At 37.8% G+C, this 72,089-nt stretch overlaps 3 protein-coding genes, 1 long non-coding RNA gene and 2 other non-coding genes across 6 annotated transcripts in view; 3 read left to right on the top strand and 3 right to left on the bottom strand.

Moving 5' to 3' along the window:
- The first annotated feature begins 26,233 nt into the window (after positions 1 to 26,233).
- Positions 26,234 to 26,761, top strand: LOC112000523 (uncharacterized). Its single transcript, XM_024045109.1, has one exon. It carries the CDS (start codon positions 26,234 to 26,236, stop codon positions 26,759 to 26,761), a length of 528 nt encoding a protein of 175 aa, XP_023900877.1.
- Positions 26,762 to 26,836: 75 nt separating this feature from the next.
- LOC112012717 (uncharacterized) lies at positions 26,837 to 29,134 on the top strand. Its single transcript, XM_024045110.1, has 3 exons — positions 26,837 to 27,598; positions 27,704 to 27,923; positions 28,638 to 29,134. The coding sequence occupies exons 1-3, from the start codon at positions 26,837 to 26,839 to the stop codon at positions 29,132 to 29,134; spliced, it is 1,479 nt and encodes a 492-aa protein (XP_023900878.1).
- Positions 29,135 to 32,332: 3,198 nt separating this feature from the next.
- On the bottom strand, positions 32,333 to 35,152 carry LOC112022654 (uncharacterized). The gene is made up of 6 exons (XR_010626293.1): positions 34,908 to 35,152; positions 34,502 to 34,728; positions 34,256 to 34,400; positions 33,432 to 33,559; positions 33,206 to 33,326; positions 32,333 to 32,911 (listed from the first exon to the last, which is right to left on the bottom strand). It is a non-coding gene; the product is annotated as an uncharacterized LOC112022654 (long non-coding RNA).
- A 7,061-nt stretch (positions 35,153 to 42,213) lies between these two features.
- Positions 42,214 to 42,376, bottom strand: LOC112012718 (U1 spliceosomal RNA). Its single transcript, XR_002883017.1, has one exon. It is a non-coding gene; the product is annotated as a U1 spliceosomal RNA (small nuclear RNA).
- A 2,035-nt stretch (positions 42,377 to 44,411) lies between these two features.
- On the bottom strand, positions 44,412 to 44,574 carry LOC112022660 (U1 spliceosomal RNA). The gene has a single exon (XR_002883908.1). It is a non-coding gene; the product is annotated as a U1 spliceosomal RNA (small nuclear RNA).
- Positions 44,575 to 67,485: 22,911 nt separating this feature from the next.
- Positions 67,486 to 72,089, top strand: part of LOC112022650 (TMV resistance protein N) — a 6,456-nt gene continuing 1,852 nt past the window's right edge. Inside the window, exons 1-4 of the mRNA XM_024055268.1 lie at positions 67,486 to 67,979; positions 70,240 to 71,365; positions 71,568 to 71,828; positions 71,926 to 72,089. The exon at positions 71,926 to 72,089 is cut by the window's right edge and continues 517 nt beyond it. Of these exons, the coding sequence (XP_023911036.1) occupies positions 67,486 to 67,979; positions 70,240 to 71,365; positions 71,568 to 71,828; positions 71,926 to 72,089 (2,045 nt within the window). The remainder of the gene's footprint in view (positions 67,980 to 70,239; positions 71,366 to 71,567; positions 71,829 to 71,925) is intronic.

Here is a 72,089-nt window from a genome sequence, read left to right as displayed (position 1 = left end):
TCATCCAGGATAATGCTCGTCTAGGCTAATATCTTACTGATAATATCTTCTTAAGTGCTCAACATTCCAAGGGTGCTCTAACCTATGCAATTGATAGCCCTGTAGGGTCCTTCCCAATTAGGTCCCAATTTCCCATAAGTTGGGTTTCTGGTTGCCAAAGAGACCATTTTCAGGACGAGATCCCCTATGTTGAAATGCCTAGGTTTCACCATTGCATCATATTTTTTGGCCATGAGGTTTTTGTACCTTGCTATCCTTTGCTCCGCAACCATCCTTACCTTGTCTATTAGATCCAGGCCAAGGCGTAGTTACTCTTCGTTATCCTCGTCTTAATACTTTATCACCTTGTGACTGGCCATATGAACTTTTGCAGGTATCACTACTTCACTTACATAGGCTAGTTTGAAAGGAGTTTCCCCTGTAGGGGTTCTTACAGTCGTCCTACAAGCCCATAAAATTCCTGGTAACTCTTCTGGCCACACTTCTTTTGTCCCCTTAAGCTGAGTCTTAATGATTTTCAACAAGGATCGGTTTGCCACTTTTGCTTGACCATTTCCTTGTGGGTGGGCGGGTGAGGAATAATGATTCTGAATTCCAAAGTGTTTGCAGAAGCCCCTGAAAAGTGAGTTATCAAATTGTCGTCCATTGTCTGATATCAATACCCTAGGCACCCCAAACCTGCATACAATGTTTTTTCAGACGAAATTCTTGACATTCTGCTAGGTGATCTTTGCTAGGGGTTCTGCTTTCACCCACTTAGTGAAGTAGTCAATCTCGACTACTAAAAATTTCATCTACCTAGTTCCAAGTGGAAAGGGGCCCAAGATATCTAATCCCTATTATGCAAAGGGTCATGGGGCCATCATTTGGGTGAGATACTTTGATGGCTGCTTAGGGATATTGCTGAAGCTTTGACATTGGTCACACACCTTAACTTAAGCCTTTGCATCTGCTTGAATAATTGGCCAATAATAACTTGCACGGACAACTTTATGGACCCGTGCCCTTACTTTTGAGTGGTTTCCACATACTTCTTTATGAACTTCCCTCAGCACATAGTTTGCCTTGTATGGAGCTAAGCACCTTAGATAAGATTGAGAAAAGCCTCTTTTGTATAGCAACTCCTCCATAAGGACATACTTGGTTGATCTGATTCTTAGCTTTCTAGCCTCATCCTTTCCGTCTGGAAGCCTTCCATCCTTTAGGTACGCTACTATTGGGGTCATCCAATTTTCTTCACCTTCTATTTGTTGTACTTCCGAAAGATCTATGCTTGGCATATATTGGATTTCATCAAACTCATACATTGATTTACTCGTTGAGGCTTCCTTCGCTAAGGCATCTGCTTCCATGTTTTCTTCTCTTAGGATTTGAATGAAACTAGCTTCCTTAATAAATCTTTTCACAAGGCACTTTACCTTATTAAGATATTTCTTCATCTTCTCTTCCTTAGCTTTGTACGTTCCATTTACTTGACCCATAACTAGCTGAGAGTCTTCTTGGACGAGTATTGATTCTGCTCCCATGGATTTTACCAATTCTAGCCCCTTAAGAAGGGCTTCATACTCCACTTCATTGTTGATTGCTGGATATCATAAATGAACCTTGTACTTTAACTCATCTTCTTTGGGGACTACAAAACAACTCCTATCCCTCATGTATGTAGTGTAGACGATCCATCCACATGGATGACCCTTTTTGAGCTTTGTCCACCTTGTCGAGTTTTCCTTGACTCGGAGTGAACTTTGCAATAAAATCTGCCAATACTTGTGCTTTTATCACACTTCTTGGTTGGTACTTGACATCAAACTTACTAAGTTCTATGACCCATTGGATTAGTCATCCTGCGTCCTCCAGCTTGTTCATTGCCTTCTTTAATGGATGATCTGTTAAGACATTGATGACATGAGCCTAAAAATAATGCCTTAATTTCCTAGAAGCTTTAACCAAAGCAAAGGATAGTTTTTCCATCATGGGATATTGTCCTTCCACTCCTCTTAGCACTTGGCTTGTGTAGTATATAGGCTTCTGTATCTTCCCTTCTTCTCTAATCAGCGCTGAGCTCACCGCATGTAGGGACACCGCTAAATACAAATATAATTCTTCACCAGGCATGGACGGGCTTAGTAGAGGAGCTGTGGTAAGGTAGGTCTTGAGGTCTTGAAAGGCCTTTTAAAATTCTTCCATTCAAATGCCTTCTTAAGAACCTTAAAAAATGGTAAACATTTGTCAGTTGCTTTAGAGACAAGCCTGTTTAGGGTAGCAACTCATCTGGTGAGGGACTGGACTTCCTTAATGTTCCTTGGTGGCTTTATATTCAATATTGCTTGGATTTTATAGGGGTTCACCTCAATTCCCTTTTGAGAAACCATGAACCAGAGAAACTTACCAGACGAGACTCTGGAAGCACATTTGCTCGGATTTAACTTCATGTTGTACTGTCTAAGTGTGTCAAAGGTTTTTTGGAGGTCGTCTAGATGGTTTTTCTTGTCCAAGCTCTTTACCAGCATATCATCTATATAAACTTCTACTTTCTGTCTAATCGACTGGTGAAACATATGATTAACTAGCCGTTGATAAGTTGCCCCCGCGTTCTTCAAACCAAATGACATCACCTTATAGCAAAACAGGCCTTGACTACTAACAAAGGATGTCTTCTCTTGATTTGCCTTGTCCATTCTTATTTGATTGTAACCTAAGAAGACATCCATAAAACTTAGCATCTTATGACCCGCGGTTGAGTCCACCAACTGATCAATATGCAGTAACGGATAGCTATCCTTGGGGTAAGCCTTATTCAAATTGGTGAAGTCCACACACATCCTCTATTTGCCATTAGCCTTCTTGACCATCACTACATTAGCCAACTAATCCGGGTAATAAACTTCCCGAATAAATTTGCTTTAGTTAACTTCTGAACTTCTTCCTTAATGGCATTATCTCATTTAGGAGCAAATACTCTCTTCTTCTGACATACAGGTTTGGAGGAAGGATGTATGTTTAGAGGATGGGTGATGACACTAGGGTCTATACTTGGCATGCTTTCATAACTCCATGCAAACGCACCAATGCTCTTCTTTAAGAACTGGACAAGGTCTTGCTTCGTCTTCTTTTCCATACTTGCTTTAACCCTTGTATACTTCTCAGGGTTGTTCTCGTCCAAAGGGATGTCTTCCAGCATTTTGGTGGGCTCTGCAACAACTCTCCTCTCCTTAATGTTCATAGTTTGAACGTGCTCGTCCATAACCAACATGGCCAAATACACTCTTTCGCTGCTAACTGATCTCCTTGCACTTGCCCTATCCTGTACTCTGTAGGGAGTTTGACTAATAGGCGGTAAATAGATGTCACTACCTTCTTGTTGTTCAAAGTTGGTCTTCTGATGATTGCATTATAAGAAACCGAATAGTTTACTGTGAGGAAGTTCACTTCCTTGGTTATTTGCTACAGGTATGATCCTACCACCACAGGTAATGTAATGGTTCCTATGGGTTGCACTTTCATTCCTCCAAATCCCACCAAGGGTGAACATACTGGACAAAGTTGATCTCGTCCAAGCCTCATTTGTTGGAAGGCGGGGTAATACAGGATGTCTGCTGAACTTTCATTGTCTACTAACACCCTTCTAGTCGTATAATCAGCAATGAGCAAAGTGGTAATGATTGCATCATCATGCGGGTGGTGAACTCTTTCAGCATCCTTATCTGTGAACATGATGGTAGGCTCGTCCGTCCTTATCCTTGGTGATCGTCCAGAAAGTTGGATGTTTTGCACCACCTTGAGATACGTCTTTCTTGACTTGGAAGACTGTCATGTTAAAGTATCTCTCATAATAACCCTTATTTCTCCAAGTCAAGGTCATAACGGCTCTTCTAGCTTTCCCTTCAACTTCTCGCTTTTGTGATCTCGTCCAAGGAAATTTCTTAATTTTCCTTGCCTGATAGAATTTTCTATTTGCTGCTTCAAATCAAAACACTCATTCGTATCATGCCTATGGTCTCTATGGAAGTGGCAATACTTTGTTCCTATTGCGCTTGTTAGGATCTCCTTTCATTTTTTTCGGCCACTTCAAGGAAGGATCATCCTTGATTTGCATAAGCACTTGTTCAAGCGGCATGTTCAAGGGCGTATATTGCTAACTCTGTGTTAAAGAGCCTGGCTTCTTGTTGTCTCAATCTTTCTTCTCTCCTGTCCGTCCCTTCTTTGGATGAGGACCTTACTCAGAATGGCATGGGTGAACTACTTCCATTCTCTCAACTCTCTTTCTCTTCTTAGCTATAATTGCATCTTTTGCATTTATGAAATTTTGAGCTGAATGGACAAGTTCAGCCACGGTTTAAGGCTCTTGCTCATAAAGCTTATGGATGAATAAATCAGAATTAACTCCATTATGGAAGGCCACTAATAGCAACTTGTCATCCATCTCGTCCATTGTTAGGGCTTCCTTGTTGAAACGAGTAATGAAGGACCACAAGCTTTCATTTTCTCCTTGCTCTATGGTTAGTAAGTTAGACGAGGAACGTTTGTGCCTTTATCCTCCGATAAAATTATTGACAAACAACTTACTCAATTCTTCAAAAGAACTCACTGTATTTGGATGTATCTTGCTAAACCACACTCACACTGGCACTTTGAGGGTGGTAGGGAAGGCTCTACACATAATCTCATCTAGAACCACTTGGAGGTGCATCGTAGTCTTGAAAGTAGCAATATGATCAAAAGGGTCACGTGTTCCATCATACGAGTCCAAGAAAGGCATCTTGAACTTCGGAGCAAGGGGTGACCGTTAATGGAAGCCATGAAAGGAGAGTCTGTTTGATGAACTAAATCCTCTACGGGATTCGCCCTTCTCATGTTCTCCCTCATCTCGTCCATGACCTTCCTCATCTTGTCCATCTCCCTCTCCAAGTGTGGCACCCTTCGTGAAGTGGTACCCTTTGATTGGCTCTCGAGCTCAACATTTCCTCCTCTACCTTCTTGACTCTGGGCTTGTCCTTCAGTGTATCCTTCATGACGTTGCCTCCTTAAATTAATCTCCTTAGTCAACTCTTGGTTCTAACGAATTAACTCCGCCATGGCAGTTGCCATGGACTGCATGTGCTGAATGGAAAATGGTTGTATGACAGGCACTGACTAACGATCACGGTGGGGATTGCTAGAAGCATCCTTACTCTCCTGGTGGCCTAGGCTAGTGGCCCTTGACCTTGTTCGAACCATGCAGCCTTTTGTCGAAGAAAGATAAACTACAAAACATGAAATTAATCTTGTTTCCCACAAACAATGCCAACTGATGATGCGAAGAAAATCAGTAGGCTGAATGCTCCAGGCGTCAAAGATATAACCATTTTTTGGAAGTCCTAAAAAGGAAAGAACACGATTAAAGGTGACCGGGGTGCACCCACTATGAACCCTCCGATGGTTAAGTTAGTTTCTCTCTTAAATTCTAGAATTCCACCTTTTTTGGGAATCGTGAAAAACTTACCTTCATTTGATGTAAATGAGCGTTTATATAGTGTACACTTGAAGCAGTTACTTGTCTAATAACTTCCCCTATTTTTGAGGAGTTCCAAAGGTTCAGGGTTAACTTCCACAATCGCTATAGAAGTTGGACTATTTGATCTTATCTTCCATAACCATTATTGGAAGCTAAGTACTTAGTAAGAAGTTATAGCAATGAACCTCGATTTTCACTCATGCCTCAGAATAGGAACGCATGGTCCAATTCATTGACTCTTATAGAGAAAAGCATTTGGAATTTCCTAAGTGTCTAGGGTCGTCCAAACATTTTCTTAATGGACGAGCCTCAAATGCATGGACGACCAGTTCTATAAAGAAGGTCCATTCTTGCCTTCTTAACATGGACAACTCTCATGGACGAGATTGGAGTTAGCTTAATTCTTAGTTCACCATCAGAACCATTCTCCCTGACAATTGAGGAAAGGTTAGAAGGTACTTTACAAGATTACTCTTGGTCACTAGATGTATACAATGCCCTGGAAAGTAATGATCGAATTTTAACATAGCAAAAGCTAAGGATAAACATACGTTTTCTGCTATGGAATATCTCAGCTTTGGTCCCTTCATAAGCCTGCTAATGTAATATACTAGCTTCTCCATACCTCCCTGCTCCTGAGACAACAAAGTCCCTAGTGATTGCTCACTATTAGCTATGTACAATAAAAGAGGCATGCCAAGTGATAGAGCAACTATGGTATGAGGAGTTGCTAGAATAGCTTGTATCTTCTTAAATGTCTTCTTAGATTGACCACACCATACAAAAGCTATCCCTTTCTTAGTTTTCTCAACCAAAGGTTTCAAGATCTCAGCCAACCCTGGATAAACCTTCTCAAGTTGACCTTTCCTACAAAGCTCCTTAGTTCTTTCAAAGCTGTTGGTGGAGTTAGTGTGGCTATTGCCTTAGATTTTGTGGGATCTAAATCGATCCCTCTTTGATGGACAAGGAACCCCAAAAATTTCCCCAAAGATACCTTGAAGGCACACTTCATAAGATTCATCCTTAGGTTGTACTTCCTGCACCTTTTAAAAACTTGGTCTCAAGTGCAATAAGTGCTCAACTGGACTCTTCACTTTTACCACCAGGTTGTCAACATAATCCACCACTTGCTAACATGTCATGAAAAATCAAGGTCATGGTTCTCTAGTATGTAGCACCAGTATTCTTTAATTCGAAACGCATTATCTTGAACTAGTAGTTCCCGAAAGGTGTCCTAAAAGTGGTTTTCTAGGCACCTGTTGGTTCCATGATATGGTTGTAACCACTAAAGCCATCCATAAAAGGAAAAGCATATGTGATCAGCATCTATGTCCACTAGAATGTCAAAATTGGGCAGCAAAAACACATTCTTAGGGCAAGCCTCGTTAAGATCTCTGAAGTCTACACAAATCCTTATCTGCCCACCCTTCTTCTTTACAGGAACTATGTTTGCCAACCATTCTGGGCACTTGATCTCTTCTATAAACCCTGCCTTCAAAAGCTTGTTCACCTCAACCTTGATCTTTTCTTCAACATCTAATCGATACTTCCTAGTTGATTACTTCACGAGCTTGGCTTTAGGATCAACATTCAGCTTATATGTGACTAGCTTAGGATCCAAACCTAGCATCTCTTCAAAGTTCCAAGCAAAATGTAAGGTTGAATTTAATCAACCATCTTGTTGGCTTTATTTCGTGCCAAATTCGCTTGTATTTTAGCATTTATAAACCCTGTATTAGGTGGGAACTTGTAAGGGTAGTGAGTGAGAGAGTGTGAAGAAATGTTCAAGATTATGCAAAGAAATAGGGACTCACGACTGGATCTCACGGGTGGCTCGTGGCTTGCAAGTCACCAAAAGTTGCACATGTGCCAAGCATGCCAAAAGTTGAAGAGTCGCGCCAGCTGTTACACTATAAGACAAAAGTCACAGGCTGGCCAAGCTGTTAGCTTGCTGATTGAACTCGCGACTCAATCCAGTCGCGAGGTCAAGTCGCCAGAATGACCTGTTTGGGAAAAACTGACACTTCACATTCCATACTCACCTTAGTATAAATACCCCTCATTCCCACGAAATGTAGAGAGCTTCCAGAGAGAATTTTGAGAGAGAAACCCTAGAGAAAAACAAGATTAACTCATCCACAATCTTCACCTAAGAGACTCTTTAAATTCCTCTACTCTCTTCCTCTCCATTGATACATCCTTGAGAGGTTCTTAACCAAATCCTTTTCTCACCATACCCACGACTATGAGAAATTTCTTTTGGTGCTAAGGGAAGCAGTTTGGAAGGGACCAATGACTATTGGTTGATGCTATGGTTTATAGCAGAATCCAGTAAGCTAGAAAAGAAAAAGGTTGCGCAACCTCGTTAGAGCAAGAAGTTTGGAGGGCTTAGGTACTTAGGTAGATTAGGCTTGGAGGGTATATTGCTGTTCATGTATCCCAACTACATTTTTTAGTGGATTATTGACCACTTGGAGGGCGACGGAGAGGTTTTACGCCGAGGGCTTCAGTTTCCTCTTCGATAATACATCGTGTGTTGTCCCTGTGTTTGCATTTCTCTTCCCTTTATCTTTACCTTTTATTTTTTGCTATGGATGTGATTATAATTAGCTTAGATTGTTTATCAATTCTGTATTTGGCTTATGTTCATGTTCCGTACATTAATTTTTTGATAATAAGCTTGAATTGATAATTTGTAAATTGGGGTCTAAACGTTCAAGGGTGTTTTACACACATATTGAACATTCAATTGGTATTAGAGCAGGTGCACTTGTTGTGGTTTAAACACCCTAGTGCGATCCTTGACCTTACTTTGAGATGGATAGGTCTCAATCTCTAAATGTGCCACCATTTTTTGATGGAAATAATTATGCATTTTGGAAAGTCCGAATGAGGGCATTTTTATGTTCTATTGATGATGCTATGTGGGATGCAATTGAAATTGGTTGGACTAAGCCGGAGGCTGCCAAATCCACTTGGGATAAGGCATCTCTTATGGCGGCTAATGCTAATAGTAAAGCCTTAAATGCTATTTTCTGTGGTGTCTCTCTAGAAGAATTTCACTGGATTTCATACATCATTGTTGCTAAGGAAGCATAGGAGATTCTGGAGACTACTTATGAAGGAACAAAGAAGGTGAAAGACACAAAACTACAGATGTTGACCACTCGCTTTGAGGAGCTCAAGATGAGCGAGGATGAGTCCTTCGACTCTTTTTATAGTAAGTTGAATGAGGTGGTTGTCGGTAAATTCAATTTGGGAGAAAAGACGGGGAATTCTAAAATTGTAAGGAAGATCCTTCAATCACTGTTGGAAAGTTTTCATGCCAAACTAACAGCTATTGAAGAGAGCAAAGATCTTGACGACATTAAAGTTCAAGAGCTAGTTGGTTCTTTACAGACATATGAATTGTTTCTACCTACGCAGAAGAAGAGCAAATCTCTTGCTCTTAAAAAAATTGATGAGAGAGTGGTATCTCATGACTCTTCAAAAGAGGATGCAATAGATAAAGATGTGGCGTATCTTGTAAAGAACTTCCGAAAATTCTTGAAACTCAAGAACGGTGAGAAATTTGGTGACAAAGGAAAATTTCAAAGTTCTAGGAAGGAGAAGAAAGAATTCCGAAGGAAAGATGGTAGAGATTCCCAATCTTCTCAATGAATCATATGTTTCAAGTGTAATGGACATGAACACTTCAAAAAGGAATGTCCTAACTATTTGAAGTCAAAGGGCAAGGTCTATGCCACTACTCTAAGTGACTCAGATTCATCAAATTCTTATTCGGAGGAAAGTTGTGACGAAGAAGGAAACTACTCTGCATTCATGACCATTGCACATGTAGAGTCCTCAGATGATTTGGGTACACTTGTGAAGGAGCTTGGTGAGCACTTTGATTTGGAGTCTATTGGAATAGTTGAGGAGTCTGAAGATGAGGAAGCTGAAGAAGCAGTGGGACTACAAGAGACTTACAACTCACTCCTTGAGAAGACCAGTGAATATGCTAAGGTGGCTAATGCGGCCATTAAGAAGATGAAAAGGGCCGAGGAAGATTACAAAATTCTTCTAGTGCAATACAAGGAGGCTAAATGTGAAGTGGAGAAAATGAATGGAGAGCTGTTAGAAGCTTACTCAAAAATTCGATTCCTTGAGCATGAAATGCTTTAAGCTAATGCTAAGGTAGACCATGTCTCCTCCAAGAAACTCAATGAAATGCTTGCTCATCAAAAATCAGTCTCAGACAAGTCTGAAGTGGGATATACCGAAGGGAGTAGCTCATCAGCCAATGTCACCAAAGAAGTGAAGTTTGTGAAGGCCAAAGAGCCAATTGTAGAAGATTCTATTCCTGATAAGGTTAAGACTGAAAAGAAGAAGAATATAGCTGATCAACGGATGTTCAATACAGTCCGTAATCCATCAGAAGCTAGACATGAAGCTAGAGGAAGATCACTTCCAAATTACAACGAGGTCCTAGAACGAATAATATTTGTCACTATTATGGATTGCAAGGACATACCAGACCCAACTGTCATAAGCTGAGAGCGTTGAACAATGCAAGCGCTCCTCGATCATGAGGAAGAAGAAATGACAAGAGGTCTTGGGGTGGTAAGCAACCAAGAAGTCAAAACCGTGATCCTAGAATGATGGACATGATGAAGATGATTGGTGCCTTCACAAATTGCTTGGAAAGCTTCACAAAAAGGTTTAACAGTCCTAACTTTTGTACCCAATCTGTCAAGGATATCACCCCAAATGCACATGACGTGTGGGTGATAAAGGATACTCTGTTGGTTAAATCTGGTTTTGTATCTCATACAAAACACATAGCGGAAGCAATAAACAAAGATCTATTTCATTCATGATTGATAACTTGCATTATGTAAATTTTAGAATTAGCGTACTTTGGTGCAGTGAAATTCAAAACAAAAGATTATAAGTCCTTGGGAACACTTTCAATCTTCACTCCAATTCCACTTTACGCCCAAGAAGTGTGGTCTCTCAATCAATTTCCAAGGGAAAATAATTGAGTGGTTTCACTCGCACATACACACCACTTCACAATAGTGTCTCACTTTTTCTCTAATAAAAATTCTGTATGTCTCTCCCTTTATATATAACTGATTATCTAATTGGGCTGGCCTATTGGGCCTTTCTAATTGGGCTTTAATGTGTGGCTTGGAGTGGGACCAAAAGGACCAATAAGACACTAGCTCCAATGGGCCTTGGGCTTTTCTGTCAACTCTTGACAAGTCCAAAGTTACCATTAATTATATTTAATACCACTATATAAATATAATTGCACTCTAGGCCTTATTAATAAATTATATCCCAAAACTTTATTATACATGCAACCCCTTCATAAAATATTCGTAGTAATTCAAAGTCATAAATATAAACTGTCACTTTGAAGATTACTACGTCTTAATCCTTGAGTACCCGGTTTAATTCTTTTAAGTTATTCATTATACATTTATGAAATCCAATTTCATAAATATATACTTTAGTAATTTCTTACCAAAGTGGTTAGGCCTAACTCTCTGAATAACTAAACCCATTAAACTTATCTCAAGGGAATATTTTAAATCTCTGTTAAGAGACTATGAATTCCATCTTAAGAATATATGTTCCATCAACACGAAATGTGGTTGCCCAACATACTGAGGTTTTGACCGTTACTTTAGATCTCACTCCTGATATATCAAAGCAACCTACACTTCATGATTAGGTCCATTATTCTCTCAGGATTAAGAGTTCATGCAAATATAAGTNATCTTGTTTTTGGAAAGTATTTTGTTTTTACAAAAATGTCAAAAATTTCAAAAACAGTGTTGCCCTGTTTTGGCGACTCAGTCGCGGGTTGGTCTAGTCGCATGTCCTAGTCGCGAGCTCACTCCGAGAATTTTCACAGCTCCCTAGCGAGTCATGGTCTCAGTTGCAAAAAATACTTAGAAAATTTTTTAAAATTTAATTTTTATGATTTTCGCGGCTTAGTGTGGCGACTTATTCGCAAGTGGAAGGTCCAGTCGTGAAGGGTACACAAATATTTTCGCGGCTCACCTGGCGACTGTCTCGCGGGTAGACCTTCTAGTTGCAAAAAACACTTAGAATTTTTTTTTCAAGATTCTTAACTTCTATGTGTTTCATGGCTTACTTGGCAACTTGACCTAGTCGCGAAAAACGCGTGTTTTGCGTTTTAAGGACAGTTTTTCAAAAACTTTTCATTTTTCCCTCGAATTTCAATGATTGTTCATTGTCTTCTCCAAATCTCTCTTTCAAACACTCCGTGTCACTCTTGAAAAAGCTTCCATTTTTGCATCATTTCTACTCCAATCTTCAAGAAAAAAGTATGGTTTTTCTCTATCTCACTTCATTTTTCATGTTTTGAGTGTTTTTTTTTCTTGAATTTGTGAATGTGTTGTTGCCATTATGCTTTGTGTTATACCATGTTCGTACAAGGGTTTGCTTTTTCCTTATTGAGTGTTCTTGGTGTTATGTTGGTGTTTTTGAATGTTAGTTGCTCCTCTGTGTTGAGTTTTCTTTATATGCTATTCTGTTCATATCATTTCAGGATAAATGGTCACAATGACAGCTATTTGTGACAGGGTATTGTTCACTCTCTACTATGTTGTTTCTGAACAATCATTTTTTTTCTTATTACTGTCTTGGTCTTTGGTCTGTGTTTTAGTTATATCAATCTTTGATCCTTTATGCTTAATCATGTTGTTTACTAACTAGACTCTAATCATTTTGGGTTCCGTGTTTTGGGTTTTTGCTCTTGGTTCTCTGTTGTATGTCTTATTTTCTGCAGATGTCATGCCGTTCCTCTAAAAGCAAAGACATTATAATTGATGTTCCATCCCCTGTTGCTAAGCGAACTCGTTGCTCGACTCAGTCATCCTGAGATTCAGAAACTGAAAAATTCAAGACTCCAACTGATTCAAAGACCTACTTAGATGTTTTTATGAAAGCTCCGACAATTGTGGAACAAGTAGTGCAATTTGATTCCTTGGGAACAACATTTATCCCTAGGATTTTTGAAGCAAGAGATTGGGCTGATTTGTTTGGGAATTTTGTAAATCCAATTGAGGAATTGATTAAGGAATTCATTAAGGATACACTGGAGTAGAGTTGAAATATTGGGTAAGAGGAAAGGAATTCTCAATCAATCCAGACTACATTGCAAAAGTTCTTCGCATCACAAGACCAGCAGGTGTGAACACCACCTATATGAAGACAGAGTACTCAAGGCACAAGACATTCTTCAAGTTCTTGGAATCGATCATAAAGTTGTCAGCAAGGGAACCTCTATAGGCATAGGAAATTTTTCACCTGAACTGACGACTTTGAAGTTGATCATGTTCTCCAACCTATACCCGTTGTCTAACACTGCCTTCATCAATCTTGGAAGAGCACAATTTCTCTGTGATCTCATTTTTGGTGTATCGATTGATATCTGTGCCCACATATTTCAAACCATTGGGAAAGAAATAGCTTAATCAGCAACCCGAACTTGTCTTCCTTTTTGTAGTCTCATCATGAAGATTTTGGTTCGTAAAGGTGTTCGTTCATCGACAGATGGAAAGATTATAATGCGTGCTCGGCCAATATCTATGATGACCTTTCAAGCCTGCAAGAGTCATTCTTCTAGAACACCTAAGAGTGAGCCATCCACTTATGAAACTCCAATTGTTCATGCTCCAGTCACACCTGCTCAATCAACTGGCACTTTATCTATTCCCCCTGTATTTCAAACAGCCAAGCAAAGCCACTTGATTGCAAATGTGTTTCATCGGATATCCGATTTAGAATGGCTTGTTCACTCATTTCACAGTCAAACTCTGATGCGACTCACAACTATCGAGACTCAATTGGATGCTATACAGCAAAAGCTCGAAGATAGCCTTTAGCTATTCCTGACAAAAAGGAGGAAAGCAGCACATAGAAAGGGGGAGATAGGCAGCATATTGAAAGGGGGAGTTGTGTTGATATACACTCACACACTTGTTTATGGTGGTTTGCTTGTTTTTATTTATTTTTCTCTTTTGGAAAACTTGTGTTTATCTGGTACTATTATATCTTTATATAATGTTGTTTATTCAGTGTTTATTTACATATTTGTACCTGTTACCTTTGTAGGTTTTTAAGGTTCTTAGTTTAAGTTTGTACCCATGTTGCTTTTGTAAGCTTTTAGGGTTTGTTTATACGCATATTTGTAGGCTTTTCTGGTTTGTACCATGCTGATGCAACCTTTATGCTATGTTGCTTTGTACTTCAAGCTAAATGTTATGCATTTTCCTTAAGTACTCTCACTCTTGTGCCCTTGTAGGATTTTATTCCTAGATGCATATACTTCATGTATTGTGCATTGGTTGAGTGTTGGTCATTGAAGTGACTTGCTTTGTATTTATCAGCTTGAATGTCTTGATGTTCATTCCAAGTGAGAATGAACATTGTGGTCACTATCTTTCAGTGATTGCTTGTTTGGTCAAACCATGGTTTATTACTTTATTCCATCTTGCTTGATCGCATTGTGCTTGTTCCATATGCATTACAAGTTTTCTGCATACAATGATCTTATTGTGTTTCAGGAGATGTTTTGATTTTATGAGATTCTAGAGTTAGGTGTGAGTGAGTTTTCCAACTGTTCCCAATTCACGCATTAAGTCTAGAGTTTATTTTAGGGTTTTGTCACGGAATAGCCAAAGGGGGAGATTATAAGGTTGAATTTAATCAACCATCTTGTTGGCTTTATTCTGTGCCAAATTTGCTTGTATTTTAGCATTTAGTAACTCTGTATTTAGGTGAGAATCTTATAAGGGTAGTGAGTGAGAGAGTGTGAAGAAATGCTCAAGATTGTGCAAAGAAACAGGAACTCGCGATTGGATCTTGCGGGTGGCTTGCGGCTTGCAAATTGCTAGAAGTTGCACACATGCCAAGCATGCCAGAAACTGAAGAGTCGCGCCAGCTGTTGCACTACAAGACAAAAGTCCCATGTTGGCCAAGCTGTTAGCTCGCGGCTTGAACTTGTGACTCAACCCAGTCGCGAGGTTAAGTCGCCAGAACACCCTGTTTGGGAAAAATTGACTCTTCGCATTCCATTCTCACCCTAGTATAAATACCCCTTATTCCCACAAAATGTAGAGAGTTTCTAGAGAGAATTTTGTGAGAGAAACCCTAGAGAAAACAAGATTGCCTCATCCACAATCTTCACCTAAGAGACTATTCAAATTCCTTTACTCTTTTCCTCTCCATTGATACATCCTTGAGAGGTTCTTGACCAAATCTTTTTCTCACCATACCCACATCTGTGAGAAGGTTCTTTTGGTGCTAAGGGAAGCAGTTTGGAAGGGACCAATGATTATTGGTTGATGCTACGGTTTGTAGCAGAATCCGGTAAGCTAGAAAAGAAAAAGGTTCGGCGTAATTTCGTTGGAGCAAGAAGCTTGGAGGGTTTAGGTACCTGGGTAGATTAGGCTTGGAGGATCTATTGCTGTTCATGTATCCCAACTACATTTTCTAGTGGATTATTAACCGCTTGGAGGGCGACAGAGAGGTTTTTTGCCGAGGACTTCGGTTTCCTCTTCGATAACACATCATGTGTTGTCCTTGTGTTTGCACTGCGTTGTCCTTGTGTTTGCATCTCTCTTCCCTTTATCTTTACTATCTAATTACTCTTGTGATTGTGATTATTTATGATTTAGATTGTTTATCAATTCTGTTATAAGCTTGATTATCATTTTCCGCACATACATTGTCTGATATAAAGCTTGAATTGGTAATTTATTATTTGAGGGTCTAAACGTTTATAGTGTTTTTCACACTATTTAAACTTTCAAAGGCACTTCTCTGGAGCTATACATGTAAGCCCTAATCAGAGGCATTGTCTTTCATACACATTGGCATCCCTTTCAAAGGTAGTTTACAGAGCTATACATGTAAGTCCTAATCATAGGCATTGTTTTCATAGACATTAGCCGCCCTCTTAAAGGCGCTTCTCTGGAGCTATACATGTAAGTCCTAATCAGAGGTATTGTCTTTCATACACATCGGCATCCCTGTCAAAGGCAATGTACAGAGTTATACATGTAAGTCCTAATCAGCGGCATTGTTTTCATACACATCAGCCGCCCTCTTAAGGTGCTTCTCTGGAGCTATACATATAAGTCCTAATTAAAGGCATTGCCTTTCATAACAATGACAACCCTTTCAAAGGCAGTTTACAGAGCTACACATGTAAGTCCTAATCAGAGGCATTGTTTTCATACACATCAGCCACCCTTTTAAAGGCGCTTCTCTAGAGTCTTGCATATAAGTCCTAATCAGAGGCATTGTTTTTCACACATCAGTAGCCCTTTCAAAGGTAGTTTATAGAGCTATACATATAAGTCCTAATTAGAGGCATTGTTTTCATACACATCAGTCGCCCTTTTAAAGGCATGTCCCCAGAATTATACATATAAGTCCTAGCAAGTGACATTGTTCCATACATACATTATGCTACAAAGAGATAATAATATACATCAAAGCCCACTGTGGGGCAATACAATACATACTTATCAAGGCCTACCAAGAGGCGATACATATATAAATACATAACTGGCCCATCTTAGGGCAATGTCTGCAGAATACATGGAAAAAAAAATACACACCCACATAGGGGCTACATCATGCTACATCAAAAGGCTAACCCTACTGAGAATCATCATGGCCAATAAACTAGTCTATATTGTATCAGCACCATCACTATCATTGCCGCCTACAAAAGGGCTGGTAGAAGGACCCGCACTGCCTGAAGTGCCGAGAGCGTACCTTAGACCCTAGGAAGACCCTAGAGCCTGAGCAAAAAAACCCCAACCACCCAGTGGGCCTAGAGGAAATGGCATAAACACAGGCTCAAATTAAGGAATGATGGGCCCTTGGCTTGGAATTTGAGGGGCAGCCAGAACAGGAAGACAAGCCACCCGTAACTCTCTCGCCAAAAGTATGGAATAGCCCTGATGCAGGGCTAACTCGGTCTGAAACTGACTTCGCTTTCTATCCATCACGGCAGCTTGCATCTCCCTATCTCTTTGCCATATCTCCCTCTCCCAAGCCAACGCCCGAGCAACCTCCTCTTGCATATGTACCTCTCTAGCAGCAAGTAGGGCCTATAACTTTGTCACCTTGGCCTCTGAAACCTCGCGCGTGCTCTCCACTCTACCTTGGTAACCACCTGAGAGCAGACAATGCCTTCCAATACCCTACCTCCACTCACAAGGACACCTCTGATGATAGGCCCTGTGGAAGACTCCACAAACCAGTAGAATAATCTTTGCTAGTGTCCACATAGGCATCAAAGGTGCCCATTACGTAAGCTAGGTCACCCAGGACCATGGCCTCGAATGACAAGACGTGAAAAGGCAGATCCCTAGGCACTCTATAGATCGGCATGACCTAATGGCAGTTCCTCTCTGCCAGAAAGAACTCCCAGTTCGTCAAGGCCCAAAACCAACGTCGAATCCTTGACTAGCCCATAGCGATAGTGAGCTCTGGCCTCCCTAGTAGGGTGCCATCATAAGGGCAGATTATGTTCTTATCCCAAGTGACACAATCCAAAGCTGCAAAGATAGTGATTGGTTGTACCACAACAACCCTGGTGATCCTGTAATGAGCCCATGCATATGCTCGAGGGTATGCTGTCAAGGACAAGCCTATATAATGTGGCCGCAAGGCTAGGATGTACTCATACGACCACCATGTCAATATCTGCCAACATCCCTCCAAACTCTTGAAGTCCCGCTAGGAGGCTCACCTTAAGAAAGAGATGAAGAAGCCATAGGTAACGGACCCCTAGTCATATATCCTGATGCAAGAGACTACTCCCATGGCCCAAAACAGTTGGTAAGTCAACACAGACCGATTGTTGCCCAAGAAGCAACTATCGAGGAACCACAGGAAAAATAGACGAAGAAGAAAGTCAGTAGGTGCCGCACCCCAATGAATACTACTCTGCAACCACTCAATGTAGATCTCTGGCGATGCAGTGAGCCCGAAATATCCCCTTGTCTCCGCAATCAATGGAAGAGGGACGCCTAAGAGCTCACTAGCCATTTCGAAGGTCATCACATCCATTGGAATCAAGTGGCCACCAAATCTAATGCCTAAAATGGCTATCCAGTCAAGAGGGAGGATTGCATATTCCCTACAACTCAAGTGAAAGGTACCTATCTCGGCATAAAACTACCGCACCAAAGCATCCCAGATCCCATGCCTCATAGAGAACAAGGGAATCTGCAGGAAGTCCTCAAACCCCTGCTTTCTCAAAAACTCGGCGTACCGCAAGTGGGTCCTCTAAGCAAACAATAGCCAAAGAAAAGTTGGACCAGGCACCCCGACCATGGAGCTTGTCACCCCCCTAAATTTGAAATCAGAAGCTACTCATTAGCATATGCATATAATTGGAATCTGAATGACTAAGAAGGAAATGCAACATACCTCTCCCCTCCGCGCCAATGCAAAAGGATGATCCTTCAGCCTCTGCTGAAGGTGAGTGTCTTGGATGCCTCTGTCTATGGTCCAGGTGCGAGTATCGGCCCCAGCTTGATGTGGTGGGAACCTCGGTCTCAGACTATGCCTCCAAGCACTAAACTCCAGCAGGACCTCCGGCCCAGGAAAGTTATTATCTATGTCAATAAGGATGTCCTCGGCTCACATCTTTCCTCTGGAGGTGCTCTTCCCTCTAACTGGCCTGCACCGTGAAGTAGCACCTCTAGAAACAGTACGGGACTCAGACAAGACACTGGCTGTCTCAACTGAATGCTGTCTTCTAGACCACATTTCTATAGATATACCGCCGGCTGGTCTAGTATCCTCCTCCTCGCGATCAAACCGGCTCTATAGAACTTGAGCCACCTATTTGCCAGCCAAAGCAGTCTCATCATCAGAAGAATCGTCCCCCAGGGACATGGCATACATGGGGGCCTTCCCATAAGTGGTAAACCCATAGTTAAAATGGCAATGTAGATGGACTAACACATTTTCCTAAATGTGTTATGCAGGTTTATGTCAAGCATATGATCTCAAAAAAAGCAAACTATTGCACACATTTCATGGTGGGTGAACTAGCAGAAAGCGTTTCTAAACTCATATTCTACAGTGGGTAAACCAAGTAAGCATCTTTGGACTCACATTTCATGGTGGGTGAACCAGCAACAAGTGTTTCTGGACTTGTATTTTACAGTGGGTGAACTAGCGGCAAGCATCCTTGGGCTCACATTTCATGGCAGGTGAACTAGCAGCAAGCATCTCTAGACTCGTATTCTATAGTGGGTGAATCGACGACAAACGGCCTTAAGCTCACATTCTACAGTGGGTGAACCAGCGACAAGCGTCTCTGGACTCGTATATTACTACATCTTAGTCCTTGAATATTCGGTTTAATCCTACAACTTATTCAACATATATTTATGAAATTTAATTTCATAAATATATACTTTAGTAACTCCTTACTAAAGTGGTTAGGCCTAATACTCTGAATAACCAAACCCATTAAACTTATCTCAAGAGAATATTTTATATCTCTGTTAAGAGATTATGAATTCCAACTTGAGAATAAATATTCCACCAACACTAAATGTGGCTGCCCAACATACTGAGGTTTTGATCATGACTTTAGATCTCACTCATGATATATCAAAGCTACCTACACTTCACGATTAGGTCTATTATTCTCTCAAGATTAAGAGTTCATGTAAATAGAAGTCGTAAGATTTATTATTCATTTGACAGTCGTTAAGAGAATAATAAATCCCACGGCGATCCAGTTCAATATGTCTTAACTCTTAAAACATATCAACATACCAACTAGAAGTCTTCACTTCAATGATCAAGACAAATCATCTTAGTTGATATGTTATAGTCTTCGCAGATGAAATGTCCAATTTTATCACCGACTATGAACTAAAATTCTGAATTTACAAAAAACTTATGATTTATATCTTCTGTGACTAAATCACATAAATCACATACTATGCATTTCATGGACTATATGATAATGTCCAAATATTTATGTTACCATTATTTTAGATAATAATAAAAACAACTTTATTAATCACAACATTAAGTCATACATAATGTCATACATAGCATTAGGGCTGTCCATGGGTCGGGTTTGTGCCCAACCCAAACTCGACCCAAATGCATCGGGTGGGGAAAAGTTTAACTTGCAACTGACCCGGTTCGAGTTTTGGGTTTGTCAGTTTAGATTGTATCAGTTTCGGGTACATATCAGTTGGTTTTGAGTTTGCCCGAGTGGAGCAAATTATGGCCGGATTTTGGCCGAAATATTGCCGGATCATGTCCGATCTAACGAGATCTGGCCGATATTTCCCTATATCTATAAATATCGACCGAGATCTTGATGGATTTGGCCGAAATTTTCCTATCTGACGGACTTAAAGGTTTGAACTTTCCAGTTTTTTGGCCGAGTTTTTGATTTTTGATGAGGGAAGAACAGCTCATCGGGTGGGTCAGGTTCGTCGGTTTCTCAGACAGCCAACCCATAACTCGAACCGATGGTCTCGGGTGCTTACGCCGGCGACTCGTGTTCGACCGTGAACAAGCTTTGATCGAGTGGTTTTGGGTGAAGATGATTGGGTTTTAGGTGGTTTGGTAGGGCCAGGCAAGTCGTGGACAACCCTACATAGCATCATACAATATGATTTAATGGCACACATCCTAACACTCCCTCACCAAATGGCTCTCCCTTTAGAACTAGACGTTGTCCTTTGCCAGCTATGTAGTCTCCTTCGCCATTTTCACGATCACCCTCGCCATTGTCGCCTTCTAGCAGCTCACCCTTAGGATCACCATTACCTTTATACCCATTAAACAATGAGTAAGTCTTTGAATTTGTAGTGAATCATGTTTAATTATGATTGGATTGATAGAATTTGTGAATATTTGTGAATCGGTGTAATTATGCATTTGTGCCCATTAATCAATGAGTGTGTGTAATAATGAATTTGTGAATATTTGTTTTGATTAATAGAATTTCTAACTCCCAAACTTCTGAACCAATTGGGAGTTCAAAATCCGCAATGGTGGACTTAGTGGGAGAGGACTTAAAGGTAGAGGAACAAGAAGGGACAGAGGAAGAGGGAGAGCAAGAGGGTACAAATGAGGATGTGGATACAAGTAGGAAAAGAAAGACTACCTCAAATGTTTGAGAGCATTTTACAAGGAAGAAAGTTGATGGGAAATTTAAAGCCCAATGCCATCATTGTGGCAAGCTTTACTTGGGTGATTTTAGCCAAGGTATATCCCATTTGCGTAATCATTTAGCAAGATGTCCACAATTAAAGTTTAAAGATATAAGGGATATGCAACAACAAGTGTTAATTAGACAACAAAATAAGGTGGATGGATCGATGGGTTTAAATGCTTACCAATTTGATCAAGTCAAAGTGAGGAATAATTTTGCTCGTATGGTCATCCTACATGAATAGAGAATTTGTTAGTTCTCTTCAACCTTTGTTCAAGCTTATCTCAAGAAACACTTTGAAGAGTGACATTCTTAAAATTTATGATAATGAAAGGGAGAAAGCTTTGAAGATGACAAACAAGAATGGAAGTAGGATGACAATTACAACTTATATGTGGACTTTGAGTAACAAAAACAGAGAGTTGATGGTCATTACTACTCACTTTATCTATCAAACTTGGACTTTGCAAAGCTGGGTTTTAAGGTTTTTTTTTTTTTTTTTTAATCTATGAATGTTAAATCTATTAACCATATGAATTGAGTTTATAATATTGGATTAAATTGAATGTTAAAAATTTATGTTTAGAATGTTTATTGAGTTATGTTAAATTGAATGTTTAGAATTTACGTTAAATTGAATGTTTATTGAATCATGTTATAATTATTCCTATTATTTTTCTAGGTTTGTTTATGTTCCTTCTCCACACATGAAAGATGTCATTACTGAAGTCCTTATTGATTGTTTTTAGAGTGGAACATTGATAAGAAGTTGTTCGCAATAACTGTTGATAAATGTAGTACTAATTAGGGTGTGCACAGCCGGACTGTGGCCAACCCAGCCGACCGGGCCGACAATGCTGCACCGCTGCTGAAGTCGACCAATGGAGCCGAGTCTGGTGAACGAAGGGGAACCCCAGTTCTGATGCCGATGTGGTACAAAAGTCAAAAAGCAAATCTGAAACTATTCTTGCACCGAACCGGCCGATAAATCTGATATATATATAACACACATCTCACGAAACGGTGTTGTTTACCATAGTTTTTCTTTTTATTTCTTAAACAAAACGACATCGTTTTGTGCACAACCCTAACCCTAACTACCTAGGTATAAATTCATTATTTTCTCAAACCTTCCTCCTTAACTCTCTCAGTCTCTCTTTCACCTTTTGGCTTTGCTGGGTGCTGGCTCTCCTTGAGTCGTTGTTTGACATGTCTCTCTCTCACTGCCTTACTAGTCACCGGCTCACCGCTTTGCTGCCGCCAGCCACTCCGCTGGTAACTCCATGTCTCCACTCTTCATCTCTACCTTGCCATTTTAAAGATTCTCTCTCTCACTTTGAGTCCAACCGTCCAAGTCCATCTGTGAACTATGATCTCTCTAACCTTTTTGTTTCTAACATTTTTTAGCAATTTGATTTTTGGCATCTGTGAACTATACCTTTTACTCTTGCTTTCATTTATTTATTTATTTTATCTAGTTAATAAATTAAATCTGGGGTTTTCTCATTGTATTGGCTTTCTCATTGTAGGACCGATTTCCTAATTGAGTAATGAGTAATTGAGTATAATTTGTATAAGTATGAGTTGGAATATGTTTTTGTGTATGGTAGGTTGGTTGTGAAAAAATATTTGTGATGTTGTTTTTAGTTTAGTTTTGTGTTTGTGTTGTCTAAAAAAAAATGTTCCAAACCCAACCAAACCGATTAAATTGACCACAAAAACCGTACCACTATATGTTGGAAAACCGACCCTAAGCGGTATGCATCGGTTCTAATTATGAGAAAACCAATCTCTATCAGTTCGGTGATAAATTTAGAAAAAAATCGAGCTGACCGAACTGCGCACACCCCTAGTAATGATGCCATGATAAGACTTCTCTTGAACAAGCTTGATACTAGTTCTCTTGTGTTGGGTGGGTTTATGTTGCATATGAGGTGTGTTGAACATATTTTGAATTTGATTGTTCAAGATAGGTTGTCTCTTATTAGTGATGGTATTAAAGGGACTCGTGATAGTATGATTTATTGGACTAGATCACCAAAAAGGAGGCAAATATTTGATGAAAATGCATGTCAATTGCGTGCTCAATGCACCAAAGAGTTGGTCTTAGATTGTAAGATACGTTGGAATTCAACTTACTTAATGCTTTCTATGCATTGATTTATAAAGATGTTTTCTCTTGTTTGGCTAAATGTGAAGCATCTTATACTGGTTTGCCACAGGACTATGATTGGGAGGTAGCCAAAGATATTTGTGGAATGTTGGAGTGTTTTATAGTGTGATTGAGTTTTTCTCTGGTTGTAAGTACCCCACATGACTATGATTTATTGATGTATAAATTTATAATTAACAGGTGATTTATTGATTTATGATATTAGCTATTATTTATTGATTTATAGATTTATAATTAACAGGTGATTTATATTGATTTATGATATTAGCTATGATTTATTGATTTAGAGATTTATAATTAACAGGTGATTAATTGATTTATGATTAATAACCTATGATTTGGCATTTGGGCCACGTTATACGGGCTTGAATCTGCACGTCATAGGGCTTGAATCTAGGCAAAAATGAATTTGGGCATCAATTTTTTTTTTTTTTTTGGGCCCCAGATTGGGCCCAAATTTGGTTGGTCTAAATAGGGCCTGCGAGACGGGTCTGGAAATAAAAAAAAAACCCTACCCGTACCCGGCCTATTGCCATTTCTAATAACATACTAGTTTGAATAATTGGTGGATTATGATAATCTTCGAGTACAGTATAAATGCTTTGAATATCAAGTGAAAATTTTATATCAAGAAAGTAACAAAATAAGAACGAAAAGAAAGAGGAAAGATTTTGTTTAAAGTTTAGTTGGTTCTTGTTAATATGAAGCTTAAGCTTGATATTAGCATGTCGGTCATAGTTACAAATTTGAGTTTTTGGTTTGGGTCATGACAGTAATAGTTTTCAATTTTCAAGGACCAACTTAGGTGCTCTAAAAAAGTAGCGACCAAAATAGAAATTGACCCAAAATATAAAGACCAAAAATGTATTTTCCTCTATGTTTTTTTCCTCTTGATGATGATTATATGCCTCACATAAACAGTACAGCACGCCGTTCATCCGATGGTGCCAATTTTGGACCGCGATTACCTGCCAACAATATCAGAAGCAACAACTATGCCTCACGTTCATCTGGTTTTATTGAATCTGGGGTTGCTCCCATGGTTGACCATGTGCAGCCCTATTATGGAGAGGACAGTGTGTTTCGAATACTTTGCCCTATTGGCAAGGTGGACAGTGTTGTTGGAGAGGCTAATGGAATCTTATAATTGCTTCGAAATGAAATTGGGGTCGATGTTAAGGTGACTGATCCTGTCGTTGGTTCAGATGAGCAGATAATAATCATTTCTTCAGAGGATATCAAAGTTTAGATGATAAGAAGTCAGATGCAAGTAGTTCAAGATGAGTTTGCTGAAGAATAAATGAAGACATATGCTCAGGCAGAGACGCAGAGCATCAAGCAGAGAGGCAGAGTATTGGCAGCTTCGTGAATGAACTTACTAATTCACTAAACGACTACTACATCAGCTACGACCTGTAGTTTAGTCTCAGATTAGTTATTTGTTATGTATTGACACATGTAAAGTGATGATTGGATGTAGATAGTTAATCCGCATATTACGGAGGTAGTTTAGAGTTAGTTGTTTTGATTTCCTTTGTTAAATCAGCTATATAAACTCTTGTATATCATTTTGTTAAATATACAGAAAATCACTGAGCTTCTTCAATCTTGATTCTCTTATTCTCTCTAGTTTTTCTATTCTGTGGAACTCTGTTTTCTGTTAGAGGAGGGTCCTGATGATGAGATGTTTCCAGCCCAGGAAGCTTTGTTGCATATCCAAACCCGCATTGTTGATCTTGTTCCAGAGAAAGACAACATTATAACCACTAGGTTACTTGTCCCGTCTGGTGATATTGGATGTTTGGAAGGAAGAGATGGATCATTGTTTGAGATGAAGAGGTTGACTGGTGCAAATATACAAATACTGCCAAGAGAACTTCCTCTGTGTATCAGGAGCTGAGGAACTTGTACAGGTTTGTCATTATATTTGTAACTACTTATTTGCTTAGCCGTCTGGATTGGTTAGATGCCTGGGTTTTCACATAATGATGTAAGTTGAACAATAGACTTTATAACGATAAAAAGTTCCAGGTTAAAGCACACTAATGGTGCAGATGGTGACTCCCTCATAACTGGGTTTGGATATCTTTTTCGGTTATTATTATGGACTGCTAGATATGAACAATCCAGGGGACACAGCAAAATTAATTTCATCTAGTTATGCTATTAATGGTAGATGTCTTGTTTTCTGATTTTGCTTTTTTCCCTTGTGTATGTGATGTGTATTTGCATCTTTACGTTTATGGATTAGGGCATCTAGATTTTATATAAAGACCAAAAATGTATTTTCCTCTATGTTTTTTTCCTCTTGATGATGATTATATGCCTCACATAAACAGTACAGCACGCCGTTCATCCGATGGTGCCAATTTTGGACCGCGATTACCTGCCAACAATATCAGAAGCAACAACTATGCCTCACGTTCATCTGGTTTTATTGAATCTGGGGTTGCTCCCATGGTTGACCATGTGCAGCCCTATTATGGAGAGGACAGTGTGTTTCGAATACTTTGCCCTATTGGCAAGGTGGACAGTGTTGTTGGAGAGGCTAATGGAATCTTATAATTGCTTCGAAATGAAATTGGGGTCGATGTTAAGGTGACTGATCCTGTCGTTGGTTCAGATGAGCAGATAATAATCATTTCTTCAGAGGATATCAAAGTTTAGATGATAAGAAGTCAGATGCAAGTAGTTCAAGATGAGTTTGCTGAAGAATAAATGAAGACATATGCTCAGGCAGAGACGCAGAGCATCAAGCAGAGAGGCAGAGTATTGGCAGCTTCGTGAATGAACTTACTAATTCACTAAACGACTACTACATCAGCTACGACCTGTAGTTTAGTCTCAGATTAGTTATTTGTTATGTATTGACACATGTAAAGTGATGATTGGATGTAGATAGTTAATCCGCATATTACGGAGGTAGTTTAGAGTTAGTTGTTTTGATTTCCTTTGTTAAATCAGCTATATAAACTCTTGTATATCATTTTGTTAAATATACAGAAAATCACTGAGCTTCTTCAATCTTGATTCTCTTATTCTCTCTAGTTTTTCTATTCTGTGGAACTCTGTTTTCTGTTATGGTATCAGAGCCAGCAAGCACAGCTTCACTGATTTCCTAGCTTTCTCTTTTCTTTCCAAAATCAGAAAATTTTCTCGAAAAAACTTTCCCCTTTCTATCCGATTCTGAAAAAATTTCTTCGGAGAACATTTTCTGGTTTTTCTTCGATTCTGAGCAATCGTTTCTTGCTTCCGCTTAATTACTTCGTTTCAATCTCTTCTTCTTCAAAAGTAGGGTTTTCTTCATCAAAGCCTTGTGCGTTTATCAATGGCGAATCAAGATCAAGCTTCAGTATCTTCTGCTTCTCAATCTACTGATCATCGTGAGCTTTCTCCAATGATGGATCTGAGAAGCCATTTCTTCTTGCACCATGGAGAATCACTAGGTGCAATTCTTGTCACTCAGCTCTTGACAGAGGACAATTACCCTAATTGGGCTAGGGCTATGCTTATGGCATTGGATGCGAAAAGCAAGCTAGGTTTTGTGGATGGTTCTATTACAGCATCCATGGCTGTTACCCCTCTGGAAAAGATTGCTTGGTCAAAGAACAATTCCATGATTTCTTCATGGATATTGAATTCTGTTTCACCTCATATCGCTGCAAGTGTGATCTACAGAAACACTGTAATGGAGGTTTGGAATTCACTTAGAAACCGTTTCTCCCAAGCCAATGGTCCACGAATTTCGCAGCTTCAGAAGTTGATTTCAACAATTATGCAAGGAGATGCAACAGTGACTACATACTTCACTAATCTTCAAGCTTCTTGGGATCAACTGCTTAATCTCAGGCCTTAACCATCTTGTTCTTGTGGTGAATGTGTCTGTGGAGTGAATGATGAAATCACATTCTTCAATCATCAAGATAAATTGATGCAATTTCTCAATGGTTCAAATGAAGCTTTCTCTCAAGTCAGAACTCAGATTCTGATGATGGAACCAAGCCCTTCAATTGACAAGGCTTTTTCTTTGGTGATACAAGAGGAAAGGCAAAGGGCTTTAGGTTTCAATGGAAGTGTGTCAGTTGATTCAACAGCTCTTGCAGTTAAGACTCAAGGGTTCAACCAAGGTGGGAAGAACAAAGGCAAGGGCAGACCCGTGTGCAACCACTATGGCAAAATTGGCCATTTCATGGAAAAATGTTACAAACTAGTGGGATTTCCACCAGGTTACAAGCAAAAGGGCAGAGTTCCTATAGCAAATCAAGTGACCTTTGATGGTGAGGCTGGTCAATCCGAGGCTGCATCACAATCAAGCTCTTTTCCCTTTACACCTGAACAATGCCAGCAATTATTGTCAATGCTGAGCTCCCATGCATCTTCTTCCAACACTCAAGATGCTATTCATGCAACCAATTCAGCTCTCTCAGGTATTTCTTGTGCCTCTTTCCAGGATTCTATTAATCTTAATTTGAAGAATTCAGTTTTTACTGAGAATCCTTCAAATAAAACAGCTCATAATGCAGAAACTTGGGTTCTTGACACAGGAGCCACTGATCATATCATTCATTCCATATCTTTATTCACAAATATAACTAGTTCAATATCTTCTTTTGTACATTTGCCTAATGGTGAAAAAGTTCTTGTCACACACATAGGCACAGTTCAACTCACTCCAACCTTGATTCTTGAAAATGTGATTTGTGTCCCAGTTTTTTCCTTTAATCTGATTTCAGTAAGCAAATTAACAAAATCCTTGTCATGTTGCTTGGTTTTTCTCTCAACCTATTGCTTCATACAGGACCTTACCTGTTGGAGAGTGATTGGATTGGGTAAGCTTCAGAACAACTTATACCTGCTGCAAACTTCAAGGAATTGCAAGTATGCCTCAGAAGCCAATTCTGTCCTAGAGTCAGTTTTCCAGTCTTTTGCTCATTCTGTTTCCAACACTTCTAATGTCAATAAGCCTTACTTGTGGCATCTTAGATTAGGACATGTATCTGATGACAAACTTCAAAATTGTATATAAGATGTATCCTCTGTTCATTCAAATAAAGAATGTGTTGTTTGTCCAATTGCAAAGCTTAAAAGATTACCATTTCCTAATTCTAATCATATATCTGAGCATGCCTTTGATTTAATACATTGTGATGTATGGGGACCTTTTGCTAAAGCAACTCATGATGATTTTAAATACTTTCTTACAATTGTAGATGATGCTACAAGGTCTACATGGGTTTACCTCATGAAATCTAAAACAGATACCAGGCCTTTGTTAATATCATTTTACAAGATGATCTTTACTCAATTTCAAACCAACATCAAAGTAATTAGAAATGACAATGCTCATGAATTCTTCCTCAAAGACTTTTATGCTCAACATGGGATTATCCATCAACACTCATGTGTTGCCACTCCACAACAAAATTCAGTTGTGGAGAGAAAGCATCAACATATTTTAAACATTGCTAGAGCATTGAAATTTCAGTCTAATATACCACTTTGTTATTGGGGGGATTGTGTTTTGACAGCTATCTATATCATTAACAGGCTGCCTAGTACTGTTTTAAACAATAAAACTCCATTTGAGAAACTTTATTGCAAAATTCCCTCTTATCATCATTTAAAAGTGTTTGGTTGTCTTTGCTTTGCATCTACACTTGCTCACAATAGGTCTAAGTTTGCTCCTAGATCTATTCCTTGTATCTTTCTTGGTTACCCTTTTGGTGTCAAAGGTTACAAATTGTTAAACTTGGTCACAAGGCAGATATTCATTTCAAGGGATGTTTCATTTCATGAAAATGTATTTCCTTTTATCTCTTCTGTCACTTCACCACAACCATCTTTTTCTTTTCCTCATATTTGTCCTAATGTGGCAATTCCAGTTGATACCATGTTTCTAGATCCTTTTGTTTCCTCTTTAGACCTTCCTTCTTCCACTTGTACTCCTACTCCAGTTTCTAACCAAGTTTTAGATCCTATCTTACCTATTATTTCAGATTCTGTAGTACCAGAATCTTTCCCATCATATTCTACAGTACCAGAATCTGTCCCATCAGATTCTACTAACATCAATTTTGCAGAACCTGATTCTTTATCTTTTGATCATAGCCACATAATTGTTCCACATGCTTTCATTCCTTCTTTGAGAAGATCTTCTAGGCCTTCCAAAGCTCCTGCATACTTGCAAGACTATAAGTGCAACACCATCACTTCAACTGAGCTTTCATAGTCTACTTCACTCAACAACAAGTCAGGTTCTTCCTCCACTAATCCAGGTACTAAATATCCTCTTTCTGATTACATTGATTCTTCCCATTTATCTTCTTCATATGCCAATTTTTGCTCTCTTATCACCTCAATTCCTGAACCAAGATTCTATCATGAGGCTGTTAAGGATCCTAAATGGAAAGAGGCCATGAATGCTGAGATTGCAGCCTTGGTTTCCAATCATACTTGGACTTTTACCCCTTTACCTTCTAACAAAAAGGTTATTGGATGCAAATGGGTCTATAGGGTGAAATACAAGGCAGATGGATCTGTGGAGAGATATAAAGCAAGACTAGTTGCAAAGGGGTTTACTCAACAAGAGGGATTGGATTTTACTGATACATTCTCACCAGTTGCCAAGTTGACTACTATGAAGACTCTTCTTGCCATTTTTGCTGTGAAAGGGTGGCATTTAGTCCAATTAGATGTCAACAATGCTTTCTTAAATGGGGATTTACATGAGGAAGTATATATGCAACTCCCTCAAGGCTTTCACAGCAAAGGGGGGAATGTTGTTTGCAAATTCAATAAGTCTTTGTATGGACTCAAACAGGCATCAAGGCAATGGAATGAAAACTTTTGCTCTGTTATTAAGCAGCTTGGTTTTAAACAATCAAAGGCTGATTACTCATTATTTACAAGGAAGTTTAATAACTCTTTCATAGCACTGGTGGTGTATGTTGATGACATTCTCATAGCTAGCAACAATGTTCAAGAAGTTGAAGTGCTTAAAGTTTCTTTAGATCAACACTTCAAACTTAAAGATCTTGGAGGTTTGAAGTATTTTCTTGGTCTTGAGATAGCTAGATCAGATAAAGGAATTACTCTATGTCAACGAAAATATGCCTTAGAGATTTTGAAAGATGCAGGCATGTCAGCTTGCAAGCCTAGCAAGATACCAATGGAACAAAATTTGAAATTGAGCAAGTTTCAAGGAAAATTGTTGACTGATCCTGAAGTGTACAGAAGGCTAGTGGGAAGGTTGTTATATCTAACTATCATTAGACCAGATATAGGATACCCCATTCACAAGCTAAGTCAGTTTATGTCCAAGCCCAGGAAGCCTCATTTAGATGCTGCTTACAAGGTGTTGCAGTACATAAAGGGTTGTCCTGGTCAAGGGATTTTTCTATCAGCTTCATCAGATTTTCATTTGAAAGCTTACACGGATGCTGATTGGGCATCTTGCATAGATACTAGAAGGTCAACCACAGGATATTGCATATTTTTGGGTGATTCTCTAATCTCTTGGAAGTCTAAGAAACAGTCCATAGTGTCTAAATCTTCTACTGAGACAGAATATAGAGCTATGGCTGTTACAGTTTGTGAAATAACTTGGCTGCTGGCATTATTGAAGGATTTGGAGATATATCATCCTCAACCTGCTCTTTTATTTTGTGACAATCAAGCAACCATTTATATTGGAGAAAATCCCGTATTCCATGAAAGAACCAAACATATAGAGGTAGACTGCCATGTTGTCAGAGATAAGGTGCAAGACAATGTAATTAGATTGTTCTTTACTCCCACACACACACAACTGGCTGACTTACTTACAAAGGCTCTTAACAGTCAACAGTTGAGATACTTATTGTGCAAAATGAATATCATGAATATCCATAGTTCAGTTTCTCCTCTTAAGGGGGAATGTCAAAGTCTAGATGGTCAGAAATCAGATGCAAAGAACAGTTCAGATTCTCATCTTGAGGGGGAATATCAAAGTTTAGATGATAAGAAGTCAGATGCAAGTAGTTCAAGATGAGTTTGCTGAAGAATAAATGAAGACATATGCTCAGGCAGAGAGGCAGAGCATTGAAACAGACTATTGGCAGCTTTGTGAATGAACTTACTAATTCACTAAACGACTACTACATCAGCTACGACCTGTAGTTTAGTCTCAGATTAGTTAATTGTTATGTATTGACACATGTAAAGTGATGATTGGATGTAGATAGTTAATCCGCATATTACGGAGGTAGTTTAGAGTTAGTTGTTTTGATTTCCTTTGTTAAATCAGCTATATAAACTCTTGTATATCATTTTGTTAAATATACAGAAAATCACTGAGCTTCTTCAATCTTGATTCTCTTATTCTCTCTAGTTTTTCTATTCTGTGGAACTCTGTTTTCTGTTAGAGGAGGGTCCTGATGATGAGATGTTTCCAGCCCAGGAAGCTTTGTTGCATATCCAAACCCGCATTGTTGATCTTGTTCCAGAGAAAGACAACATTATAACCACTAGGTTACTTGTCCCGTCTGGTGATATTGGATGTTTGGAAGGAAGAGATGGATCATTGTTTGAGATGAAGAGGTTGACTGGTGCAAATATACAAATACTGCCAAGAGAACTTCCTCTGTGTATCAGGAGCTGAGGAACTTGTACAGGTTTGTCATTATATTTGTAACTACTTATTTGCTTAGCCGTCTGGATTGGTTAGATGCCTGGGTTTTCACATAATGATGTAAGTTGAACAATAGACTTTATAACGATAAAAAGTTCCAGGTTAAAGCACACTAATGGTGCAGATGGTGACTCCCTCATAACTGGGTTTGGATATCTTTTTCGGTTATTATTATGGACTGCTAGATATGAACAATCCAGGGGACACAGCAAAATTAATTTCATCTAGTTATGCTATTAATGGTAGATGTCTTGTTTTCTGATTTTGCTTTTTTCCCTTGTGTATGTGATGTGTATTTGCATCTTTACGTTTATGGATTAGGGCATCTAGATTTCATCTGTCTATCCTATGTCATTTAAAATGTTTTTACCAAAAAAAAAAATACCCATTACTTTTGGATGAGCATAAGTTCTATTAATTATTTTATATTTAACTCTATTACCGACTAGTATGTGCGTGCACATATATACATACATGTATATCGAACCTCATGTTCACAATGTTATTCACAAACACATTTTTATGTTCGAGTTTAACTTGTTTTAAATAATCGTTTAGCTTAAACTTCTTTTTTTCCAATGGGAAGCTTAAACTTACTTTATTTGCTAAATAAACACAGACACGCCTTTTCCTAAGTAAAGCTCAAATTATTCAAAAAGAGCTCAGTTTACAACCCTATCTAAAACATCCATTAGCAACTTGCTTCTTCAGTTCTTTTTCTCGCTTCTTTTTCGTTGTCTAAAGCGCTGACCCCAAATCCAATCATATGCACAAGTAAACAAAAATGTGATAACTTGTTCTTCCAGCAGTGCTTCCCATGCAATATGCATCATATTTTGCCAGGCTAAAACCATATACATGAATCAACTTCATAACTGCAATTGATACAGAACAAGCAATCCTATAAAAAGGTAGTGAAATCAAATAAGAAAATATGTGAATCCTTCGAAAGTCCCAAATTCCCAAATTGATCAGGACAGGTATCATCTGTTTTTACATTCCAACTACATTGCCATGAAGTTGAACAGCTTGTAAACCCTCAAGATGCTTGACAACATCCTTCATGGAAGGACGCTTATCAAGTTCTCTTTGAATGCAGCGCATGGCAAGCTCAGTTATCGATATTCCATCAGAAGCATAAAAGCCAGGGTCTTCAACAAGACTTTCATGCACAAGATATCGATTAGGCCTATACTGCCGCCAGGCCCAACGGTAAACCAAAGTAGTTGTCCGAATATTTTCTGTCCACAATTCTTTTTGTTATTAGCCCCAGGAGAACAACACCATATGAAAAGACATCGTGGTAAGTTACCTCAAATCCACCTTCCTCTGGTCCACCTGACAAGCACAATAATCAATTTGCAGTAAGAAATACTCAAAAAACACAGTTTTTCTAGGTAAATCCATTAGTGTAAGCCGTTAGAGGCTATTATCTAATGCTGTTATAGCTCATCAAAACATGACGAATGCTTTACATTGTGTACAGCCTGGTCCACAATGAAGTTGTCCAACTTCTACGGCATAAAAATTAAGAGAGAAGAAAAGAAAGAAAATAGAATACTAATACTAGATGAACAAATCTAAAAGCATGCGTTGAATTGAAAACATATAAGTAACTTCAAGCCTCAATACCTAAGGGGAAGAATTCTGGATCATCATGGCCAGCATTCAACAATTTCTCTTTGGGGCGAGTCAGCTTACCAAGAATACCTCCACTCATGGTTGAAAAGTCAAATATCTTGGGGTTGCAATCCTAAACATCACATTGAAAAGTCAAGAATAAAGCAAAATAAAAAAAAGAGTAAAAAGAAGGAAAAAGATGGATTTGCTGATAGTTATCAAGAGTCAATTACTGAACCTGATCAAGAATTATATGAGCTGCATTAATGTTGCATACTAAATAAGGCTTTTTTGGATCATGAAGAAATTCAAGTGCGCGAGCAAATCCAAGAGCCACTTTAATCCTTTGAAGCCAAGTAAGACTACCTAAACACAAACATAGGAATTTAATGACACAGTATTAACAATTTATCTACAAAAGTAATGATTTATAATTATAACTTCACTACCAAATTTTACATATTTAGATAAATGACAACCAATTCACTACATTCCAACAAAAGTCCAATGTATTTACCATATTACAACTGAATCACCTGTGACCTCAAAATAAGAATAGGTTTATTCTTGAAAAACCAACCCCCCACCCCCCAAAAAAATAAATCTTACAACACCAGTTGGACCATCCCATGTTTTCCAAGATGCTTCATCCATAATAGAAATCCACATTCAAGCTTGAAAAAGATGACAATTAATAGATTTTAAAGTAAAGCGGGAACATGGAGAGAAGTTAAAATATAAAATTAGAGTGGATTTGTGGTACATATCAAATGCCAATTGGTAAGTTACTCACACACCCAATGGGTCATGAACCCATGACTTCACCCTCCACATAGCAGTTGTTAAGATATGCTATTTTCAATAATTTGGGAGTCTTCTTCTATTATTTCAAAATTCAAGATATGGTAAGAATCTAGCGCACCACCAAAATTATATTTAGTTTTATACTTGATTTTAATTGAAATGGCACTTCTCCCATAACAATAGATTGGGTACAAATGACACATTTAGATGGAGCCAATCTTATAGCAAAATAGAACAACAATAGTAATACCTTATTACCTGTTGTAGCCAAGTTACGAACAGTATCCAAAGGATTGAGGTCATAAACAACAGCTTCAAGGAAGCGTCTATTAGAATAGCCTAACAAATTTACCACGTTTGGATGTTATTTTGCACTTGGTTGTGTTAAAAACATTACTTCTTCCTGTCACAAATCATGTAAAAAATGATCACTTTTTACAAATGCGTAAACAAGAAACACAAAAAATAATTGCAAGAACTTAATTAAGTAAAAAACATATATACATTAGTAGTTTCATTTGCGTTGAGATAACAGTGTTAACACAATGATCGTAGAGTATAATCCCAAATCTTCACAGTGACAACCCAATCTTCAAAAGGAAGCCAGCCATGTCGGATTGTCCCGCGGTACAGTTTGCTAAATAAGGTTTCTCCAATCAAATTTTTTTCATTAAAATTGTCAGTCATATCTGCCAATTCTTCCATTGAATATAAGAGCGGCTTGTGACATCCTACCCAACACAACATAAGAGATACAGAATTTCTTCAATTAGCATGACAAGCGACCACATTATTTGAATAAAACAGAGAGAGAGAGAGAGAGAGAGAGAGAGTGAATGTAGATTAATGAGAAGAATGTAAACAAACCACAATAAAATAAAAACGCAATTGATTGATAGAAAGTAGATACCAATGGAAGGAAGAGATTTATTGATAGGCAAAACGCGGGGTGGAGCGAGACGGTCGCGTTGTATAACTTGCTCTCTATGTTCAAGAAAAGCCTTATGGTAGATAATCGATTCCCTGGTTTCCACTTCCATTCTTCTCAGCAACAAACAACACCAAAACCCCAATTCTTTAAACTTCTCTTCTCTCGCTCCTTTGTCCTTCCTATGAGCACTCACTACTCACTACTCAATATTTCCCACCCTCTACTCCGTCTCGGACACCTGATACATACCGCATGTAAACCCCTTTTTTTTAATTTTAAATAAAATAAAGGGTAAAGTACTCTTTTAGTACCTAAACCATACTAAAAGGTTGTTTTTTATTATTAAATTTTAAAAAATTTATTTTTGTTCTTAAATTATTAAAATAATTATATTTCGTACCTAAACTATTGAAAATATTTTATTTATATCCATAAACTTTATTAAAAAAAAATTAATCCTTAATCTATTAAAAAAATTCCTTTTTATCTTTATTTTTGTCTTTATACTATTCAAAAAACTCTTTACAAAGTTTAGAGAAGAAAAAAGAACTTTTTAAAGTTTTGGAACAAAAAATAAACTTTTAGTAAAGTTTAGGGACCAAAATAATATTTTAATCTAAAATAAAATTTGAGAATATCTATATTTATACTATCATTTAAGAGGTTTCTTATATTTGAAATCCTTAATTTTGATGTTCAAATACCTTCAAAACTATCTGTTTGTAAAGATTAAATAGTAGGGTTAGATATGTAAAATTACTAATTTAAAAACTCCAAATATTAGATTAATTTTAAATAAAAAAATACTGTAAGGTTACAATTTGTAGCCCAAGCCCAAAAGAGGTGAGATGTGAGCCTAATGAGCCAAATACAATGAATTTGTAGAGAGTGGGTGAAAGAGCTAGGCTATTTGTGAATTAAACAACAACTAGTAAGGATTTAAAATATGAATAAGTACAAAAACACATTTAGACCTTGATTAAATTGGTGTCCGAAGAGATGAACTATGAACTGAACTACTGTTTCAGAAAGTTAATACAATTCTTAGTGCTACAATAAATCTTTTTCTCTCTCCTTCTCCTCTTCTTTTCGATCCCCCCCTTATGAGGGGTCTTTTACATCATATAGTTTTTCTTTAGACCATCTTGATCGTACACCTATTAATCATCTAAACCTTCACTTGAGTATATGTCCTATCAGACATCTTTTTTGGCTCTCTATGCTTGGTGTTGGTTCAGATTGCACTGTTCAGGAGTCTTCTCCACATAAATGCGGTCAGAAAAATTGATGCAATGCATTTAATGCGGTGGTAGCAGCTTTTCCTTTTGATATTTCTGTATTCTTATCATCTTTACACATGCCTGAAGTTCATCCTTATCGTTGGAACTTCCTGGAAGATCACCTAAATCACTCCAATACTTGCTTGGCTGTATTTATCGTATCCGAGAAGGATACACTCCTTGGACTATGTTCTCTCATCCTTTACTTACATGATTCTCCACTATGGGGCCTCTCCCAATCATTTATTTCTCCTCGGACATACCCACATCCTCAAATAGGGCCCAAGGCCCAATATACGAACTTGGGCTTTTATTCCCACAATAGCCCCTCAAAATTTCAATTTTTCCCTTGCATCCGAGGAGAAAAAAATGAGATTTTGATCTGCCATAGAAATAAGGGCTAGAAATGTAAAAATACCCAAGTTTACACATGTGGGAGCATAGATTTAGACGCTTCATCATTGCTATTGACGTTTCGAAATTTGTGAAACATCATTAATTGCTCCAGGTGGCGCTATGTCTTTGACATCCAACGGTATACCCTTGATCCAACAAACGACATTTTTTCTCGGTTTGGGCGGGATGACTCCCACTCATTTTCTACCCCTATATAAAGCCTCAAAGGAGATCATTTCTTTTTTACTTCACAATTTCTCAGACCCTCCAGCGAACTCAAACATTCAAACTTACAAAGATTATCAAATCATCAATCTCTTTTCTTCGAAAATCCTTGAGAATTCTTCTAAAGATTTCAAGGATCAATTTCCAACTCAATTTGTGTAATTTCTAACTTCTTCGAACCCTTCTTTATCTCTTTGGCTAGCTTCCTCGGCCTTCAAATTCTCATTTCCCAATTGCTGTTTTTAGTGCTTCCCCCTTTTTTGATTATTCAGAATGGGTAGATTTAAGTACTTAGTTGATAATCCTGCTTTGATAGAGACATTTAAGGAAAAATATGACATACCACAGGAAGTAAACCTGAGGTATTGTCCCCCAGAAGGAATAAACATTGACCGAGAGGTGGGAGAGGTTATAATCCCTATGATAGCCTTTATAGAGGGGGGAATGACTCTCCCTATGGGTAGCATTACTAGAGATTACCTACGTAACCATAGAATTTGTCCCCACCAGTGCGTACCTAACCTCTTTAGGATCTTAGGAGCAGTTGATGCTTTGAACCAACACTTGGGCTTAGGGCTCACCTGGCTAGATGTAGTCTATATGTACGAATGCCATCAATAAAAAGGGGCGGGATTTTACCTTAAATCCTGATCTTACATCGTCAGGCTCATTTCTTGTCTTCCCAAGTCTAACAAGGGATGAAAGACGACTACTTGGTTGTCTCGGGAGCATGGCATGACGGTCTTCATTGCCCAACCCAACCAGGAGAGCCAGGTGGGATATCTTAGATTTAGGTTCCCTAACAATAGATTTAGGGTTTTCATCATTAGCGTTGTCTTTCTTCTCTTCCTATCAATGGTTTACTTTAAGTTTCTGATTATGCTTAGCTCTGTTGTGGTGTTAATAGATAGAAGGCACGTTGCTCCTTGGCTCAGCCTAACTAACGTTGCCGTGCTTAATTATCTCTTAAGATCAGAGATCTTTGTAAGTGAAGACGGGCAACTTCGGGCCGTCCACCTTATTCTGGACTTCAAGCCTCTTTTGGACGCGTTTCAACCGGTCGGCAACGCTATAAGGCAAGGAGACCATCGAATAAACCGGATAGATGTATCTCGACCCAATTTTTTAGCTCCATTGGATCTTCCCCCCGTACCACATCCTGTCCCGCAGGGTGTACCCCTACTTGTCCCTCAAGTTCAACAGATTCCCCTTGAAGTAGCTGCAACAGGAGAAGGAGTTACTTCCTCGACCTCTTCATTAGAGGAACAGATTGACAGGTTTTGTTTTGAAGGAGAGGCATCTAAGGAGGTTCAAGTGATTCCCTTCTCAGACGCCGAGGAAGAGACTGATAGGCAATCCAGCGTCCACGCCTCTATTTTGATAACTGCCCTTCCAGAAGACTCTTCGAAAGAGGAGGAAGGAATGGCTTTGAATACAAGGAGCAAGAGCCTGAGGGATCTTATGAAGGCAAGGAATAAAACACCTGTGCCCAAAGAAACCAATAAGTCCCAACCCGTTGTCAATCTTTCCCCACCCCCTCCTCAGCTTCCTGCTGACCTTGGCTTGAAGCCAATCCCTGAGCTGAAGAAGAAAAGGCCTAATACAGCTCTTGAGGAAGGTGAGGTGGAACCCTCAAAAGGAAATAAACGACAAAAAGTGGTTAAGGACCAGCGGAACAAGAGGGCTTCGTTTGTTGAAAGCCGAAAGGACTCTCTTGTCGCTAATGTGCGCCGAGGACAACGCATCTGGTCCCCTAAGTTGTAATTGGATGGTGCTCCCCTTCCTTGGGACACCTCAGTTAGGAATTATCAAGGGGGGCGGGCAGGTCTTATTGCTAAAGCTCTGGAGCAACCACTTCTCCTACCAAAGGATATGGATGCTTGCAGGTGCTTCAGCCAACACGAACTCTTCCTATCCCTTAAGAGGGACTTGGCCATGATAAGTGATTTGATTTGTTTCTCCAAGTAAACCGTTGGTCATTTTTATTTGTCCCTTTTCTTTATTTTATATTAAAATTTTCCCATTTTGTTATGCAAATTACCCAACAAGTTTATGTGGCCGAGGAATGAAATAAAGACACCCGCAATGAAGCCAAAGTGGAAGCCCATTTCCGGTCCAAGGTTGAGAAATCTTTGGGCAATCTTCAGGAAGATTACGCTAAGCTGTCCAAGCAGCTAAAAGAGGCAATAAAGGCCAAGGACAGTCTCGATGCAAGTCTTAAGAATACTGAGGAGCAGGCCGAAGATCAATGTCAATAGTTGCATATAATTGAGATTAATCTAGAAACAGAGAGACAAATGGTGAAGGATCTTCGAGCCGAGATTCAGAAAGCCAGGGAAACTACCTAATTGGCCAAAGAGGCAGTCGAGGCTGAGAAGTAGGCAACCTATAAGCTTGGGATAGAGGATACTCAAGTCAGACTCACAGAGGAGCTCTCTGCAATATGTAGAGACTACTGTGACGTATCTTGGGGTAAAGCCCTTGATGTTGCTGGGGTCCTTGCAAATTCTGACTTGAGGTGACTTGGGAGTGTCTACTACAATCCTGATATTTGCGAAATCCCAAGTCCTGACACCTCTCCCTCCAAACAACTTCTAGAGGCATCGGAATAGCCCTTGGTCAGCCAAGTCCCTCCTACCCTTCTTAAAGCTCCTAAGGAGTCTGATCAAGCTGGTAGTCAAGGCAAGCAAGCCGAGGATCCTTAAGATAAGGGTAAGGGCCTGGGTAAGAAGAAAATTCCTTTTGAACCCAAAGACCAAGCCCTAGATGCTGCTGTCACCTAGTCTAGGCAAACTATTGACCCCATAGTCTCCACAAAGAAGGTAAAATTAATCAAATGCTATCTCTGTCTACAATTTTTAGTGTCTTAGTCTTGGGAAACAATGTCAATTGACTTTTTAAAGATCATAATGATTGGTTTTTTGTTAAAAAAAATAATAATAACGGAATAAGGAATTTCTTCTTACTTATCCAATTTTATCATTTCATTTAAAATAAAACAAATAGTGAAATGTAAGTAGAAAATATTGGTAGTAATCTAAACAATACTACATCAAAATAATGTTGTTTTTGGTCATCAATCATAGGTATAACCATATAACCAGTCAAATGCTATCTCTATTTTCGATGCCTTACACTTCATAGGTACAATTTTCAATGCCTTAAACTTTGTTTAGTGTTCGCGTAAAATAATCTACAATCGCATAGAATCTAACAAGTAGTACAGTGTTTTTTTTAGAAAATGAATGTCGAACCCACAGGGATTAACTATATTATTGAATATCGAAATTCACTAAATAAATTACTATTTGGAAAATCGAAAATAAATGGAACATTCTACTATCTAAATTAAATTAAACTATTTAATAAAAATAAATCTACGAATAAAAAAAAATTAACAAAGCGTAAAAATCTAAAAGTGTAAAAATATGATAAGAATGGATCTAGAGCAGTTGATTTCACCTAACAAATCCCACACAATTTATTCTTCCTAATTATTAAATTCCAATAATCTCCTATTGATGATTAAAAATTCCTTAACTATTCAATATCTTCTCTTGAATAATGTCAAAAATATCTTCAGCTGACAATTTCATATTTTTATGCAAATTTAATTAACTGGAGACTCATTACATACTTTGAATTTGCTGAAAAATCACACTAATCGCAGTAAAGCATCTCTACTTTCGCTCAACTAATGGTGTTTAATTCTAGAACTAAAATAACAAATCACCTCTCGGTCTCATTGTAATTCAATTGATCAAACAATAATTCGTAAAAAAAATAGTAAGCATTAAGAATAAGAATTAAACACTCAATCATGGAAATATTAAAAATAAAATAACTCAGAATATAAATTGTGTGTTCATTGCTAGACTACATCAACGTTCTAGAAAATAAAATTTAGTTCATAATAAAATTGAAAGAAAACAAGTAAAACTTATATTTTTCATCTGAATTGGTTGATCAACATGAAGCTCTTGCCTTTGTCCTTAGATCCTCCTCCTCAGAAAGACTCCCAAAAAATATTCTTCAATGCGGCCCCTTTTGAATTTGCCCTAAAGAGCCTTTAAATAGGTTAAGGAATCCTATTACAAGTTGAATTCTCGTTTGGAGAAAATCCTAGATTTTTAGGCTTCACTTAATCGATGATTTTGGCCCATTCAACATCAGAATTCGGGCTCTTGATAAACTACAAAGTTGTAACCCTTTAAGTTAACTTTCCAACCCAACTTGAATCATCTCAATTGGACATCTAAGCTGAAAGTTATGCCAAAAACATTAACTGATGTGCAGGCTGGAATCCTAATCCAAATTAGACTTAAATTTAATTGGGTTTCAAGTCAACCGATTTACATCCACAAGATGTGGATTAATCTGAAATCTTCTCAATCCTTCAAAGCACAAATGAATAGATAAATATAAATAAAAAATCAAATCAAATCAAAAGAAATAAAGGAAAACTAACAATTTTAATAAATAAGAGGATAATAAAAATAATGTAAAAATTACACTTATCATTTAGTCTTGGTGAACACCATAAAAGACTAGCTTCTCTACAAAAAAGTCATCTTGACAAAAGTTTTGAGGATGTAATATTTGTGCTCCTATTTCACTATAACAAATTTTCAAATGTAAAATATTTTCAGGTTTTCGGTGTAATATTTAAAAAATTTTAAACATAAACTGCAAAAATCGGTGGCTCAACCACCAAAATCGCCAATGCCAAAGGTTCAGTGATTGAACAACCAGCTTCATAACCCAACCATCGAGCTTCGACAACCTAACCATCAACTAGTAGATGAAGAGCTACTATGTTTGTAAAATGTTTTACTAAAATTTATAACAATTTATAAAAGATGTTGGTCAATGGAAAATATTTTCAAGTTTGACCAAATTTTACAAGGGTAAATTGTAAATTACACCCCTAAAGTTTGAGAGTCTTTAGATTTTACAGCTTAAAGTTTCAAAATTTAGATTTTACCCCCTAAAGTTTGAAAGTATTTGGATTTTACACCATAACGTTTCAGAATTTGGAATTGACCTCCTAAATTTTAGGGGTGTTTGGATTTTATACACCATAACTTTAGAGTGTAAAATTCAAATACTCTTAAACTTTAGAAGTGTAATTTGCAATTTACCCATTTTACAAAACAAATATATTTTATGTAAAACATTTTACAACAAATCAAATGGAACATTAATAAAAACACTTCAATTTTGAGGTACTTAGGATTTTTTTCATCTAATCTAAATTTTGGATTTGTACATTTATTCAAAATTTATTATAGACAAATAACATTCACAACACTCCAGTCTCTTGGCCGTGTGAAAGACATTGGGCTTCTAGAGAAACACAACGAAAATATTTCGAGTGGAACTAGGCAGGGGCCGCGCGAACGCAGGCCCCTACGGCAACATATAATGACGTAGGTTCTCCCACTTGGGAAGACCTTAGGGTGGCACCCCTCCTAAAAGTGCAATGGAGGTTACCAACTTAAGCCATGGGCCTTCTTGATCACCCATTGACCCCGTCCAGGTAAGTATGTCTGAATTGCTGCTCAGTGCTTCATATTTGTTTCTCCTTGTGTCTCTCTCTTTCATGTTGCATTTTCAATATGGGAGCTTAAGGCAAATCGCAAGAGTGTAAATACAATTTCAATTGGCAGATAAACCATGCATATATTCTTTCAAGCTTTGCTTTGGGGTTCTAAAATCATTTTAATAATTTCGAAAACTGTGGTGTTCTTATTGCCTGTAGGCATCCAAAAGGGAATCTTAATTAACTAAATTTAACCAAGCACTGCACCATTTTGATGGGAATACTTTAATCTTATCAAGTGTGCTAACATCTTCACTGGAAGGCCATTGCAGAGCACTACTTATCAGTTATCACATTAACATCCAAATTACCATTTACTCTAGGAAATTATATAGCTAATAAGTGAGATGAAACCAGACCAAATCTTTGGATGTCTTTAATTCCTCAACGGCCTTACTACTATTCATATAAAATATCCAAGTTCGCCCACAAAACAATTTTATGCGAGTAGTTATTTTGTTTCCCCCCTCAGAGAAGAATCAATTACGGTATGGCTATCTCCCCAACCAAAAAAATGTCGGTTATTTTAGAAAAACATTGAACCATTCAGTTTTATTGAACCATCTGAATTCTGAACCCACGCACAATTGACACAACATTGTCCGTTTTGGCTGCTTCATGGACCCCTCATAGTTTTGTTCAATAGCAAACAATATTGTACTAATTGTGTGTGGGTCTTGACAACTGGTATCAAAGCTAGGGACAGCTCTCCTTTGAGTTGTGGCGGATAAGGCCTAATTTAGTTGAGTCTCACATCACTTAAGCAAGTGTGCCAAGTTGGGTTCATAAGGAGGTGCCTCACTAATTTTTACAAGGTCTCTTCCCACGAGACTTAGTGTCACGTGAGGAAGAAAAGAACTGTATGCATATCTATTACTTATAAATTTGGAATAAATAGTCAAAATATCAATTCAAATGACTTTGTAGTCATTTAAAAATATATATATATATATATATATTAAAATCTATTTCTAAATATATTTAATTGGGTCTTCAAGTCAACCGATTTACATCCACAAGATGTGGATTAATCTGAAATCTTCTCAATCCTTCAAAGCACAAATGAATAGATAAATATAAATAAAAAATCAAATCAAATCAAAAGAAATAAAAGAAAACTAACAATTTTAATAAATAAGAGGATAATAAAAATAATGTAAAAATTACACTTATCATTTAGTCTTGGTGAACACCATAAAGACTAGCTTCTCTACAAAAAAGTCATCTTGACAAAAGTTTTGAGGATGTAATATTTGTGCTCCTATTTCACTATAGCAAATTTTCAAATGTAAAATATTTCAGGTTTTCGGTGTAATATTTAAAAAATTTTAAACATAAACCACAAAAATCGGTGGCTCAACCACCAAAATCACCAATGCCAAAGGTTCAGTGATTGAACAACCAGCTTCATAACCCAACCATCGAGCTTCGACAACCTAACCATCAACTAGTAGATGAAGAGCTACTATGTTTGTAAAATGTTTTACTAAAATTTATAACAATTTATAAAAGATGTTGGTCAATGGAAAATATTTTCAAGTTTGACCAAATTTTACAAGGGTAAATTGCAAATTACACCCCTAAAGTTTGAGAGTGTTTAGATTTTACAGCCTAAAGTTTCAAAATTTAGATTTTACCCCCTAAAGTTTGAGAGTATTTAGATTTTACACCCTAACGTTTCAGAATTTGGAATTGACCTCCTAAATTTTAGGGGTGTTTAGATTTTATACACCATAACTTTAGAGTGTAAAATTCAAATACTCTTAAACTTTAGAAGTGTAATTTGCAATTTACCCGTTTTACAAAACAAATATATTTTATGTAAAACATTTTACAACAAATCAAATGGAACATTAATAAAAACACTTCAATTTTGAGGTACTTAGGATTTTTTTCATCTAATCTAAATTTTGGATTTGTCCGTGTGAAAGACATTGGGCTCCTAGAGAAACACAACGAAAATATTTCGAGTGGAACTAGGCAGGGGCCGCGCGAACGCAGGCCCCTACGGCAACATATGATGACGTAGGTTCTCCCACTTGGGAAGACCTTAGGGTGGCACCCCTCCTAAAAGTGCAATGGAGGTTACCAACTTCAGCCATGGGCCTTCTTGATCGCCCATTGACCCCGTCCAGGTAAGTATGTCTGAATTGCTGCTCAGTGCTTCATATTTGTTTCTCCTTGTGTCTCTCTCTTTCATGTTGCATTTTCAATATGGGAGCTTAAGGCAAATCGCAAGAGTGTAAATACAATTTCAATTGGCAGATAAACCATGCATATATTCTTTCAAGCTTTGCTTTGGGGTTCTAAAATCATTTTAATAATTTCGAAAACTGTGGTGTTCTTATTGCCTGTAGGCATCCAAATGGGAATCTTAATTAACTAAATTTAACCAAGCACTGCACCATTTTGATGGGAATACTTTAATCTTATCAAGTGTGCTAAAATCTTCACTGGAAGGCCATTGCAGAGCACTACTTATCAGTTATCACATTAACATCCAAATTACCATTTACTCTAGGAAATTATATAGTTAATAAGTGAGATGAAACCAGACCAAATCTTTGGATGTCTTTAATTCCTCAACGGCCTTACTACTATTCATATAAAATATCCAAGTTCGCCCACAAAACAATTTTATGCGAGTAGTTATTTTGTTTCCCCCCTCAGAGAAGAATCAATTACGGTGTGGCTATCTCCCCAACCAAAAAAATGTCGGTTATTTTAGAAAAACATTGAACCATTCAGTTTTATTGAACCATCTGAATTCTGAACCCACGCACAATTGACACAACATTGTCCGTTTTGGCGGCTCCATGGACCCCTCATAGTTTTGTTCAATAGCAAACAATATTGTACTAATTGTGTGTGGGTCTTGACAACTGGTATCAAAGCTAGGGACAGCTCTCCTTTGAGTTGTGGCGGATAAGGCCTAATTTAGTTGAGTCTCACATCACTTAAGCAAGTGTGCCAAGTTGGGTTCATAAGGAGGTGCCTCACTAATTTTTACAAGGTCTCTTCCCACGAGACTTAGTGTCACGTGAAGAAGAAAAGAACTGTATGCATATCTATTACTTATAAATTTGGAATAAATAGTCAAAATATCAATTCAAATGACTTTGTAGTCATTTAAAATATATATATATATATATTAAAATCTATTTCTAAATAAAATTTTTAATAATAGTAAATTTTTTGGTGGTTGAAACTGAAACTAAGCTTTGTCCTAATACTCGTTTACAATTCTAAGAAAAAAGTTTATAAGTCCAAATCAGCTTGAAACTGTCTTCATTCAATCCACTATGTGATGATTAAATCCTAATTGGCTTCTTCTCAAAAAAAAAAAAAAAAAAAAAAAAAATCCTAATTATTGGCACAACCCCACAACACAGAACCCTAATGGATGGCCTGACCGATCCGGCCCATCAAACCCCATGGCCCAGTATTAAATACCCAACTCCCCGTACCTGGTCTCTCACATTAGCCAGAGCAAGCAGCAGCAGCGAACTAGGGTTTCTCTGAATCGCCGCATTTCTCATCTCATCTCATCTAATCAATCGAAATCATGGTGAGTACGCCTCCACCTCTCTCTCTCTCTCTCTCTCTCTGTATGTTAGTCTGTGCTTGATTTTGATCAATGGGGTTTTCGGTTTCNAAAAAAAAAAAAAAAAAAAAAAAAAAATCCCAATTATTGGCACAACCCCACAACACAGAACCCTAATGGATGGCCTGACCGATCCGGCCCATCAAACCCCATGGCCCAGTATTAAATACCCAACTCCCCGTACCTGGTCTCTCACATTAGCCAGAGCAAGCAGCAGCAGCGAACAAGGGTTTCTCTGAATTGCCGCATTTCTCATCTCATCTAATCAATCGAAATCATGGTGAGTACGCCTTCTCCTCCTCTCTGTATGTTAGTCTGTGCTTGTTTTTGATTAATGGGGTTTTGTTTTTCAGGCGGATGTGGAAGCTGATGTGGCGGTGGCTGGGCAGCCCCCAAAGAAGAGGACGTTCAAGAAGTTCAGCTACAGAGGCGTCGACTTGGATGCTCTTCTCGAAATGTCCACCGACGACCTCGTCAAGCTCTTCACTGCCAGAGCTCGCAGAAGGTACCCTTCACGCCGGAGAATGCTGCCATTGGACTTAAAATCCCCATTAATATGCCCCATGGCCGTTTTTGCTATAGCATGCTAGCCAATTAGTGTGTAGCATGCGATAAGAATTGCACGTGATCTTTTAGCATTAAAAACTATACATACAAACACTTCTCCTAAACAGTTTATGCTATCGCATGCTAACCAAATAGTCTGTAATCTGTATAGCTAGGAACTCCGAACACCTTTATAAGAATTGCATGCGATATTTTAGCATTAAAAAATAAAAACTATACAAACACTTTTCCAAACAGTTTATCACTTTATTGAGTCCTCTTCAGTAGGTATATATAAGTTTTACGTATTTTATATTTCAAAAAGAGAGTTTTAGCTAGGGACTTATCAGGCTTTTTTAAATAAATAAAAAATATATATAAATAAGTAAAAATAAAACGGTAGCATATTCAGAGTCATTTGCATGTTACGTGCATAACTTAAAAAGAAGTCTTGTAACGAAGAAACCATGACGTTTTTGGCTTAGATAATTGTTTCAATTTGCAAAAACAACACCGTAGGGAGATCTAAACTTCATCTTCCTTTCTTTCTTTCTTTCTTTTAAAACATCAAGAAGATTGAAGCTCCGATTTAGAGTACAAAAAGATAAGAAGCTAGCTAGGAAACTCTTCTCACATGAATCCACTAGACTAGACTAGACTAGACTAGACTACATCACAATAGTTTGAACACAAACACAGGAAAAATCGTTAGGCTTTTATACTCGTGGCCATCGATTCGACTTCCTCTTTGGAGCCTAAAACTGTTTGGCTTCTTCTTGGAAACCTACGACCAGTAAGCTCTCTCTTTACAATTACCTTAGGTTGTGACTTCTCGGTTTCAGAAGTGTTGAAAACAGACGAGGATTAAGGTATGGGTGTTGTTTGAGCATAGGCTTGTGCAGGGGCTTTTATCCTTCCCCTTGTCATGGGTCCAGTTTAGGGAATATCAGAGTTTGAATCAAGTGTAGGATCAACTTCACTTGTTCCAAAAAGAGAGTTGTCGATTTGAGTCTTCTTTGAAGCCATATGGCTTCAAAGATGTGACAAATTGATGAAGAAGAGATGAGAGGTAGAGATTGTCCCATTGGGCGTGCCAAAAATTTGTAAACACAAATTCTTCTCAATTGCAGAAAATTAAACAATTAGAAAGAAATATGGTTTACAAATATAAATTTGTATTGATGTATAATGAGTACAATCTCTATGTCAATTCTTTTACAAAAAAATGCCCTCTGATTCCATCTTCATTGAACTTGACTCGAACAAGGAATCTTCTTGACTTTGGTTGGAAGAAGGATTGAACAGTCTTCACAACAAATCTTTAGCTTTGAGCTTATTAGAGATTTATTGTTCTTCAAGTTTTTGAATGTGAAGGCTCGTAGATTGAAGTTCTTCGGGGCTTTAGAGGCTTGATCTGTTGAGCTTCAAAGATTTGGGTTTGTTGGAGTTTATGGAGGCTTTTTAGCTTGATTCCAATAGAACTTCAAAGAACTCGAACAAGAGATCTCCTTGACTTTGATTGGAAGAAGGATTTAATGATCTTCACAACAAATCTCTAACTTTGAGCTTATTAGAGATTTATTGTTCTTCAAGCCGTTTGAATGTTCTTCAAGTTCTTCAAAGATGCTTGAGGCAGAATTTCTCTAGAGCTTAGGCCTCTTGAAAACTTCCTCTTTCAAAATGAGAGGGGATGTCCTTTATTTATAGTGATTTCAGAGTAAGCTCCACTTTGTATTGATATACTTGAAAGTATGTAGTAGATTTTTTATTGGCCCAAATGTTTCTTAGAGATAATTATCTCTATTTATCTATTTTGATAAATATCATATTTTGATAAAGATAATAATCAATAAAGATAAATAATTATCCCTATTTAATTTATTTTAATAAAGATAATTATCTATCAATTTTTAATAGAAAATTTTATCTTTATCTTATTTATTTATTTTAATAAAGATAATTATCCCTAAATTTTGTATAGGAAATTTATCTTTATCTTTTGGGCCCAATGACATGTGGCAAATTTCAATATGTCGATGTAATATCAATTTGGGTGACATATGTCATCATGTAATTTAATTAATTTAATGACATTAATTTAGAATTTGCCACTAAATTTTGATGTGGCATTTTGTAATTGGCTTGACAAATTTTTGCCTCCTACAGGTACAAATTTACAATTGTGTAGTAGAGGTTAGCCGTTACTGTGCAGCTTAGCTAATCAACCCAACCTAGCTTTCAAAAGTTTGAGACGTGGGAGAAAAGCTAGTCAATAATGTACCCTGATTGTCAATTACAATAATTATACTTATAAAGACTTAGGTAAGCTAGGTGTGCCCTAATTGTCTTTTACAATAATTATAAGAGATAATTACACTAAATCCACTTGTGGTTTGGGTGAAAATCACTTTACTTACCTGTGGTTTGAAAAGTATTACTTAACCCACCTATAGTATGTTCCGTTTGTTTTCCGTAACCCACCTTTGTTAAAATCAGGGGTAAATAAGTATTTTTGTTCAAATTTTATGTCTCTCTCCTCTCAAAACAAAAAAATAGAGCAAAAATGCAAGAGAAACAAGATCAAAAAGTGGTAATTGTCTCTCTCTCCATTCAAACAAATTTTGGACACGAAGAACAAGAAGAACGTACCCAAAAAATAAAACCCAAATCATGAAGAACATACCGAAAAAAATTGTCACTTGGACCAACCCTTGAAAACTACAGGCCATTTTATCCTGATTCTGTATCCGGATACAGAATCAGGATACAACCCTCACGTCCTTGTAGTTTCGCCCAACCAAAAAAAAAGAGTAAAAAAAGAAAGCACAAATGGCGCTTCGTCTCTTTACTTCCAGTTTCAAAGTACATCCTCCCAGGTTCGTTCTAGTCCCTCTCTCTTTTCCAACTCTCTGAAGTCTACCTTCACTTACCTAAACCAAACCCCCCCCCCCCCCAAACGCACCGTTTTAATCTTGACGAAGGAAAAAAAATGAAGTGAGTGTTCGAGGAAATCTTCAACGACAAGTGGGAGAACCATAACCACTCCTTCAAGCCCTCTTGCACCCTCAACACCACCACGAACCCCAACCCTTCGACGATCGAATCCTTCGCTTACGACTCGTCCAAGCAAAACCCGAAGGAGGACATAGTGTTTGATTTGGAGGACGACGATGAGATGTGGCCGAGGCTGCCAGACCTTTCATGGCGAACCGTGGCCGCCAGTTCATGGTGGAGGATGAGGAGAACAACGGCGATGTCGGCGATAAGGACGCGGATATCGCGCAAGTGTATAACGTGAAGTCAAGCGATGAAGAAGGAAATGTTGAAGAGGAAATGGAAGTGGAAGAGGAGGAAGAGGTGGAGGAGAGGAGGAAGCGAAAGTGATGAAGAAGGCGACGGCAAAGGCTAGAAGACTAACAGCGATGGCTTTAAGATTGGTCGTTTCTGGGTTTATATCATGTGGGTCTTAGGTTTAGATTGATGTTTCTGTGGTTTCTTGGTTTGATCAATGGTTATATCGTGTGGATTGTGGGTCTTGGGTTTGATTGATGTTTCTGGGTTTTGAAGACTGGTCTTGGGTCATGGTGTTTGATTGGCAGTGGTGGCTGGTGATTTGGCAATGAGTTTGGCAATGGCAATAGGTGTGGATCTTGGTGGTTGTTTGTGGTTCTGTGGGTTGGAAATTTTGTTGAAATTTTTAGGTTTGTGATGTGTTAATACTGTAGTGGTGGTGGCTAGTGATTTATGGGTTGTTGTGGTTCAGTGGTGGTGGCCAGTGTTGTGGGTTTTTTTTTCCCCCCCGATTATGTGGTGTTTCAGTGGTAGTGGTTGTGATGGCTTTGGTGGGTTTTTCATGTTCTGTGGTTTTTGGGGTATGTTCTTCATGTTCAAAATTTGTGTGAATGGAGAGAGAGAGAAATACCACTTTTTGATCATGTTTCTCTTACATTTTTTTTCTATTTTTTGTTTTGAAAGGAGAGAGATATAAAATTTGAGCAAAAATACCTATTTATCCCTAATTTTAACAGAGGTGGGTTACGGAAAATAAACGGAACATGCCTTAGGTGGGTTGAGTGATACTTTTCAAACCACGGGTAGGCAAAATGATTTTCGCCCAAACCACAAGTGAGTTTAGTGTAATTATTCCTAATTATAATTATAAAGACTTATGAAAGCTAGGTGTGTTGACTAGCTTTTCCCTTGCATTTTAAAGACTAGGGATCCGTTTGGTTAGAGGAGTGAAAAAAAATGCGAAAATAGAAAATGTGGAAAGAATAAAAAAGTGGAAAGATAAAAAAGATTTAATGTTCTATTTTTGTTTGATTGGAAGGATGGAAAGTAGAGAGATGGAAACTTATTTGTTTAGTTGAGAAGAAAAATGAAGTTAATTTGGTCCACATATTTTAATAGTAGTTAATTTAATCCCTATTATTTTTAATTTATAGTAAATTTGGTCCATTCTATTAAGTTATTAACCAAAAAATGACTATGTAGCAAGCATTTCACATTGTTGTCACACTTGCTAATAGAAATACTTAAAAAACTAATTTAAAAACCCTCTCAGCGCTGACCAAGCAAGCAGAGTTGTTAAACCCAACAGGATCTCACTTCTCCCATGACTCAAACAATCCCGTCACTTGTGAAATAAAGGTTTAAAGTTGTAACTTGAAACCCAATCTCAGCCTGTGTCCACCTTCACGTTCATCACTACAACACCGCATCTCTGTTACCTCGCCGACCACCTTCCAAGATAGACCTTTGAGACCCACATCTCTGGCTATTAAAATATTTTCTCCCTTATTATTGTGGTTATGGCTTCTTGATAATGAACAAAAGGTAACTCAAGTAGTATAAAAGAGAGTGGGTACTGAGATTGTTGAAATATTTAGGCTGTGTTTGTTTTGACTTCAAACTACTTCTGGAAAACCATTTTCGTAAAATTTGGGTGTTTGGCTGATTAGGAAAATTCGGTCAACTGAAAATAATTTCACCTTTGACTGTAAAATACACCTCCCCAGGCGGAAACCAATTTACACTCTTATTTTACCTTCAAAGCATTTCCGGAAAATACACCCGAAGAGAGAGAGTGAGAGAGAGCCCAAGCACACTCCACCTGAAGCACGTCCTCGCCGGTCAGATCGCCATCCTCGTCGCCGTCGCCTCCTTCGTCCTTGATCCCGTTGCCTCCTTCGTCTCCGATCTCGTCGCCTCCTTCGTCACTGATTGCGCCAAGATCGCGCCGCCCTCTCGATCGCTCCAAGATCGCGATCACGGCACCAAGTTCATGCCTGCGAGATCGCGCCGAGATTGCGCCGTCCTCCTCTGGGTCAGATCATCATCTTCGATCTCATCATCGTCTTGATCGCGCCGCCCTCTCGATCTCGTCGTCCTCCTTTATTTTTATTTTTTTTTTTTCGTTGCGGTGGTGTGGATGGTGGATTTTCTGTGGGTTTTGTGTTACTATTGTTTTTTTTTTTTTTTTGATGAACTGAAGGCGTTCCGTTTGCAAGAGCCTTTTTCAAGAACAACGACCCGAAGAAGAGGAAGAGGAACTGGGTGTCTGATTGAGTTGTTATTGGGATTTGACCATTCCCTGAGATCGATTACCCCCCACTAAGTTTGCCTCCCTGAGTTTCAAGAACACTCCAGACCAGCTTGCTTGACCTGATTGAGGGTCAGCCGGGGAGGGACGCGCTAGGGAAGTCCAATCCAAGGCCTCCTCCTCACCCCAAGTCTCTGCCTATTCAGACCAGGTCATCTTCCACCCAGTCCAGGCTTTCCACCTCCTCCACTTCAGCCAAGTCTGCCCCAAGGGTCTGAGCCCCTGATCCCAAAAATAAGAAGGGACAAAGGCAAACATCCATGGGAGCAGACAGATCTCGATCCTCCAGGAGGAGGACGAAGCTCGGCGAGCCTTCAAGCAACAAAATACTGGGCACCAGGGCCAAAGAAAGGAAGTGGCCTTACAGGCCGAGCCCCAGGCCTGGCTCCCCGCCCAATGATCCACAGGGAGCCTTTGATGGACAATGCTTCCTTAGGGACTTCAGAGAGGGTGAAGGCACATTCGTGGCCAATGTGTTGGAGAGGACTCTGCTACTCCCCACTAACATGGCTGAATTGGAGAACTTGAGAAGGCAAGAGGTCTCCTTCAACCTGAAGAGGTACTTGGGCATGGTAAGACATTCAACACTTAAGACTTCATTGAATTTTGCTCTTTAGTTCCCAACTTACTGTATGCTTGTTTCAATTGGCAGGCTGTCTAGGCCACTTTTAGGTTGGAAGAGGTGGCCAACAACTAGAGCAAGGCCTTTGACCTCAAGCGCGACAGGTGTTGGACGCTACTTGGACTCTTAAAACCTTTGAGGCTGATCTCTCAAAGCAAGGGAGGAGTTGAATGAGATGATAAAGGCCCGAGACAGCGCTCAGTCAAGCCTTGCTAATGCTTAAAAGTAGGCCCAAGACCAGACGAAGCGTTTGCTCGATGCAGAGGATCAGCTGAAGATCGCTAAAGAGCAAATCGTTGAGCTGAAGAAGAAGATGGCCGAGGCGGAGGGGGCTAAGAATGTTGCAGAGTGGGCCAGGGACGAGGCCTTGAGGGCTAAAGAGGTGGCTGAATTCACCAGGATAGAGGCCGAGGCTCTAAGGAGAAGGCCGAGAAGGCGGCTTATGACTTGAGAGTGGCTGAGACCTAGGCCCTTCCCAAGTCTCAAGTGCCTGAGGTATGCAGGCTCTATTGTTCCCAGACTTGGAATGAGGCCCTCAAACAAGCTGGAGTTGAGGCTTCATCTGACTCTGGAAGGTGGAGCATATATACTACCCTCCTGCCATTCGTGAGGCTGCTCCCTCTAGCTCCGAGGCTGAGGTGGTTCTTGAGGAAGTTGATACTACTCCAAACGAAGCTGCCCTGGCCATTGCCACTTCTGATGACCCTGCCAAGGAAGTTGAGCTTGCTAGGATGACCGAAACAGACAAAGGTCCAAACAAGAAGGCACCCCAGGATGCTACAAAGTCCTCATTTGGTGCCCAAGCCCTAATGTCGAAGAGGCACCTCTTCAAGTTGATCCTTCGCAAGTGGTTCCCCAACTGAGGGCTCCAAGGATCCTGAACCCTTTTTGCTCAGCTCCCCAAGGAAGGGATCAAAATGAGGCTGAAGAAATAGGCTCCTTGGCTAGCTTTAGTTGTATTTTTTTTTTTTTCATTGTAATGTGACCTTCAGATGGAATATACGAGATTTCTTTTTTACATTATGTGTTTATTGTATTACAATGGGTTCTGCTGCTTGTATAACTTGCGCTTTGCTTATTAGCCAAACAATCTCAATAGTGTGACTTGCTTTCCATTTTGAAATAGCAGCCAAAAAAGGTAAAATCCATAATGATAATTTTCACTTAGACTCTGATTAATAATTGGGCCACCTTAATACTATGACTTACTTTTGCTGAATAGACTATAAAAGGCAATAACCTTGTAATATGAATCCTATACCTCATGAATTTGGTTGTCATAGCTAAACTACTTTAAATTATGCTCATGGGCTTGTGTTGGTTTACATCCTTATCTAATGAGGACNTTTTTTTTTTTTTTTTGATGAACTGATTGTTGTTGTTGTTGTTGTTGTTGTGGTGTTATTGTTGCTGGAATTTGCTGTTGTGGTTGTTGTTGTTGTTGTGTTGTTGTTGTTGCCGGAATTTGTTGCCGGAAATTGTGAAAAAATGGTAGGAAAACATTTTCCTAATAGAACCAAACACATGAAAATATTTTCCAAAACAATTTTCATAATACAACCAAACACTTAAAAATATTTTCCTTTTCCGAAAAATAGCTGTGGGGCCCGTGGGCCTGATAGCCTCGGCCCATCGTGTAGCAAGCCCAAGGCCCATGCCGAGGAACACAGACTATTCAATGCTAAATTAGGGAAAGCCTCTTTTCCAATCCACGCCGAGGACCTCCTCATCCTCGACCTAACAAGGATGATTTTTGGGAAAGACTAGGCCCAAAGTAAGCTGTCACCCTCGCATTTAATGCATTCACTAACCCCCCTGGCCGCATTAATGGGAATATAACCCCTTGGCAGGACAACGTTGATCAGAGTGAACCACTTGAGTACTGATAAGGCTTCTGATAGGACGGACGGCCAGAAGAAAGGCCAATGGATGATCAACAGATAGAATAAGGAGATAGGAAGATGAAGATTATATAAGAAAAGCAAGTAAAGTAAAAGAGGGGAAAAAGAGAGAAAGGAAAGGGTCTCCTCGGCCACAGGCCAAGGAGCATCCCCCCATTTATAAAGAAACTCTAAATATTTTTTATAAAGAAGGTTCATGCTTGATGAACGATGGCCAGCATCTAAACCTTTAACCCACTCTCTATAAATTTATTGTTTGGGCTTGATTGGGCTGAAAACCCATTCGCTCTCAGGTCAATCCAAACTGAGTCCCTACAATTGGCGCCGTCTGTGGGAAGGATTAAGGTGCTGGCCGGCGCACCAGGCAATTGTTCTAAGTGGTCGTTTTACAGTAGGTTGGCGAAAAAAAAAAGATTCGACAGCAAAAAAAAAAATCTTGATATTATATTTCATAAATAGAAACAGTACCGATTACAATCAGAAGCTCAGGCAGGTGTGTTTCACACACAAATTTACAAGCTAATCCCCCAGCTATTTCTACAATCAGAGGCCAGGTGGAGCCGCCCTAAATAACTAGCCGGTGGGAAGTGTCAAGCCAACCCTTTATTGGTATAAAGAGAATGGAGAGCTTGACACAAAAGGCAGAGAAGGGGGAGGGCCATCATGTTTCCAGGCCACTGACAACTCCCTTCTCAGCAGGCAGAGCTGGAACAAAGAGAGGAGCAGATGCAGGGGCTCCGGGATACCTTCCCCCATGATGTTCCCTTGATTCTCTCCAATCCTCACGAGTGTTGGCCGTTGGAGACGGCAACACTCGAGCACCGCCCATGAGGTGAATTCGCACGTCTTCTTCGTCGGGGGTACGCTCCGAGGAAAGACGTAAGGTACTCTAACAACATCCCTCTGGGACACCTTGTAGGGCGCCATCGGGGTTGCGCCTAGACTCTGCCGTACCGAAAGCCCAGTGGGGATTGCGGCCATACCGGTTTTGTCAATTCCGGTAACAATTCCGGCGGGTTGTTAAAAGGCTTGGGGAGCTGGAAGAATGTGTTTTTCTGTTTGTGTTGAGAGGTCCATGGATTGTGGGGAAACCATCTCCTCACTTTATATAGGGGATGGGGTTGGTGAGAATTAATTCATGCAGATCGAAAAGAGAATTATCAGCTGGGCTAATAATGAAGCTGCCAATTTCCAAGGAGGCCGTAGACCTTTGGACTCGTGTTAATTCACGAGGACATTAATGAAGGCGCGTTTCGCGCATCGAAGCGTCCAGCGCGGAACACGAACAGACAAAGGGCGCTTCATAAATGAAAAAGATGGGGCCTCGAGCTGGAGGCGAGATCAATGCCACGTGTAAAGATCATAATCTGACCTAAAAAGAATCATCTCCATAAAGCGGTCTGAGGACAAACCTCTGCTTACAGAAAAATAGAAGTGGTAGACAGAACCAAGTATTGCATGGTCCTCGGACCCAAGCCTATGGTAAAACTATACACACCATTATACCTGGGTACTAGACAGAACCAAGGTCTTGCATGGTCCTAGACTCAAAGCCTATGGGGAAACTAGATATTCACAGGAAAATCATAAGTGTTAGAAGAACCAAGGTCATTGCATGGTCCTCGGACCCAAAGCTTATGGGAAACTAGTTACTTACAGAAAATCATAGGTGTAGACAGAACCAAGGTATTGCATGGTCCTCGGACTCAATTTAGTGAGTATATCAAGAACAACCATTATATGTACTAGACAGAACCAAGGTATTGCATGGTCCTCGACTCAAGCCTATGGGAAACTAATACTTAAGAAAATAAAGTGTAGACAGAACCAAGGTCTTGCATGGTCCTAGACTAAGCCTATGGGGAAACTAGCTACTTCAAGAAGAATCTAAGTGTTAGATAGAACCAAGGTCTTGCATGGTCCTCGACTCAAGCTTATTGGGGAAACTAGTTACTTTAAGAAAATCTAGAGTACTAGACAGAACCAAGGTTTGCATGGTCCTCGGACTCAAACTTACGTGGAAAGTAGTTACTTAAAAAAATCTAAGTACTATACAGAACCAAGACCTTGCATGTTCCTCAGACTCAAGCCTATGGGGAAACTAGACTACTTATAAAAAAAGAAGTACTAGAATAACAAGGGGTATCTGGTCCTCGGACCCAAGCCTATGGAAAACTAGATACTTATAGAAAAATAAAGTACTAGACATAACCAAGGTATTGCATGGTCCTCGACCGAAGCCTGTGGACAACTAAATACTTATAGAAAAATAGAAGTACTGGGCATAACCAGGGTATTGCATGGTCCTCGGACTAGAACCCATGGAGAAAATAACTATCTGGAGAAAAACCAAAGCGTTACTTAGAGTCAAGCTATAATACGATCTTTAGATTTATATTTGAAGGATAACAGATGGTTTCATGAGGCTAACTCTAGAATAGAATACGAATATTAAGCAGAATACAATAGTAAAGCAAACAAAAGAAAATATCATTAGTTGGAAGCGAAGTATTAAGTATTCAGTTCAAACAGAAAGTATACAACTCCTTACAACGCCACTGAGGCAAGAAACAAAATGAGATAAAAGAGAAGATAAAAGAGAAAATAAACAAAAGTTATCCTATGTCGTATACTAGTCTCCTCAACTCAGTAGGCAAATTAAGTCAATAAGTAAATCAAAAGCTTTGGCCAAGGCCTAAGGGCTTGGTCTCGAAAGGTCCGCCGGAGGACTTGCCACGTCTTGTGGTATTTCCTGACCCTCGGTTATAACTTCCCCCAACGCTCTCTGGGCTCAACCTCTCGGATGGTTGGTCAGTTAACGGTGTATCCTCGGCGTCTTATCGTGACTCTCAACTGATGGTAATGAAAACCCCTCCTCGGAGCAGCAGGTGCAACCTCGCAAATGGCAATAGGGTAATATACCCTGTCCTCCCTCCTAAGATCAGATGAGACATCAACCCCTGCTTGGTTGAGGGCTTCATGCCAGGTCTGAGAACAGTAATGCCTGCACACTGCAGGAACTTGAGCCCGAAGGGTGGCTTCAGTCTTAGCCACCCCATCTGCGAAAGCATTCTCCTCTGCTTGTTCTACAGAGCGCTCACGTCTATTTTTGCAAATACCGCCTCGTCTTTGGCTCTCACAGACTCGTCCCTGGCATACTCGGCAACACCTTCTCATGGATTGCCACGGTCAACTTTCCCTTCATATAAGTAATGTTCTCTTTGGCAGTCTGTAATGACCCTCAACGTCTTGCAAGCGATTAGTTTGATCCTCAACTTGCTTCCTGGCCACGGCTAGGTCGGAGACAGCAGTCATCATCTCTTCCACAAGGGAGGTGGTCCGAGGAGCCAGACTCCCCTTTTTTTTTTTTTTTTTTTAATGTAGTTAGTTTCCCCATAGGCTTGAGTCTGAGGAACATGCAAGGTCTTGGTTCTGTATAGTACTTAGATTTTTCTTGAAGTAACTACTTTCCACGTAAGTTTGAGTCCGAGGACCATGCAAAACCTTGGTTCTGTCTAGTACCTAGATTTTCTTAAAGTAACTAGTTTCCCCAATAAGCTTGAGTCCGAGGACCATGCAAGACCTTGGTTCTATCTAACACTTAGATTCTTCTTGAAGTAGCTAGTTTCCCCATAGGCTTAAGTCTAAGGACCATGCAAGACCTTGGTTCTGTCTAGTACTTAGACGGTTGCCAAAGTACAAGACCTGTAATCATGATAGACTTTAAAAGTCAAATTAGAGAAAGTGCTTTTATTAATAATAATACTTTCTCAGGTTATTTACATTCCATAGACGTGGTACAGCTTTTTCTTCTAAGTTTTCCAAGTAGTATGCACATATCCCTGCTACTGAAGAAATTTGGTATGGTTATTCCCAATTGGGCCCCAGCTTTCCCCAGGATGGGTTCTTAGCCGCACCCATAACTTTCCTCAACACTAAGTCCCTTAAGGCTAGCGGTCTTAGCTTCACATTGAAATCATACCCTTGCTTGAGCTTTTGGTGGTAATAGGCCAACTAGATCATTGCCTTTTCTCTTCACTCATCGATCATGTCTAGGTTCTTCCTTAGTAGTTCATCATTACTGCTTGGAGTGAAGGAGCTTGTCCTCAGCGTTGGGAAGTTTGCCTCTAGAGGGATAATAGCCTCGGCACCATAGGTCACAGCAAAAGGTGTCTCCACTGTTGATCGCTACGGCGTACTTCAGTAACTCCATAAAATGTGTGGTAGCTCTTCTACCCATCTTCCCTTGGCGTCGTCCAGTCTCTTCTTAAGCCCATTGACTATGACCTTGTTGACAGCTTCTACCTGTCTATTTCCCTGAGGATAAGCTAGAGTTGAGTACCTGTTTGTGATCTACAGTTCGCAATAGTATCTTTTAAAGGCTTTGCTGTCGAATTAGAGTCCATTGTCTGAAATGAGGGTATAGCTGTCGAGGAGGTAGCAAGCGTAGCCAATGAATCTGCATGGGTGTTTCCACTTCTGGAGATGTGCGGCAAGCTGAAAAGATCGAAGTCTGACTGCAAGCATTTAACCTAGCTCAGATCTCTTGAGGGTATTGGCAACCTCCAAGAACTTGTCACGCTCTTGCGCTAAGGCATTGCTATGGTCATCGACCTCCTCGCCTAACCTGAAAAGGGCCTGGATAGCCTGCCAATAAAAATAAGTAACTCCGTAAAGAGAAAGGAAGGTACTAAGCGACAAACTTTGAATAAAGTAAATAGGTGCCAAAGGACCCACCATGCCTAGATACTTCTTAAGGTCGAGGACAACCTCTAACCCACTCATATTTCTTAGCTCGGCCATGTCAGTGGGAAGAAGAAGAGATTTCTCCAGGGCCTCGGCTATGAGAGCCCTCTCGGCTCCTTGAGATTCCCGCATCGACGCGTTATCCATCAGGGGCTAATCATGGAGCATGGCAGCGGGCAGCCAGGCTTGAGCCTCGGACTGCTGGGTGGCCTTCTTACCCTTCCGTTGATCACCGAGTTTCAGTTGCTTCGAAGGCCTGCGAAACCTACCCTCCTCGGGCGGGGAATGGGATTTGGTCCTATCCATTGGCTCCTTACCCTTGGAAAGTCTCTTCCTTTTCGGGTCATGAGACTCGGTCTGAGGGTCTGATACTGTGGGGGTAGAGGACGACCTGGTTTGCACAGTTAAAATCTGGGGCAGAGGTGCTGGGGGCTGGGGCTGCGACTCTTCTGGTACACCCTTCTTGGAACCGCCTTCGAGCAGGTCAAGAAGATTGGTTTGGGGCTGTCTTTTTAAACCCATCTCAGTCGGAGTACCAATTCTGAGGGACCGGAGATCGGCTTCGGACAAATGAGGGTCTCCTAGATCACCAGAGGGATCCTCGGACTGATCAGCTAGGTTGAACATGCTATATTCGTCCTCAGAAGAACTCAGTTCAACCACCTCCCTTGCCTTCTTAGATAGTTCTTCCTCGGCCACCGTTACTTGCTGGGATGAGGAGGGACCTGCTAGCGGAATGCCTTCAGGTATATAGGACCCCTCAGTAAATGTAAAACCGTCCTCCACCACGGTAATCTGTGTAAGCCGAGGGTCACGAGCTCTAATTACGTGCTTCGGGACTGGGAATGATTTCTGAGCTGGGTCGCATCCAAGGATTTGATGAGCAGCTCTGACCTGGTTATCAGTTTCGTTCAGGAAAAGGTCCGACCTAAGAACGGTTTCCAAATCCGCTTTGTTAACCAGGTGGAAATGACGTGCAAAGGCGTGCGGATCTGCGAAAAGAAAAGTGAAACTGCTATGGTTAATCAACCAAATCGGATATGCAATTATAAAACTTGAAAATACTGAAACCTAAATTGTCTTTTACTTCAGATGCCCTACCTGGCTCCCCCTCTACTGTTGGGCAATGAAAACCGTTGTGCCACTCCCCCGACACTATGAGAAAATCCTATGTCAACCCCTTATTGGAATTAGGAAGACACTGGATGAGACGAACCCTATCGTCCCTTGTCTTCATATAGTACGTCTTACCCCTCAGGTGATGAAGGTTGTAGCACCAGTTCACATCGTGGTGAGTCAGTCTCAGCCCCATTTTCTCATTCAGGGTATCTACACACCCTAATATCCTAAATACATTCACGGCACACTGAGTAGGAGCCAGGCGGAAATGCCTAAGGTAATTGAGAGTCACTGGCCTCATAGGGATTCTCATCCCTCCCTCTACGAAAGCGACTATCGGGATCACGNTTTTGGGAAAGACCAGACCCAAAGTAAGCTGTCACCCTCGCATTTAATGCATTCACCTAACCCCCCTGGCCGCATTAATGGGGATATAACCCCTTGGCAGGACAACGTTGATCAGAGTGAACCACTTGAGTACTGATAAGGCCTCTGATGGGACGGACGGCCAGAAGAAAGACAAATGGATGATCAACAAATGGAATAAGGAGATAGGAAGATGAAGATTATATAAGAAAAGCAAGTACAGTAAAACGAGGGCGGGGGGAAAAAAGAGAGAAAAGGAAAGGGTCTCCTCGGCCACAGGCCGAGGAGCATCCCCCATTTATAAAGAAACTCTAAATATTTTTTATAAAGAAGGTTCATGCTTGATGAACGACGGCCAGCATCTAAACCTTTAACCCACTCTCTATAAATTTATTGTTTGGGTTTGATTGGGCTGAAAACACATTCGCACTCAGGGTCAATCCAAACTGAGTCCCTACAATAGCATTTCCAGAAAATAAGTATTTTCCGAAAAATATTTTACGGGAACCAAACAGACCCTTAGTCTTAAATATTTAGTCCATTTTTCTTTGTGGCGTTGGAAGATTATTATTATAGTAGGACTTTTGTACTTAGTTGGACTTTCTACAGAGGTTTCCGATGAAAGAGTGAATACAGGCAAGCATTCTTGTTTTTTTCCAACTACATAATCATGATCAGGGCCGGCCTAAGCGGAAGGGGGCCCAAAATTTTGAACAAGTAGGAGTAGGTAGGAAAAAAAATTAGTTTCAGATGAATTTAAAAAAATTAGGCACATCTTGTAACTAAAGAACAAAAATTTTTGTATATCTTGTTAAACATTGATACTACAAAAAATTATTTGATCTAAATAAAATTAATTGTTCCAAAAATAACATTATTAATTTTGTAGATAAACCAAAATTTAACAAGATACTACAAAATCCGGTCAAAGAAATTAACCACAAAACAATCACAAATCAAAACAAAAAAAAATATATATCAACATAAAAGAAAATAAATAAATAAATAAAATAAATAAAAAATCAACTCCCTAAAATTATTACCGTTTCTATTTCTCATTCCTGCTCTCTGCCTCTTTCTCTCAAGTCTCAGCTCTTGCTCCCAGCGTCTCTCATTCATTCTCTCTACTGGCTTCCTCTGATCTAAATCAATAATCATCCAATCACATCTGAAGACTCTGATCTGAACTGAGGTATAGTTTTGTTCTCTTTCTTTTGATTATGCAGATGCGTTTTTGACTTTTTTTTTTCTCTTTCCTTTTGTTCTGTTTCGGTGGCCGCTGGGCCTACATCAAGATTCTATTTTGGCTGGCCGCTGGGCCTTGAAGACTTGAAGTAGTTTTTTTTATTATAAAGCTTGCGTTTGTTTTTTTATTTATTTAATTTTATTATTATTATTCGGTTATAGGTGATACTTCCGTAATAGGGTATGTTTTTGCTTTGTTGTTGTTGTTGTTGTTGTTTTTTTTTTTTTTTTTTTTTTAATCTTGCGTTTTTATATATGTATATTTTAGTTATAGGTAATATAAATATAACGAGTAAGTCTTTATTTTATGCAAGTGTCATTGTTCGGTGAAACTACAATAATACTTTTTACATACATCAGGTTCTATTACTCTATACTTGAAAATAATTTTTTATTTAGTCTTTATAAATGTATTGTTTGATTAGAAATGTTTACTACAAAATATGTATCTGGATATGAAAAACTTAAAAAAAAAAAAAATTTGAGTCTAAAAAATGATCAGTGGATAAATTTGTTATTAGTAATAAACAAAATACAACACAAAATTAGATGAAAATGTCACAAATGAGCAAGAAATTAACCAAAAAGAGTTTAAGATAATGAAGCAATACAATTGCTAGATAACAATGATATTCGATTTTGCAATAAAACAAATCTTGATAATAAACTTCAAAAGAATTTAGAACATAATTTTTTTTTTTTAAAAGCTCCATTTTAGTTTTCGCCTTATGCCCCAAAATGTTCAGGGTCAACCCTGATCATGATCTATAATCTTCAATCTTTATACTGCATGCCCTTATGCATTTGCAATTTCAGAACTCTGAATAAGTTTACACAAAATACAACATGACTGTGTCAAGTCATTGAATAAAAATCATACATAGAAGGCATGGAATCGTAATTTTACCTCTAAGATAAAAATATTAAGCGGAATTTTTTTGGTTAAAAAATGTTGAGTGATCTTACGGCCCTTTTTTCTTGTGGTCTCTAAAGTTACGTTTTTTTATATACTTTTGTTTGTGGAATTCTGATGATTTCATCTAAACTCAAAAAATTCTTTATATGGATTCAATATCATCCGATGCTTTAAGGTCTTCACAACTTTAATTTGTCTAAACTCAAGTCATGGGCAGTTAATGGCAGCTCCAGGATTTTTTCTTAAGAGGGTCAATAAAAAGATAAATCTTAGATAGAAAATGAATCTTGTGTTCTACCAATGTTTCTTTGTTACAGATTTGTCCATAGTACTAGCAAGAAAATAAAATATAAATTATTAGTTCATTTGGAATATAGTTTCATAATACAATAAACATAGTAATTATTATTACTAAGATGAAATCTTGAAAATCATCCATTATTTTCAAATACAATAAAATTACTAATTATTATTGCTAAGTGAACTTTAATTATCATTGCTCAGAATACTTCTATCTATTAGTTTGTTCTAACTCTTTACAATTTTTGTATTTAACAATTCAACTCAAATTTAACAACAATTATTCTTTGTAACTGTATTAAGTGTGTTTGGGTCTTGATTATAAGCCAACTTATTATTTCATCTATTTTCCTACTATTTGTAGGTCTCATGTGATTTCTTACTTATTTTAAAATTTAAGCAAAATATTAGATAAATTGTTCCCAAATAGATGCTAAGAAATTTTTTGTTATGTTAACATTGGCTTTTCTTTTCATTCAATCACTCTTAGCCAATCTCACGCCCTAATCCCTACTCAACAAATAACAAATTAAAAGCACTTCAAATCTTAATCCCTACTCAACAAATAACAAATTAAAAGCACTTCAAATTCAGTAACTAATTTTTTTTTTTAAGGTTTTAGATGAAATTAAATTGTTGTGGACTCTCTTTTTTTTATAAAAAAAAAAAAAAATTCAAAATATTAGTAAGAGGATCATATTTGAGGTTATTTTAATTGTAATTCAAAAAAATTTCGGTAAGAGTGTTCCAATAGGTCAAAACAAAATAAATATTTTATATTTCACATATTTTTTCTTGTCAAGTCAAACATCGCTAGCGCCGCCCTTGTGGGCGGTTGAAAATATGTTGCGTTCTTTGGATCTTTCCTCATTTGTCCAAACTCGTTGATTTGACACCATCACAGTATACACAAAACCAACTCTTACGCTGATCAAATCAGATTGGCGACAAATTAACAGCAAATATGTATAGAATCAAAGTATCAAACAGCTGGCATGCACATGACTAAAGTAAAGTTGCATCGCCATCGTTTTAAAATTGACAAAATTTAGTTACAAAATTAGTCGTAATCTTACTTAATATCTTTTTATTGAAGGTAAATTTTAACAAATCTACTATTGGTTTACATCTTTTTCTTGAGTCCAAATCTTCTGTCCCACACTTTTTGCTCCCCTATATACACCACAAATAAAAACATGCCACATATATATCTAATTTATTAAATACTAAATTTATGTCTTTTATTATTTCAATTACCTAAATATGATGGGTTATTTATTTATTTATTTTAGGAAATTGAAATAATAGAATGTATAAATTTATCATTTAATAAATTAGATGTACATGTGGCATATTTTTATTTGTAGAGTATATAGTGGAGCAGGAAGCGTTGGACAAAAGATTTGGACTCATTCTTCTTATATTCTCTATATTTGCAAAATTTTAATGTCATTAATAAATTATTTAAATTGTAAGTTTTTGTAATTTAAAACTATACATAAAATATAAACTTATAGATTATATAGTAAATAGTATCCGATTGATACAATATTTGACATATAAATTAAGAGCATAAAAATCATGCAATTTAACAGTAATATTTTCAAAATATGTAGTAATATTTATTTTATTGAGTAACAATTTTTAGCTTTGTTTTGTAGCTAAACTTGGTCTTCTCAAAATTCAGATAAGAAAGAAAATTTAGCCCTGAAACAGTTTTAATGTAATTTTCTTTTCAAACGTGTGTTTTGGTCTGCAAAGTAAATGACATGAAATGGGAGAAAGAGACTCCAAGGTTTTCGCAATTACCAAGTCCACTATAATAATAATAATAATAATAATAATAACTATAAATAGCTTCATGAATAAATATATCTGCTACAATTGATTGGTTAATTAACATTAGAGAAATGATATGTCTACAACATTTTTACAACAAATTTTAAGTAGCAGGTTGTTACTGGTTGTTATTATTGGGACAAAAAAGTAATCTTAGTGTTAGTTTCAAATTTGAACCAATAACAACTAATCACCTGTAATTTGTTGTAAAAATATTGTAAAATTATTGTAGACGTAGCATCTCTCTTAACATTAACATGAATCGAAATAGTTTTATAATGGAAGTTTGATTTCTTAAAGGCACACAACATATTCGTGTTTTAACTCTAATGTAGCTTTTTCTTTTCTTTCTCTTTTTGATGAATAACTCTCATGTAGGTGATATATCATGCCTGGAAGAATTGCATAAGTTATAATTGATTGATTAATTAATATTTAATATATATATATATATATATGTATATATTTTTTCTTTTGATAGATGGAGATTGATTAAAATGAAAATGGATACACTTTTTCCAATTCTAGGCCCACATCATTTATGTTTTTTTGTTTGTCATATTAGTCTTGCTAAACGCGTCTAGGTCCACACCGAGCACGTATGCAAATCCAACAAGGGAATATCAAATTTCCTTCCTACCTAGCTCCCACACGAGGCATCAGCTACAGTCCAAAGTCCAAAGTTCAAACTATTATTCCGCATCAAATTTTGTAAGTCTATATTAATAGAAGTTTTTTTCTTTTTTGATAGATTATATTAATACAAGTTTTTTTTTTTTTTTTTTAAAAAAAAAAAAAAAGCTCTTATTAGTTATTAAAACTTTATTATCTAATATTATTAGAAAATTGAAAATACATATAATTAAAACTTTATTATCTAACTTAATCAGAAAATTAAAGTTCAAAATATTTACACACGTATCAAAATTCTATTATCTAATATGATTAGAAATTAAAACTCATAGCATGGTTGAAATAGATTCGAATGTCATTGTCCTTACTCCTTAGAAGAAAATTAATACCAGATCGAGATATATTATAATGGAAATGGGATCATTCAGACCCATCCAACACTTTTTTCAATTTCAGTTTAGGCCCACAATATGTTTATATGTTGTTATTATTTTGCTATAAATTGGTCTTGTGAAACCCACCCACAACATGCTCATAATTGTACTACACACTTTGCTACAATTATAATATATAACAGACTATGATTGGTTGTCTGTCACATACATCTATCATTTTTTTTTTTCCACCACTCACAATCTACTACATAAAATAATTTTTATAAAGTGTATTAAAGTGTATGATAATAACATTATTGGGATCCAAATTTCCAAAAGCAAGAACCTACTCAACAAAGAAATTTTCTTACTACTTTTCTCATGTGGCATCAGCTACACTCAAAAGATAGCTCTCGGTCTTATAATAGACCACATCAGTCTTCTTTGGCATCCACATCAGTCTTCCCTTACACTCCAAAATCTCAGTCTCGTAATAGACCACATCAATCTTCCCTTACAATCCAAAGTTAACTCTCGGTCTCATAATAGACCACATCGGTCTTCTCTGGCAGTCTCATAATAGACCACATTAGTCTTCTTTGGCATCCCCTTAAGTAACATTCTGAGCCATTTGGTAGCAACATTTAGGTATTGGTTTTCAAAATGATATGACGATTGTGGTCTTAAATGTGTAGTGAAAAAGTGTACTTTACTCATAATGTAAAAATGATTTGGTACCACATTTCTACAATATGATTACAAAACTGAAAACACACAGTTGAGAGTTTGGTATGAATATGAGTTTTTAAAAAGAAAAAAAAAAGTGTTTTTATGTATTGTCAACATCATACAAGTCCCACGGTTTTTAAAATAATGACAATAATATCACTCAAAACTGTTACTTGAAAACTAAAAATAACCCTTTATGGTTTCTCAAAATACAATGTTTAAACACTCTAAATTGAGAAATGTGACTCAAACACTCATTGTTAAACACTATTACCAACAATTATCAACTCTTAAAATGTGAACTCTTGATTTAAACATTGCTATCAAATGAGCCCTCATTTCTCAACTCTTCAATTCCCACTCTATCTCAAAAATCCAGCAAGAAATATATTTTCTTTGTAATTTCTTATTCACATTGCTTTCTTCAACTCTTACATTTCTAATTTATTCACATTTTTTCATTTCTTTATCCTCTTCCTTTTAGGTCTTCTCAACCATCCTTTCAAACCACAATGGCTTTTCTAACCAACAAAGGAGCCTTCAATTCCTCTTCCGCCCATCAATGCAAATATGATGTGTTCTTAAGTTTCAGAGGTGAAGATACTCGCATGGATTTTATAAGCCATTTGAATGGCTTTTTGAATCTGAAGGGTATTATCACTTTCATTGATTATGAGCTCCCGAGGGGAGATGAAATTTCTGCTAAACTTCTCGAAGCCATTGAAAGTTCAAGGAGTTCCATAATTGTATTCTCTAAAAATTATGCATCTTCCACTTGGTGTTTGGATGAACTTGTCAACATTCTCAAGTGTAGGAAGAACGGCAAAATGATGCTACCAATTTTTTACAAGGTGGATCCCTCAGACGTACGTGACCAAAAAGGAAAGTTTGGAGAAGCTTTAGCAAAACATGAAGAAAAATTCAAGAATAATATGAAGAAGGTTCAAAGGTGGAGGGAAGCTCTAAAAGAAGCTGGTAGCATATCTGGTTTGACCTACAAGGACAAGTACGTATTTAACGTCTACTCTTTGACTTTATATATATATATATATATATATTGAGGTAAAAAATAGGTAGAAACTTTTATTAAGTAAACATTGTACGTACAAGGAAAATATATGCCCTGTTTCAACAATCCGAAAACAGGGGATAAAAGGAACATCAAAAAATAGTGCTCAACTATTAATACATAGAGTTGGCAGTGGCGGAGCCACACACAAGGGTGGGGGGGCCAAGGCCCCCCAAAAATTTTAAAAAATTAATTTATAGTATGTATATTATTTACATTTTAAAAAATGTAGCATGTAAAAATTGAAGTTGGCCCCCCTAAATTTTGAGTCATTTCAATGGTGCTCTTAAAAGAAAGAAAAATTATATTAAAATCATATAATTTAAGAGGTTTAACAATTAAGCTATGTAGAAAATGATAAATTTTTGTACATGTCTAATAGAAGAAATACATGACTTTTATATACTCAATTTAGAAGATGATAAATTCTCTTAGTAAATTAATTTATATATATATGTGTGTGTGTGTGTGTGTGTAGATGTTTGTTTTAACTAATATATTAGCATCACAACTTGGCCCCCACAAACCAAAATTTTTGGTTCCGCCCCTGGCAGTCGGGTCCTTTATAAGCTTCACTATTGACCCTCGGCCTCTTTGTCCTGCTAGTGTGCCTTCATAAATCTCAGATATTTTTGCAAGAAACCGTTAGCCCCCCTCAGTATGTCTCTTGGATGGAGTTGGCTCTGTTCAAAGTAATACTTGTTCCTTGCGTTCCAGATTGCCCAAGCCATGACTACCCACTTCTCCACATCATGCACTTCTAATTTATTCACCATCCTTTGGAGAAGCTTAAAGAAATCGCCTTCTGTATTGGGGCATTTTTGAATTCTTCCACTGCAAAGAGCCCATACGTTCCTTGCTAGGGGGCATTCCCACAATAGGTGTCCAACTAATTCGGGTTTCTGATCGCACATACCACACATGGGGTCTAAATTTTAGTATTAACAACAGTTTTCACTATTTATTTATTAATGGCTTTAACCTTCTTTTTCTTTTTCTTTTTTTGTCAAATAATGAAAGTTAAATGTTCTATTACTAATCTAGTTAGGCTACAAAGATCAATGACGGAAACATAATAATATATTTTCAAGATAATCTTACCAATTAATGAGGACTTTCTTCTGCATTATTTAGAAATTTTTCCAAAAATTACATAATAATTTTGTCAAAGTATCAAAAGTGGATCTCTAATAACTTGTTTCATCACATCCATGAATTTCATGTAATTTACTTTGATTAACAACTAGAATTATGCATGTACATTGCGAGGTTTAACCAAGAATCATATATTCATATTTAAACAAAAGAATGTATTTCAAAAATACTGTTAAAATTGAATTATAAAATAAATGGTAGAAATTTATTATAAGTGACATGCTGAATGCACATTCTGTAAAACGAAGTTTATATAAATAAATAAATAAAAAGAAAAATAATTACGATAGATTATAAAATAATTTAAAATAAATAATGAAATTTATGGTAGGTCATTAACAATATAAAAAAAAAATAATGAAATTTCTATTAAAATTCATGAAACTCCTTTCAGTCGAATTTTAATTGGTTAACATTTATTTAAATTTTTAGCAATAGAGTTTATCTTAGAGCAACTATGCTAATTGTTATAATTTACTTATAGTTCGCCAAATGACCTACAAGAGAAAAAAAAAATGAAAAAGAATTCCAAAAGAAGAAAAAGAAAAAAGAAAAAAGAGGAGTGCACCATTTTTATTGTATAGTATATGGTATGATACAATTTGGATATTATTTTGTATAAATTAATTTTATTGTGAAGTTTTTGGTGACAATAATTACATTATTGATTATTTTATAGTTTCATAAAATTTTATATAGTGTGCCAGAGGCCTTATAATTTCATTAACAACATAAATTAAACAATTTAAAATTTTTATGGTTTAAATTAGATTTTCTTATAATTTAAGATTTAATTTATAGTTACTTCAAATTATAGTAAATTATGTAATTTACCAAAAATTTGAAAATTGTAGAAACATGGCACAAAGATAGTGTAGCACATGGTGTAATCACAACTTTTAGGGCCTAACTTTTGTTGTATATAATATGATATATCAATTGTAGTGCACAAGCCAAACATCTTGAATTTATTCCTTGTTCAAGTATTTCTATTATCTACCATAGCTAACTCATTACATATTTGATGTTATGTAACTGGCAGCTACAACAACTCACAATTTGAATTTATTGAAGAAATTTTTAATGAGATCTCAAGAGCTCAATTAAATTGCATGAAATTATCTATTGTAAGATATCCAGTTGGAATAGATTCTCGTGTAAGTGACGTCATAAATCGATGTTTAGATATAAAGTCAAATGATGTTCGCATTGTAGGGATCTATGGCCTTCCTGGAGTGGGTAAGACAACAATTGCAAAAGTAATTTTTGACAAAACTCATTATTGTTTTGATGGAAGTAGCTTTCTAGAGAATGTTAGAGAAAAATCAAAGACAAATGACGGTATAATCCATTTACAAAAGACACTTTGTGATGAGATCTTAGGGTATCGGGAGTTGAAGGTGGGGAGCATATCTAGAGGAATCAATGTGACAATTGAAAGGCTTCACTATAAAAGGATTCTCGTAGTTCTTGATGATGTGGAAAAATTGGATGAGATAAACCAATTACTTGGAAGGTATGATTGGCTTGGTTTAGGAAGTAGAATCATTATAACGACAAGAGATAGACACTTCCTAGATACTCTTGAAAAAGATTGTCATGTAATGTACTATGAGGTTAAGGAATTAAATAAACATGAAGCTCATGAACTCTTTTGTCTACATGCCTTTGGAAGAAACAAACCTGTGGAAGATTATTCAGAACTTTTTGACCAATTTGTACATTATGCCAAAGGCCTTCCATTAGCTCTAAAGATAATTGGCGTGGATTTGTATAGAAGAACTAAGCGTGAATGGAAAAGTGCATTAGAAAAATATAAAAGAATTCCTAACAGAGATATTCAAGAAATACTCAAAATAAGCTATGATAGTTTGGACCAAACTCAACAGGAAATTTTTCTTGATATTGCATGTTTCCTTAAAGGATCCCACATGGATCTTGTTATAGATATCTTGACTAGTATGAGTTTGTACGAACCATATTATGATATTAAAAGCCTTATTGATAAGTGTCTCATAATTGTTACTAGAGATAACAAACTATCGATGCATGACTTGATTCAACAAATGGGTCAGGAAATTGTTCGACAAGAATCAACACAAGTGCTCGAGAATCGTAGTAGGATATTGTGTTTTGAGGATGCTCCTGATGTACTAATTGGAAATAAGGTATAAGTTATTTTGATTTAATTTCCTCTTTTTCACAATGTTTATATAGTGATTTACTTTTCCTTCTTATTTGATTATTTATTTTTAAATTTTAAGAAAATTTAAGGTTATCATTGTGGTTTTTGTTTAAACTTTAAAAATGATTCTATTTTTTGTTAATTCTTTTGTCTAATGTTATTCACTTCATGCTTTGTTTAATTAGGGAGTAGATGAAATTCGAGGCATAAAAGTATGTTTGCTTCAACCAAGAAACGTGCAATTGGATCTTAGAAAGATGAAAAATCTCAAATATCTTATCATTCATAATGTTATATGCGAAGACCTTAGATATCTTCCCAATGAGTTAAGATTGATTGATTGGCCTAAATTTTCTTTATCTTCCTTCCCATCCAACTTTTTTCTTCAAAAACTCATTGCACTCAACATGCCTGGAAGCCACATTCAGCTAGATGAGCATTTTGAGGTATGAACATTAATATTTATAAATTGTTATTTCTTTAAGCAATATTTAAAAGTTTGTTGAAGCTAATAAATTTCTAAATTATTTTATTTCTCTACAGAGTTGCCGGTTCAAAACATTGAAATATGTGGATTTTCAATTCTGTAAAAACATTACAAAAATACCTGACTTATCCGTGATTGCCCCAAACATAAAGAGGTTGCAACTTATTGGTTGTGAAAATTTAGTTGAGGTTCATCAATCCGTTGGACTTCTTGATGCGCT

Source organism: Quercus suber, unplaced genomic scaffold (assembly GCF_002906115.3).
Source record: "Quercus suber isolate HL8 unplaced genomic scaffold, Cork oak 2.0 scaffold_742, whole genome shotgun sequence".
NCBI lineage: Eukaryota > Viridiplantae > Streptophyta > Magnoliopsida > Fagales > Fagaceae > Quercus > Quercus suber.
The sequence above is the reverse complement of the archived record's forward strand: the minus strand, read 5'-3'. Positions and strand labels throughout refer to the sequence as shown.

Coding starts and splice junctions, on each gene's coding strand:
- LOC112012717 (XM_024045110.1), top strand. CDS start 26,837: ATGCAATTTCTCAATGGTTCAAATGAAGCTTTCTCTCAAGTCAGAACT. Junction 27,599..27,703: donor CAACCTTGATTCTTGAAAAT/GTGATTTGTGTC, acceptor TGCTTCATACAG/GACCTTACCTGTTGGAGAGT. Junction 27,924..28,637: donor TGATGACAAACTTCAAAATT/GTATATAAGATG, acceptor TTGGTGTCAAAG/GTTACAAATTGTTAAACTTG.
- LOC112000523 (XM_024045109.1), top strand. CDS start 26,234: ATGGCGAATCAAGATCAAGCTTCAGTATCTTCTGCTTCTCAATCTACT.